The sequence below is a fragment of the Mytilus californianus genome, unplaced genomic scaffold, assembly GCF_021869535.1.
Source record: "Mytilus californianus isolate M0D057914Y unplaced genomic scaffold, xbMytCali1.0.p SCAF_5, whole genome shotgun sequence".
In the NCBI taxonomy this organism is placed as follows: Eukaryota; Metazoa; Mollusca; class Bivalvia; order Mytilida; family Mytilidae; genus Mytilus; species Mytilus californianus.
In genome coordinates this window covers 55414988-55487076 of record NW_026262701.1, presented here as the reverse complement: position 1 = coordinate 55487076, position 72089 = coordinate 55414988, and the positions used below count along the sequence as shown (strand labels likewise).

General features: G+C 33.5%; 1 protein-coding gene and 1 long non-coding RNA gene across 2 annotated transcripts; one reads left to right on the top strand and one right to left on the bottom strand.

Annotated features, from left to right (window-relative positions):
• The first annotated feature begins 34555 nt into the window (after positions 1 to 34555).
• Positions 34556 to 59536, top strand: LOC127702661 (uncharacterized). Its single transcript, XM_052206952.1, has 3 exons — positions 34556 to 34998; positions 54425 to 54601; positions 56718 to 59536. The coding sequence occupies exons 1-3, from the start codon at positions 34650 to 34652 to the stop codon at positions 56987 to 56989; spliced, it is 798 nt and encodes a 265-aa protein (XP_052062912.1). The 5' UTR covers positions 34556 to 34649; the 3' UTR covers positions 56990 to 59536.
• A 4479-nt stretch (positions 59537 to 64015) lies between these two features.
• LOC127701767 (uncharacterized) lies at positions 64016 to 68667 on the bottom strand. The gene is made up of 3 exons (XR_007982215.1): positions 68577 to 68667; positions 66271 to 66317; positions 64016 to 64556 (listed from the first exon to the last, which is right to left on the bottom strand). It is a non-coding gene; the product is annotated as an uncharacterized LOC127701767 (long non-coding RNA).
• Positions 68668 to 72089: the final 3422 nt, after the last annotated feature.

The following is a 72089-nucleotide window of genomic DNA, read 5'->3' as shown; positions in this document are numbered from 1 at the left end:
TAAAGGGGAAAATTTAAAGGCAGGTGTGAGGAAATAGCGAGAAAAAGATTGGATGCATTAAAGGAAAAACAAGAAGATATTAAGAAAAAGAAGGAAAATACTTTAAAAAAAGGAAAAGCAAGAAGCTTTTAAGAAAAAGAAGGAAAATACTTTAAAAAAAAAGGAAAAACTAAAATCTAATACTATTTATGCAATGCAAAGAAACAGTGGACAATATTATAAGTCTATAACAAAGAGAAAGGCGTTAGTATCACAACTGAGATTTGAACAAAACGTTCTTAAGCAATACGTAAAGGACAAACAAATATTTAATGCAAGCAATTATGGAAGGCTTTAAACAATCGAAACGCTCACTGAAAATGTAAAGAAACTTATTGAAGAGGCTGCCAGCTAAGATGTAGCCAGTAGCATTCATCATCTATACGTACATACTTTTAGGGGATTATAGAGCGAGAAAGCTTGAAAACATCCCAGAGGTGGTAGGTGTGAAACCATGTTCAGTTCCAGACTTCTGTCACTTGCACATGCAGCACAAATTGCTTCACATTGATAAATAATGCTCTTCTATCATTATATTTTAAATAATCACATAAATACGGTAGGCGCATCATCATATACTATAAACTGTTGGCAATGCATGATCGAACGAATGTTATTGAACTTGAATTTTGGTACGGGCCCCGTCTTATTAAACTACTTGTAGAACAAACAAAAAAGATTGTAGACGGAGCCCTTTTTTTTCAAAAGTTCTGGAACTGCCACTGAGAGACCAAATGTAAGTCTGCTGCCAGATACCCCACGGGAATAAATACCCCTTTACAGAGGTATCAATCACAAATAACGCATAGGTGGATCCAGGGGAGAGACTCTGGAAAAGTTTGTTAATTATAAACGAAATCACTGAAGCATGACTGGAGCGGGCCCCTCTCATCTCTAATGGCAGTCATTGCACCCCCCCCCCCCTTTTAATGCAAATTTCTTGATCCGCCACTATAACATAACCAAAGTTGACAATTAAAGTCTTGTGGTTTTAGTAATACCCTCTTTGGCTCAAAGTCTTCCAGCAGAGGTATTAACCAACTTGAACTACAAATCATTATCAATCTTAATACACAAGATGTGCATTTGACAATTAAAGACTCCTCAGTGAGTGATGCTCAGGACAAATATATTTGAAAATGTAAGGCATATTTCAGATATCAAAGATATGATCTTTTCCTCATGGATTTAAAATAGTGTATAAGCAGAGGTATTGACCCAGTGTTAGTAATAATAATATTGATACCAGATGCACATTTTACAATAAAAACATAAACAGTACAAATATTACTGTCTTGGTGTACCCTTGTTTGGACTAACAGCTAGTCTTCTAGCAGAGGTATCAACAAAATTGATTTTGGTAATTATGTTAACAATCTAAATGCACTAAATGCTCATTTGACCATTTAAGTCGGATATACAGACGGATAGATTTCAGACAAGAGGCCAGTGGTTACTAGACCTGATTTCAAAGGCTGGTAATGCCTTTTAGGACTAACAGGAGTATTCAAACAAACAAATATTATTTTTAATCCATTAGATGCACTTTTGACAATTGTTATGTCTTCAGTAATATGAAAAATGTACTGTCCAACGACCAAAAAAAATGTTATCAAATCACATTTTTGAAAACCTGCAATTGTTTTATAAGTTATGTTTGCCTTATTCTCTTCTCTATTTATATTGATTTTCACAAGATCTCATCGATACCTGCAGTCATAGGATCTAGGAAATATTTATAGTAGCCTCGATTCTCTAATGCAATTGTAAAAGTATTTATGATTTAGTAAATGTGGTGACATCAATATTGATAATAAGTACAAGTATGAGTTTGGTAGAACATTTGTGTAGTATCACAAGTAAAGGCATCTTGCTTATCATAATGAAAATTGAAGAATAACTAAGTAACAATCGTTTGTGAAAGTCAAATCTAGGGTTACTTGTATGAATGAACATGTATGTTTGATTTTTTTTTTTACTTAGACAATGTATGTTTGCTCATTCCGAATATTCATACTTCTATAATTATATTTATGCAATTTTAATTTATGTTTTTAGTGTTCCAATTGATAGAAGATATACTGTATATTAAGTGACTATAAAACAGGTAAATAGCATAAACTTGTCTTGTAACTAAGTCTATTGCTCATTGTTTTATATGTAAAAAATAACTGTACTAACCATAAAAATGAAGATGAACATTTACATTTTACTTCCAGGCTTCATTGCAATGAATAGAAGTTATTTATAACCTGAAAATGTATAATAAAATATTTTATCATTTTCATGTTCGGGAAACAGTTTTGCTTAAAACGCCCCTTTTTGTCATTTCCAAAATGTTGCACAACTTTCTTGTTAGTTGGTGTAGAAAGAAAAACAAAGCTGTTTTGATTATATCTCGACCACACCTGTATATGTACTTTAAGATTTTATTTATTTTTTGTATTCGGAAAAATCCTTTTCCGTCCCTACCATAGAGTAGTCTCACAGGATCGAATTTGAAACCTGAATTGCTAGTACAAAAACATTGTGGTATATTTCCGTCGTCGAAATTGAGTAAAGGCATCCATCGTCTATCGTATTTGGGTTAAAGGATTAAAATATTTACGCTTACACTGGTTGAGGCCAAAGTTTGTTGGTGTTTGATTATGTCGTCAATTCACGGTACCTATTGAGTATACACGAGAGAAACGGAGATGCTTAGACACCCGACATTCCTGTTACAATAGCAAAAATTGTTGAAAATTATGATAAACAAAATATTTATACCTATATGTAACTATACCTGGAGAAAACCAAAACAGAAAGATGGGTTCAACATGCTGCGTACTTCATATCCGTCTTTGAACATTCTATTTCTTTATGTTATTTTATCGCTTTTGGCGTGCATAGTTGTTAAATAAGCATCACTCATCATTCAAATATCAACAGTCATATATCGGTCGCTCAATTTGAATCTGCCGATACATCTAGTCATCTAAGTAGTCCTGTGTTGTTCATTTTATAGCTGGTACTGTAAGTTGTGGTCATGTAGACATTAGGTGATTTGATTTAGACAAGTAGTCCGAGGATAAGACTACCTAACCCTGCAAAAACGTTCCTTTGTTTGACCGTCAGCATTGTTTTGACAGTTTACTCTCATTGGTATTCTTTTTTCCTCTCGCTGCATTTTGTCTTTTCTACCAACAATTGTTTCAGAGGGGAATTTGGCCGACAAGTTTTTCGACAACATTCTGCAGCTGATTAACACACGAAGGTAAGATTAGATTAACAGAACGCCCTCCTTTTGTAGCTTTTGATCGTACTCCTCTATCACTTGTGTCAACTTAAATTGTCGGAATATCATCTAATTATCATCATATTCAAATCTAAGAGTTCACGTTCTTATTCGTCTTTGACACTTAGACTACTATAGGATTCACTCTCCTTGAAAACATTCACTCCAGAATCGTCATACAATGTAATTAGCATAATTTTTGCAAATAACTACCTTCATTCTGCAACACCAAACTTATCTAGTTACTCAAATTGTGATTAATGCTTGCAGACTGCTCTGTTCGATTCCTCATTTAAAGTCTTCGAAACTTTGTCGAAAGATATTCTCTGATTTTTGGAACATCATGCCGTTTACGGATATACACCCTCGTTTTTTTCTTCTGTTTTTTGTTTGCTTTTTCCACACATTCACATTCAAGGTTGATTCCCGAAATGCAACCGTCAACTTTGTTAAGGATGGAATAGAGAATAGAAACGGGAAATATGTCAAAGAGACAACAACCCGACTAAAGAGCAGACAACAGCATTTTTTGGACCTCCTGGTAGATAAATGGCAATGGTTTTAGAAATGTATCTCTCTATTCGATTGAAATTCTACTTTGGATCAAAGTTTTGGGACTTTTGTTACATTTTTTAACCCCCTTTTTGCAATATTTTGTATCAAATAAATGCAAGATTACTGCCATGGTTACACCAAAAAGATATTTCACATTTTTAACTATTGAAAATCAAATATATGGAATATGCTGTTTCCATACATATGCACATAAACAACACAAACATTAAGCCTTATTTATTAGAAAGTAAGGGGAGGAGGGTGGTTAAGCATTATGCGTTTCAATTTTAAGTTTTATTTTCCTAATTGTGTATTGCCACCTTACACCCGTTATACTTACTTTTTCCGAATGCCGTTATGCCTTTTTTTCCATAAATGAAAGTGTTATTACGTCCGAGAGGTTCCGATTTCTTATAAAGATATTTTGACATAATGAAGTGTTCACATAACGTCATGTGTGTTTCTAACCACGTTGTACGCATTTGACATTACAATTTATATTTATCTTTTTGCCCAATGTTATAGAAATACGACATAATGACTTTTTAACGTCACGTAAGGAAAGTTTCGTATCATGTGATGCATAAGACTTCTATGGATACTAAAAAATAAGCATGGTTCAGAATTTAATATAGTACACAACAACTGGAGCTTGAAAATGAGGTCAAGCCATAGTACAGAGCAGATGAACTCTTTTAAAAGACTCTTCGGCTCATATACGTAACGAATATTTGCACGGTTGTGGAAAATAAAATCTAACAGAAGCATACACTTTGTGTGAAGAATGGTAGCTTTTTTCTCATCAAAGAAAAGCAAATCAAGCTTTTTTTCTTGGTCTAGTATAGGGATTAAGGGAAAAAAAATTTACTCTTTAGCAAGTATAAATTTTGTTTATATAATTACTAAATAGACTTTTTCCTTGGGAGGATTTCTTTTCGGTATAAATGCCATCTAGTTGATATAAAGGCAATAGTATTATAACGCTGTTCAATAGTCATAACTCGATTTAACTGAAACAAATCCAGGTCACCAACCAAAACCAATGGAAACACATCAACTATAAGAGAAAAACAACGGAACAACAGAAACACTAAACTCTACAAAAACAAACACCAACATCCATAGAAACGGACTATTTGATAACAACTGCCATATTCTTGATATAAGAGCAGACATAGGATGTTTATTTCAATCAGTTTGGTATAAATGTTACAGTAACCATATATTTCTGTCTACTTCAAATTCCGTATTTTTAAGTCTGTTTTTGCTTAAAAAAAATGACAACCACTTATGGAACACCAGCGACGTCTACAGGAAGGAATATTACAAATACCCTTATGACTTGGATAGGATTTAACGGTTGACACCAGAGTTATATGTGTTGCCTGTTTTGCAGCAAAATTGAGAAATACACAATAATTTGGTAAACTATCATATTACTACATTTATCGTTTAAATTCGTCTAGTAAGAGATAAACGAAGGATTTCTTATGCATTAGTAAAAAATAAATAATGAATGAAGAAGATTTATGTAAAGGATATTGTAAATTATTTACAAAATCTCTTTACAGAAATTTCTAATAAGAAACCCGAACACTTAACCAATGTACTGAAAAATGAAAAGTTACTGAAATATGATTATAAAAGGGGGGTGTCCAATATTTTCCTAAACCTGAAATGCTAGCTAGATCAGGGACCACCTCAGAAAATTTAATGTTAGTCGTTCACGATAACGCGGTCATGAGATACGTATCGTTCTAGTAGATAAATGTATATAGAATCTAAAGAAGTGAAGAGAAAAAAAAAAGAAAAAAAATCAAAATAAAGTTTTTTCAATTTTGTGTGGTTATCCACCAAACTAAAAAAAATAATAAAGGTCTCTATCTGTAGTATGATAAGTTGTTCCTGCAGGAATTAACGACAAAACCCAAGAACTGAAAGCCAATGTTGTATAAACGCTTAAATAATGAAATAGCTTTATTACCAAGAGAGACGTAATTTGTTGTTGGTGTCTGAAGACGATCTACGAATTCTCGTATGAGGATGGGTACTAGAGAGGTTTAGCATTGGAACTTGTACGTGTGCGTGTACTTGACGCTAGGGAAACCCCCCGATTTCCTGCGTATTACGTCATCGATTTTGCCTGGCGGTGAAACGTACAAGTCAGGGGCAACGTGTAAAGCAGCGGCTACACGAAGGTAAGAACTTGTGGCTTCTTTTTCTTAAAACACAGATATTCGTCAATAAAGTTGAATATGTACAGGAACAAGAGAATGTACCCGAAGTAATAAACGAATTTTGAGCCTTTAAAACGTTTCTTTGACATCTGGACGGAACGGCAAATATGGAACGCATTCGACGGAAAATGGCGGCATATCGAAGGTCCTTCCGTTATCAAAAAATACTTTATAATAACCTCTAAAATAATTTTATAGTTACCCTAACATGTTCGCCGACGAATAGTTCTACAGTATAAGACTCATTTTCAAGAATTAAACTATTAAAGTGATTTCTAGTTTGTTAAAAAGAGGCGGGCGTGAAAAATGAACGATGCTGTCAAATTGTTTCTTTTCCGATTGAATGAGAGGCAAATTCATAAGACTCTTGAAATACTCTTGCAGGATTAAATTATCAAGGAGAAGACACGCTTTTGGTGCTTTAAATATATTTTATTTCAGTGGAAAAGAGGGGTGGTCAACAATTTTTGTAACTCTTGAAATATGTTTGTTCCTTTTTAGAAACTTCAAATATGACATCCTTCACCAGTGGCAGCAGAAAAAAACAAGTCCGATTCCAGCCGAAAGATAAACGGTACTGCTGAGAGGGGTCCTGGCTAGAAATCCATTTAAAAATAAGTCTGCCTGGAATGAGATAGCATTATCAGTAGCAGATACCAGATCTAATTTCCAGGTTGATGCAAGACGCGTCCGAGAAAGATCACATTTGGTGATAAATCAGCATAAAAAAACCAATGCTGAATCTTTGAAGAGGTATTTATACTTTTATAACCATTTTACGATTTCTTTAAAGAAGAAAAGTTTTTAACCCTTTTTTTCTCACCCATAACTCCTACATTCCTCTCGCTTGACCCCTTCCGCCTCACTGCCGCTTCCCTCTCCTTATTCTCAACCCTGTCCACCCCTCAGAAAACACTAATTTAAAGCACTTTTTTAAGTGCAAACAAGTCTGTATAAAAATGTATAGCATATACAGCCATACTACCAGAATAAGTAAGCATTTGTGTGTAGTTTTTGACAAATAAATTGGTACAATCTGAATTGTTGCAAATAGATTTTGCAATTGTTAGATTCGAATATTTTAATTTATTGTAAAATTAAGCGCTTCATGAAATAAAAAAATATGATGTTAAATATAATCATAGCAATGTTTATATTATTACTAAATTTTAAAATACACATAAATCTGATTTATATGGGAAATATCATGAATTCCCAAAAACATTTTTACAAATTGATTGCATGTGACGTCAGTGTTCTTGTTAATTTTAATACAGTTTCATATTATTATTCCAGTTCAAAAATTGATGAAGAGTATGGAGAGAAAGAAACTGTACTGGATGAAATTCTTTCATTGGTGGAGGATGTAGAAAAACAGAAAGAAAAAGGAAAAGAGAAAAAGGAAACAGAAGAAAATCGGGGAAAAGACATTAGAAAAAGAGCAATGGAAGACTTAACTCCTAAGAAAGGTACATACTTCTTATCTTATAACATGACCTATTTGTTCAGTGTTTAAATAATGGTTATGGTATCTCTTTCACAGGTTGTTTTTTTTTTTGGGGGGGGGGGGGGCAAGTAACTGCATGCAATTCGTCATCTTTTGGTTGCTCTGACACGAAAGTGGTCGCCTTTGGCTTGTGAACTTTTTCTTCCTGAACATGCAAGTAAATAACAATAATTCAAGGAATGATTTTATCTCAGTCAATACATACTTGAAAAGATTACAGAATAAAATATTTCTGAATGTTGGGAGAGTGAATGGAAATGTGGAATTTGTCAAAGTGACAATAACAAACGTGTATCAACATATACAGGCTACCAGGCTAAATAGCTACCAGAACTGGTGCTTGGTTTGAATTTCAAGGAAAAATGGCATAAGGCGAAGGTGGGTAACAGCGTATAGCATGTGATGATACACAGTGATGACACAACCAGCGAGTAAAAATACAGTTTAGGACGGCCCATTGGTCTCGAACGGTAAGGAACCATCACCACCGGGGTTATAGGCTGTCGCTGGCTTATTCCAAACTTTACATCATAAAAATGAGTTCGATTCAACAATTAAGGTCTCTTCTGACTTCAGTGATGCTCGTGGACCAATTATTCGAAAGCCCAAAACCTAATACATTTTTTAACAAATTCTGTCTATATATTTCAGGTGATGATGAATCTAACGACGCCACCCCGTCAAAGAGAAACAGTTCTGGAAATATTGTTGGATACTTAAAAGAAAAAAATGAGGCCGAAATGGTATACCGAAGGCAAGAACTTGAAGTAAAAAAACAGCAACTGCAATTGGAGGAGGATAAATTCCAATTAGAGAAACAAGAAAGAATTCAAAAACTGGAAAACGACAAACAAGAAAAAACACTAATGTTGGAGCTGTTAAAAAAAATGTTTAGGTGACAGACATTAAAGAGAAGACATATTTTAAATCAACAAATATTATTAATAAAAATATATTAAAACAATTTATAATGAAGAACTGTATCTTATAATATTTGTAGTTTTACCCCCGGTCATAAATGTTAAAAAGGAGGTTATCAAATTTACTGGTTAAATAGTGCAATATATGTTAATAGTGTCTTAAGGTAGTTTACTGTGTGGAGATGACTGATGTGCACAAAGAAAAAATCACTCTGGCAATTGTAATTTGAGACAAGGGTGGGGCCGGGGGATTTCCCGAATGATTGTAATCACAGATCTGGTTTTGGATAGTGTTATTACATGTTGCTTACTTAAGATGCTAAGCCAAGAGATAACTATCTACTACCTGTCCGAATTGTAGTATGAGTATTACTGTGAATACATCGAGCTATGAGAGTATGTCAAAGAAGTAGTAGACAACCGAAATGATATTAAAACAGAAGGTCAATCAATTGACAAAAAGACAAACCTGGCAACAAGACACACAAGGACTCATAATAGACATTCAATACGTATTAAACTAGAAACAAATGAAAATCACGGACCATGAAAAACAGGGATGATATCAGTTGTTCCGTAAGGGTTAACAGGTACTGCTTCTTGCAAAAGTTAGACCCCCCTCAGTGTTTCTCACGAAAGTCATGATCAGACACGGTACAAGTAAATATGACCGCTCATTTGATGGATAGTTGCCTCATTTACACTTAAAACACATCTTATTTTTATGAGTGTTAAACACGAAGTTGCCCAAAAGCAACCCATATGTTAGCTCTAGGAATATACAAAGGACCCCAAAGGCAACAACAAGTATATGATAATTGTTTTTTTTTTATATTTGAAACTATTTAACATGTTCAAGACCAATATCAACTTTTAATATGTTCTTCAATGAAACGTCAGAATAATTAAGCAATAACGATTATTATTTGCTATCTGGAAACATGGGAAAATTGTCAACCCAATAAGTATTCTTCTTATGTTGGTGGTGATACATCGAAAAATATCCCGGTTTCACTGCCATAGAGACATGTATGGCAATTTGTCAGTAGAACTGCTACTTTGTAATACTTTCCTTCGGGCTGCAGATATAACTTTAGATTTTTCTTGTAGTCTAGAAATGCAAATAGTGACAAAACTTTTCCAAAAGCCCACTCCACACAAATGCGTACTGCTGACATTCTTTTGTTGAAAATCATTTGATTCCTGGAGATGACTCCCCCTCTGAATGGTGCTATTATATATCCATCTGTAACGGGATATGTAATGGTCAACTTAGATGCAAAATATTCGCCCCTCTGGAGTTGTCATATGGACCCTCATTTGTGTTAAAATGTCACTTTCACGCAACATTCCTGCGTCGTGTCGACGTCCTTCTGTAGGACCAAACAAGTTTGAGATGATTCCATTAGGGGTAACAATGCTTTGAAATTTCAAGGCATGTGACCTTTTGTGGCCATTAAACACAAGTCTTTGGTTTTCCTGTGGTCTGCATATTGGTCTAACAGTACCGTCGATAAAACCCCAGCAGCTATCTAAAGGTCCGTTACGATCGACAACCGCACCCGCAAAACGCTCTAAACTTTCTTGTGAGAGCCAATTCCTGTTGAAGTCTGAGAGAAGATGACAATGATTGTCATGTAAGTAATCAAGAACTTCATTGATGATTACGGAAAGTTCTGTTTTTGATCTGCCAAATATATATTCTAGATCTTCAAGTCGACTAGGGTAGGCAAGTCGTCGTAATACCATGCAAAGTCCATCAATATCCCTTGCCGTGGTGCGATTACTACATACAACTTTCTCTGGTATACGCAGGGCGCGACGAAGAATTTCAAAGTCATCTTTATCGAATCTAAAAAAGATCGACACTGTTCATTTGTAAGTTTTTCAACTTCTATACCTGGGAAAATGCCCTTTTCCTCTTTACATAATGACAAAAGCAGTAATTCGTCGGAGTCTTCTAAGGCTGCTAGCACTTTCAAGTTTTCCGCCATAATTATCAAATATAAAACAAAAGACATTTATTGGCAACTATTTCTTTGCTTTCAGCCAATGAGATATGATGTTGCAATACGTCTTTTACACGTACACGTATACGTACGACTTTGCTAAACACAACGTGGCATAATAATAAAATACGGGTACGTGTACTTCTATTCTGCACGTTCGCGTTCACGTACACGAACGATTGCTAAACCTCTCTACTAAATGGTTCTTACGTGTGAAAAATCAGCCCGAAGATTTCAAGAATTCGCGAAATACAATTAAAAACATGTATATGTATATACTCAGTATAACAAATATATAAAACAAAGTTAGCAAACTGCAAAAGCAAACACTATATTAGTATTTAAAGGCCATTAACATGACGACGTTCTGAATGAGCATGAACTATTTCGAACAAAAAACAAACGATAAATTTTATATAACTGTTAATCAAATGGTAGTAGCATAAACATGAAATCAGTGTATATAAAGTGCGAATCCACTTAGTTCATTTTCACTGTCGTATGCGAGTATGTCTATTGTAGAATAAAGGATCATGGGAAAACTGGTTCACGTTTCGAAAATACCAAAATAATTGATTTGAAGGTAAGTTTTAACATATTTTCATTGTGATATGTCTTTTTAATGTACAATAACAGTATTTAAAGTCAAATATGTGTTATAAAAACAACATAATATAGAATATTGATTATTAAAAGCGATCCATTTAAACTATAGATGTGATGAATTATCACTGTATGAGCAATCATTTCTGATGTAGAATTTTCGAAGATGCGATGAATTTTTATTGTCGATTTATGTGATAAATGGACTTGCAACAAATGAAAAAACTTAGTTGATTACTTTAATATTTATGATATTTTCAAATTGAAATGCAAACTCCGCAATTATTCTTCATCGAATATATTACTATTAAAACTTGTAACAAAAACGGTTCTCAAAATGTCATGGTATTCTTAAAATTACGTATTTCCTTCTTGATGACAATTTAAAAGACATCTTTTTATATTTTTTGCAGTTAACGATTGATATGGCGGAGTTTGAGTGCAGTCTGTGCATATTTGAGACAAGTAAATTTGAGGACGTAATCTTCCATGCAATTCATACACATGCAAACAGAGAAATATGCATCTTCAAACGCAATGGTGACAGAAAAGCTTATAAAAGATTAACTTTCCCAGTTGTACCTGAAGTGGAGCATAAGAAAGGAAAGATTGTACTCACAAATAATGAAAAAACAAACCATCAACGTTGCTGATTTAGATAAGCACCTGGTTTTACCGGCCAACAAATCTTAAACAGATAGTAAGAACAAGGACGAAAATCAGGAGCCACAAAAGACAATTGAAACATGTTCTCAAACAGAAGATATCAATGAAGATGAAGTGTCAATAGACACAAAGAATCTCGGAAAAATTGAGAAGTAATTCATTATAGATATTTTACCATTCTTACCGATGGCACTACAATATTTGCATAAGAATAACCAACTGGCTGTGTGGTTCATTGTGTTCAAATGTTTTGCAAGTAGAACATTTCCATTGGACAACATAGCATATAACCTGTTTCTGGATGTTGTTAATTGGTTTTCATGTGACGATGCCTGTGGTATGCAGTACTCTGGTACTGTGAAGCCATTTTGGAGAACTGGGAAGCAGCTGTTTAAAGGTAAGTTCCTTAGATTTGTGTCTGGTTTGAAGCATTTGGATGACGAAAACCACTACAGTATTGGATGTACCATTTCCGCAGGCTATATGGGAGAAAATGTGGAAAATTATGATAAATATTTACAGTCCTGAAGGATTAAAAAGACCTACATCTCTACATTCCGAGTTTAAAGGACTTAAAAGCTGACTTGCATGAATTCGTTGATTTGCAGTGTAAGTTTTTGTGTGAGGTTCCATCATATATTGGGAATGAATGTCATCACGAAAACATGGACCTCAACAATGCAGACTATCTTTTCAACACACATCAGAGCAATAAATCTCCATTTGAAACCTCAGCAACAGAAATAATATCCATTCTTTCTGATTGTGAGAAGCATGTCCATGCATCGCATTCTCTGTGTAGAGATATAGCAAAACAAGTGTTTGTTGTTATATTGTCAGATGTTGATAGATAAATACCCCATGCTTGTCCTGTGGCGTATGGATTTACAGGATATAGTTTTACGGCAGGCCAAGCATAAAAAATTTTGTCAGAAGCTAGAAAAGAATGTGGAAAGCATGGTCTAAATATAGTCACACAATGCTATGATGGTTCATTTGTAAAATTAGTCGTAAAGGGAATCAAAAATGAACCATTGACATTACTTCAACTTTCAAAAGATATATGGAAGTCAGCAAGTAATACATCTAAGCCTGATATAATCAGGGAAATAGCATCAGTTGGAGTAGTACAAAAGTTGGAACATTTGCACAGTGTTTTGGAAACAGTTGATGTTGAAGTATCAATTGAAACAACTAGTGGAATGCAGTTTATAAATGGACCAATTGTGATTGGTAAACCGAAGAATGTAGTAAGATTCGTAGAAACACCTTGAAATTGGAGACAGCTATTACAAGTGAACTTGAATATGAACAAAGCAACACATATATCAAATGTTACAGCTGACACTGTAACCACTGCAGTAATGGAAAATGCAGAAATGAATCAACATGATCTAACTGAAGGTGAACAGATTCAGTTGCTTTCGTGTAGTGACAATGATGACAATGATCCCCTACAAGAAGATGATCATGAAGATACAAATAATCTGCGAGAAGAGAATGATATTGACAATCGAAATGAAGAGTTCAAGGCTGATGAGTTTGATATACATACAATATGGCTAAACTTTATAGAAGCAGAAAAAAGTAAAGATTGTTCTAAAGATGATTTCGTTGAACACATTTCGTTAGTCGAGACACTTTCCAAACTTACCAAACTTGAACTCCTCCACACATTATAACCACTAAAAGTCAAACTTAATTCAAATGGAATTAATTTTTGTCAAGTATGAGAAAGCATGAAATCGTAAACCAGTTTTCAAAGAGTATTTGGTGATGGATCAACGTTGCAGGTTAAACAAAAGTATATTGAACCAAAAACACTCACAGTCATTTGTAAATCCTGCATTCAAAGTAAGCTTCCAAAACAATTCCTCAATGCTGCCTATGCTACTTTTCGTTATCCTACTGAATATCAGATATGGGTATCCTCGTCTCCTTTCGGTAACGAATGTAAAGTTGAAGGTATACGACTTCCACAGTATTGGTATGCCAAACCAAAGTTAATTTATTCTGATTCACGGTATCTATTAGACTTTTTAGATCCTGAACATTTACTGACAAACTTGAGAACCAAGGTTTGTACAACTGGAATAAATAAAGCTGGATTCAAAACAGAGGCATGGATGCAAGTGGCAAAATATGGAAAACAGAATGGGTCTAATCCTAGTCTTGCACTTGTAGAACATCTTCTGGATAAGCAGAACGTAGCATTCGCAATAAAACATTTAGTAAAGAATTTGAAATTGCTATGAATAACGATGGGTACCATACTGAGGCAAACTTTTGTAGCTTAATTCGAAATTGGTACAAAGCTCAAGATGGACCTGTCTTGTCATGTTATGAGAAACACTTGTACGAACAAAACATCAGACAATGGTTGCTAGAAGATGTTAGATTTGACATTTTCCCTCCACCTGGAAGATATGTTTAAGACATTCCAATCGTTCTATACAAAGGACTTTTGATACATATTGACCGACGATCGCAATTTTACGCTTTCATAAATGGAGCATATAATGCAAGGAGTATAGGAACCTTGGACATTGAAAACCTCTTTGGAGCATTTCAAGATTGGGACGCAAAAGGTACAGGTGTTCTACGAGCTGATGAGGTACCAGAAGCTATGCTTACTGCTTGTGATCTGTACAACACTCAACTGAATGAAGCAAGGTATATTCAATCTAAATAAATTTTATAATAAAAGTATACAATTGAGAACAGATAGAATCGGGCAGATGTACATGCAGGTCAACAGAGATTATTTTAAAAGCAGCTATACGTTTGTTCAACATAATTCCTAAGATGTTTTCTTTACATTAATACATAATCTGCAAAACATTTTTTTTTGTTTCAAGTCAGACAGATCTACCTCAGAATATAATTAATTCTAAGATGATATATATTATTTAGGTATAATAAGCACTTTATAAATGTTGAAACATGAAAATCAGTACAAAGGTTTTTTTAACGTCATGCACATCTATCTCAGTATATAATTGATTTTTTCTGCATTTATTTCCAGAGGATTTACATGCACACATCTGCCGCCAGAGTTTATCCTGTTCAACCAACGACTAAACATGTTGATATCTTAACTACTGAAACATATACCTTGCCAACAGAGGACAAAATTCGACGCCTTGGGAAAATTATTATGAGGAAATAAGATACACGTAAAAGGGAAATTTTCTGATTGAAAAGTTGCTGACGATTCCGAAGTTAGATACCATTAAATTCTAAAAATGATAGCAAGTTGAATTATCTCTCGTTGAAGACAGAATAGAAAAAAATATACTTATCTGCGCATCTTTATATGGTATTATCATTCTTAAAAGTTTCGTTGAAATCCAATCATTTATTAGGAATATTTGTGCTTACAAGACAGACGGACGAACGAACGGACAGATATACATGGTATTAATTCCAATAAACCACCAAATTATGTTGTTAATATACAAAGTATAAAACGAACTTTAGTGTCAATTACAAATTCCAAAACGAACGTACCGAAAACTGACCCATAACACATTTATCAACTAATGTGCATTAGAAAACTGCATTGAAAATCATCAAAAATATACTTTCTTCTTTTCGCATATAGGGATCATGTCTTTGACCAGCTAGAAAGAAAGCACGCTAATCCAAAAAGAAAGAAAGGAACAATAAGCTGTCTCGGAGAGCCATCAAAGGGAATTAAAAGTGTAAGAGAAGAGCGATACAAACTAAATGAATCAAAAATATTATCACATGTCCGAGCTGGAATTAACCTAGACGACTTGGAAACATAGACAATTAATATAACAAATATCTATTTCTTAATATATCTATTATATCTATTTATGACTTTTTATATGTCTATAAAAACTGGCTGATCATTTATACGTTATCCCACAGTATTGACATGTGTGAACTGTATTGCCATGTTTCCCTGCTTTGTGATTCGCTAGGCCTTTTGAAGTTGCAAACTCCTGTTTACATAAATCACACTGATACTTGTTGTTGTTTTCATTTTGGCAACTTGGTGCATGTTGTTTCAAATTATTTGTACAAAAAAAGACTTCTCGCATTTCCCACATTTGTATGGCTTGTTGTTCAGGTGCTTGTTGACATGACCATCAAAGTGCTGTTTTTGTAGAAATGTTTTACTACAAAACGGGCAGGTGTGATTAAAAGCTCCTGTTACTTTCTTCATATGGTAGGCCAGGCCAGTTCTGCTTTTGAAATGTGTTGAACAATGAGTACAGATCAGGTCCTCTCCATGCTTGCAGTTTTTATGCTCATTGAGAAGCGCACTGAAATTTTGATTCACACTGGTCACATTTGTGTAACTCATTAGTGTGGATCTTCTTATGCCTGTACAAACTAGCCAATTGGTCTTAAAAGAACAATAAGCGTATTGGTATGAAGACCCCTCCTTCTTAACTTTAGTTCTTTTTTTCTGGAATTCATCTTCACTTGCCTCCTCTACTGTTGAGCCCTCAACTGCTTCAATATCCATATTCTGAAGGAAAGATAGTTTTTAGTAAAATAAATTTTCTTGACTCGATTGTTGCTTGCATGTTCTGTACTGTATAAGATGAAACGGCATGTGACATATAAATTATCCAAAGTCATTAAAGCGTGAAATGTAAGTCAAATTGTGTGGGGCGAACTTTTTTGTCGAAGATGTATGCACTGATTAAGTTGCATTGGTACGTGATATAGAGCAGCCTTGATACAAACAAAAACTAAATAAAATGATCCGTAATGCGCAGGTTGATACTACTGCAGAGGTCGAACCCTGCACAGTTGGGGTAAGTATGTACACAATATTCAAGCTAGAATTCATTTTTGATGAAAAAAAAATGTTTAATTTTGGACCCTTTGGACCATTTCGATAACTTGGCCCAAAATCCCAAATTTAAATACACGGTTAGATTCAGCATGCTAAAGAACCCTAAATATTCATTTTTTGTCGAAATCCAAAAGAATTTATTTCTTGACAGTTTGGACCCCACAAACTTGAAAAATGGGCAAAAAAATTTAAAAAAATTTGAACACGTGTTTGGATTCAGCCTATCGAAGAACCTCAAGAGTTCATCTTTTTTTTTAAATAAAAAAAGTTTGATTTAGGACCCTGTGGGCCAATTCAATGCCCGACCCAAAATCAAAAATCTATCTTCACGGTCAGATTTAGCATATTAAGCCCCATTAAAATTGGTCAAGAAGCAATTTATACAAAATATTAGAAAAGTAGTGTTTTTTATCCCTTTTTGTTCCCATCCCATTTTGGTCTGAGCCATAGATGATCATAGATGTACGTATTTAGTGATGAAGTGTCATTAAATTTGATAAATATAACCACACATACAGATGCCGACGAATTATAAGAAATTTAATAGAATACATTTGAAATATATATTTTTTTATTGAATTTATTGGAGTGTTAAATCAAACTTTCCTTCACAAAGTTAGCATTATCAAATCCTTTTTTTTAACTATTGTTTGAGCAAGTCGGCTAAATTAAGACTTTAATAAAAATGAATAAAATTCATACAGTGAAAATGCACCGCATAAACAATACTAATGAATCGCCCTACAGTGAAAATGAAAGTAAAGTATCATTATTCGACAGTAAACATGACTCGCATAAAGAAACCATCATAGTGGAATGTAGTTCAATATGAACAAACTGAATGACAAAACCTATTTTACGTTATACAACATTAATAATTGTGTTGAAATGAATATTTTTCTGCAATTACATCTAATCTGCTAGTTTTAAATCACCTGCACGATCTGTTCGTGAAACGTCTTAAATATTCACCTATTTCGGTATATATTTTACACCTGGATGGCTCTTGGCGCGATAAAAACCCGCCCGCATCTCTTACATTGTCTTACTTGTATCATTTATTTCTAAACATATACATTTGAACTATTTTTCTTCATTTTCTTCAAAAATCATAAATTTTTCGTCTGTTTATTTATCATTCTACATCAGAAATTTATGGCATATACAGTGAAAATGGTATTTTAGGATCCGCACTTTACTTACACTGTGATGTTATAAGAATTGAATGTATCTTTTTGTTATTTAATATGGTTGTAAAAGCGTTGAACGTGTGTCAATATTTAGTATGAAGCGCTTCACAAGTAACTTATAAACAAATCGTAAAGGCTTTAACAATATTTCACATCATAGTTGCTCTCATTTCAATGTTAATTCCCAAAAAGGAATGGAAAGGAAACGGCTAGCAAAATCCTTATTTTTGTACATACTGAAACCAGAAAACAAAAACCAAATTTGTGATGAATAATTGATAAATTGTTGTTTGCTTAACCTCCAGATATTCTGTACATGCATATTCGGGACAAGAACAAATTAGCAATACACACAATAAGTAGGTTCTGTAAGATACTAGTAGGGATTGACTGAGATAAAAGGCGGTAAATTTGGAATTTCACTGGAAAATGAGGGCTGCTGGATAGGGACAGAATATTTGCTATGCAACAGACCACCTACGGACCCTGTTGCAAGTGTTCTTTAACATGCAGAAAACACGATACTTTCTCAACACGATACATAGGATTAGTTGACTCCATTCTGACCTGACGTGGCTGCAAATTTATAATCTCAGAGAGGCAACTAGACACCTACCTCATTTTATTGATGGTTTTCCTGCCGGTCGGAAAAAACCACGGTAACCATACATCTATATCTCAGTCACCCTTAGGACAAAAAGTTGTGATGCAGTTTGTTTTTAAGTTGTACTTAGCCTTGAACTAATTTTCAGTAGCTGCATGTGAGAACTCTGTTATCGGTTATTTGTGTCTATTGATTTTTTTTTTTGTTCTTCGTCCTGAACCAATGAGTCAATAGACCACTTTCGAGTTCATCATTCACCGGAAAAAACTCGTCAATTATGCGCGCCTTTATGACGTCATTTACCAGAAAGAGGGGATCGCCTGTATCCCTGCACTATCAACGTTCATCAAGCGTCTTAGTGATCGTCATTGTGCAGGATAAACTAGAAATAATGTTTGTTTTGTAAGTACTTAATCACAATTCCCTAATGACAGTAGTGCTGATTGTCAATTATGAGAATTTGATTTGCCGAATAATTCGTGCAATATAGAATTATAGTTTTCCAGCCACTTGCTCAACATTGGAACGGAAGTGACGATGCCCCTAAACGCACGAATGATGTTCACTAAAACCAGAGTTTTCGACGGAAATGCATCGAACTCGAAAGTTGTCTATTGTACCGTATAGAGGGTTATTTTCGCGGGTGTAAAATTTCACGATTTTCATTGAATAAGGTATACGAAAAATGTTGTCGGTTATTATTTTGGCAGATTCAAAACTTTTATCAATACCTTTGCATGTGCCCTTTTAAATTGGCGGAATTTATTTTAGCGATTTTGCTCTATCCGCGAAAATAAGCGAAAATTTACACCCCGCGAAAATAACCCGCTGTACGGTATTTGGTATAAACAATCAACACAAGTTTGTTAGTCTTGTATGTTTTTTTTTTCAATTGTGGTTCATTTATAAGTTTTGGAGTTTAGTGTGACGTCCATTTTCACTGAACTAGTACACATTTTTGTTAAGGGGCCAGCTGAAGCCCGCCTCCGGGTGCGGGATTTTCTCGCTGTGTTGAAGACCCATTGGTGGACTTGGGCTGTTTTCTGCTCTTTGGTGGGGTAGCTGTCTCTTTGACACATTCCCCGTTTCCATTCTCAATTTTATACATATCGACAGGGATCAGCTGATATTGACCTCACATCTCTGTTCTTAGATCTATTGATAATTTTCTCATCTCTTTTAACAGATTGGCTCCAAATCACCGTCTGCAGTCGGGTCGTGATTGCAACATTCATTCCTTTATGGCCTATATATTCGACGGATCGCTTCATTCTACGTGTATTGTAAAATTGCCCAAACTGAACTGTGTATAGGGAGTTCAATCTTGCAACATGTGGTCCATATTCCCTTTCTTGATGTTTTAAAAAAAAATGAATATGGCAACCTTTATGCCATTCTCTGAGGAAGCCTAAAACAGGTGGGGATTGAAGTAATTTTATGGCCACTGCGTTAATGGTATATACGGTATATTAAAAATAATTCTAAAAAAATGAGAAACGCAGGCAATGAACATCAGCATGCACACTTTAATCAAATTTTAGTGATTTTTTACTACTGTAACAGTATACTGACATTTATATAATTTGAACATAGCCTATTTAAGGTTTCCTTGTACAATGATCGTTGTAAAATTTCAAACTATCGGCAAACAGGAAATGGCTATATGGTAGATGTAAATATTAAGTTACTCGCTTTAACTGAGTATAATCAAGCTACAGACCAAATATAAAATCAGTCCCTTGAATAGGAGCCAAAAAATGTGTTCAGTGTACAAGAAGTATTGTTACATTTCAAACTATTGGCAAACAGGAAGTGGATACATGGTAGATGTAAAATTGGATTACTCGCTTCAACTAAACATTATAAAGCTGTCGACTAGCATTAAATCATTCCCTTTCATAGACACCAAGAAAGTTTTCTCTAGGACGGAAGGACGGACGCAGTCGAGCGGTTACTAAACCTCCTTGCATTTTTTTTTACAATCGCGACGCAGGTATAAGGTACAAAATAAGAGCTATAGTTGTAATTTGATGAATTATTCTAAAAACAGCAGAATTTATATTAAAATTTGATTTGAAGATATATAGTATCACGTTCCTAATATTGTACAATTATGGTTAAATAGGAAACCGAAAGAATATGAAGCAATATATTAGATATACATTTATTGTTTGGTGTTTGCTTTATGTCGCATCAGCGAAACAAGCTACATCGTGCCGATACATTTGGTACATGTATAAAGAATATACAATTAGTTCGCTCCTAAAGATTCTTTTTAAAAGATTTAGAAATAAAGAAACACACTGTACACCGAGATAAATGTTTTCCGATTGAGTTTTTAAAATCAAACTTAAAAATGTTCCTAGATTTTTCGAGTGAAAATGCTATTTTAGCACTTCAGAAAAGCGCTTTGGACGCACGTTATTGTTATAATGCAATTTTGATTTAGAATAATATGTGATGTGTTTGGATATGAATTTTCTATTTGAAATTAAATCCTTGTTTGACATAAACATGCGTTAAGTGCTCAAAACATTGCAGAGACGGTTAAATACAATTGAAATGCTTTTAAATCACTGTACAATTGTATTGATTTTACGCAGAATAAATGTTTAAAAGCTTTTGATATTTCCAATTCTTGAAAATTTAATGAACACTTGGATTTTTACCTCAAAATGGTGGGTTAAGCAAATATTCACATTTATGTGCATAAAACAATTTGAAGGAAACTTATACAAATCACAGAACAAATTGTATCATTATTTGATTAAATACCAATTCATTTTTTAAGCTTCATTTCTGTTTTTCATTGATTTTTCAATAACAACTCGCATTTTACCCCTCCTTAATCACAATATTTAAATACAAATACACTTTCATGAAACATTATTTTCAAGAAAGCTACAACAAAATAGTCTACTAACTGTATGATATTTCTATAAAATAACTATTTTATTGGAGTGATTTCCAGATTTTGTTGATTTTTGGATGAAGACTAGTCTTGTATTTTGACTTAAACATCAGTAAAAAAAGCTCATCAAAAATATCAGGCTTATAAATGACATAGTGCAGTTAACTATCTATAGCAAATGATAGAAAGTTGGAGATGGGTAAAACAAAATCAGTTGTTGACCTTTATTTCAGTTTATGCAACGGCCTCAGTGAGTATCGCATATCGGGGTTTATAAGTCATTGTCTCAACCTTACCAAAAGTCAATAATTGTATAGTCATACATTTGTTTCGAAATGCGTCAGCTACATGTATAAGTTTTTCGTATGGTTTTGATGTTTCGGTCGTTTTGCTCAAATAGCCTCTATGTATAAAAAAGAAGATGTGGTATGATTGCCAATGAGACAACTCTCCACAAGAGACCAAATGACACAGACATTAACAACTATAGGTCACCGTACGGCCTTCAACAATGAGCAAAGCCCATACCGCACAGTCAGCTATAAAAGGCCTCGAAATGACAATGTAAAGCAGTTCAAACGAGAAAACTAACGGCCTAATTTATGTACAAGAAATAAACGAAAAACAAATATGTAACACATAAATAAACGACAACCACTGAATTACAGGCTCCTGACTTGGGACACGCCATACATACAGAATGTGACGGGGGTAAACATGTTTGCGGGATCCCAACCCTCCGCTAACCTGGGACAGTAGTGTAACAGTACAACATAAGAACGAACTATAAAAATCAGTTGAAAGAGGCATAGATGGGCGATCACGTGACCCGATGACGTCACTGGCACTTTCTAGGTGAGACAGTAGTCAGCGGTTGAAGAGTTGTAAGAAATTAAATGATAGGAACAATGGACAGCTGTGACAGTGATATTCCCGATGTTTCTAGCTCAGTAGATATACGTCCGTACCAATTCGAACCAGTAGGCAACGAAATTAATTCCGGAGAAGACAGTAACTCCTCGTCAGAGACCTCGGACATCGACGACTTGTCTCAGGCTGAAAACCGCTTAACGAACACCGACTGGTTCGTATTTATTTATTTCTTCTTTATATATTACTTCTTTGTCATACAGGTCTGCGAGAAGTGCTGTCTGCTCTGCATCCCAGGCCATAGTAACAGATGGAGAAACATACAAAGTCTGCAGTCTGTTGTAGGTTCTTGAAGATATGGTCTGCATGTTGATGTGTTGAAACATCTGGAAAACTTTAATTGAGTTGGACCCGCTTCACAGGATGGCAATTGCTGTCATCAGACTACCCCATGGTAAGGTGTTGTGGCAAGACTGGCTCTTCCAGATGGATACATGACCATTCAAACAGACTGTGATGGTGACAACAATGGCACCTCTGGTATTCTTTATAAGGGCAACAGCTTCCCCAGAGCAGTAACGGCAAACAGATAATAACTCGGCTAGTACTGTCTCACTCACCATAAACTGTTTTTCTTCATGTGGGGTAGCCTTGGAGTAGAGTTTATAGTTCATTTCAGATTCGGTATCTGAATCACCATCAGAACTGGAAAATAAACATTTTTTTTTAGATTACTGTTTAGATCATTGGACTTTTTGACAAGGTCAAATATGGACTGACTGGTTCAAATTATATTGAGAGAGGATGAAGTCTGAGGTTCAATATGATCGACTTGGTCCATATGTAACCTTTCGACTGAGTGAATATCCTTAATTGGTATATTACATGTAAATAGTTTATTACGGAAATAGACTTCTAACTATGTGATATGGGTTTTTCTTATTGTTGAAGGCTGTACGGTGACATATAGTTGTTAATTTCAATGTCCTTTTGTCTCTTGTAGAGAGTTGTCTCATTGGCAATCATACTAATTATATGTTTCAAAGATTTAAAAAAATTTTTAAAACCTTGCAACTATTTCATTTTCATATTGAAAATATTCACTGATGCATGTGATGAATATCAATAATATACTAATCCAACAATAAAAAAAGCTCATAAAAAATATCAGGCTTATAAATGACATAGTAGAGTTAACTATCTATAGCAAATGATAGAAAGTTGGAGATGGGTAAAACAAAATCAGTTGACCTTTATTTCAGTTTATGCAACGGCCTCAGTGAGTATCGCATATCGGGGTTAATAAGTCATTGTCTCAACCTTATCAAAAGTCAATAATTGTATAGTAATACATTTGTTTCGAAATGCGTCAGCTACATGTATAAGTTTTTCGTATGGTTTTGATGTTTCGGTCGTTTTGCTCAAATAGCCTCTATGTATACAAAAGAAGATGTGGTATGATTGCCAATGAGACAACTCTCCACAAGAGACCAAATGACACAGAAATTAACAACTATAGGTCACCGTACGGCCTTCAACAATGAGCAAAGCCCATACCGCACAGTCAGCTATAAAAGGCCCCGAAATGACAATGTAAAGCAATTCAAACGAGAAAACTAACGGCCTAATTTATGTACAAGAAATAAACGAAAAACAAATATGTAACACATAAATAAACGACAACCACTGAATTACAGGCTCCTGACTTGGGACACGCCATACATACAGAATGTGACGGGGGTAAACATGTTTGCGGGATCCCAACCCTCCCCTAACCTGGGACAGTACAACATAAGAGCGAACTATAAAAATCAGTTGAAAGAGGCAAAGATGGGCGATCACGTGACCCGATGACGTCACTGGCACTTTCTAGGTGAGACAGTTGTCAGCGGTTGAAGAGTTGTAAGAAATTAAATGATAGGAACAATGGACAGCTGTGACAGTGATATTCCCGATGTTTCTAGCTCAGTAGATATACGTCCGTACCAATTCGAACCAGTAGGCAACGAAATTAATTCCGGAGAAGACAGTAACTCCTCGTCAGAGACCTCGGACATCGACGACTTGTCTCAGGCTGAAAACCGCCTAACGAACAACGACTGGTTCGTATTTATTTATTTCTTCTTTATATATTACTTCTTTGTCATACAGGTCTGCGAGAAGTGCTGTCTGCTCTGCATCCCAGGCCATAGTAACAGATGGAGAAACATACAAAGTCTGCGGTCTGTTGTAGGTTCTTGAAGATATGGTCTGCATGTTGATGTGTTGAAACATCTGGAAAACTTTAATTGAGTTGGACCCGCTTCACAGGATGGCAATTGCTGTCATCAGACTACCCCATGGTAAGGTGTTGTGGCAAGACTGGCTCTTCCAGATGGATACATGACCATTCAAACAGACTGTGATGGTGACAACAATGGCACCTCTGGTATTCTTTATAAGGGCAACAGCTTCCCCAGAGCAGTAACGGCAAACAGATAATAACTCGGCTAGTACTGTCTCACTCACCATAAACTGTTTTTCTTCATGTGGGGTAGCCTTGGAGTAGAGTTTATAGTTCATTTCAGATTCGGTATCTGAATCACCATCAGAACTGGAAAATAAACATTTTTTTTAGATTACTGTTTAGATCATTGGACTTTTTGACAAGGTCAAATATGGACTGACTGGTTCAAATTATATTGAGAGAGGATGAAGTCTGAGGTTCAATATGATCGACTTGGTCCATATATAACCTTTCGACTGAGTGAATATCCTTAATTGGTATATTACATGTAAATAGTTTATTACGGAAATAGACTTCTAACTATGTGATATGGGTTTTTCTTATTGTTGAAGGCTGTACGGTGACATATAGTTGTTAATTTCAATGTCCTTTTGTCTCTTGTAGAGAGTTGTCTCATTGGCAATCATACTAATTATATGTTTCAAAGATTTAAAAAAATATTTAAAACCTTGCAACTATTTCATTTTCATATTGAAAATATTCACTGATGCATGTGATGAATATCAATAATATACTAATCCAACAATATAAAACCTACAACACAACTTATTAATATACCTCATTTCATCATCTGTTGGATTGTAGTCCGAGTCATCGCTATCTTCAGGTTCTGCACTATCATCATCACTGTCGCTAGGGCTCTCTGCTTCTTTGGGTGATGGTTCATCATCTACTGTTTTAAAAGTCTTTGTCTGGACAGTCATACCACCCGTTACCTTGCTGTCTGTCTGGTTACACCTTGTTCTACGTTGTGGATGCAATTTCACTTGTAACTTCTTGTTCACCATCTTGATGGATATGCTAGGCTTAGGTGGAGGTGTTTCCACTGGCATGTTGGGCTGTGGTATTACTTCAACATCACTTGGAGTACATGTAGGAACGTCAGTGTCAATCAACTAGACAGATGTGGCTGTTTCTTTTACCTCTGGAGTCGGGGCTCTAACATGACTGTCAAATGCCATTTGTAGAATCTGTAACATACATTTTAAAATTAGTGAAACTCATTGTACATATATGTGAACTTGAAGACAAATATAAAAGTATAAATACTCATCATTTAAATTTCACATTTTAATAACAATTAAAAAATTAAATTTATAGTTAAATAAGTTAATAAAATTTGCCAAACTGATTTTACAGTTATTGATATAAATATAAACAATTGCACACGCCTGTGTCTTATAATACGCGATTGTCTTATTTACCTGTTTACGTAATAGTTATACACCGAGGGATAGGTGTGTCTGGATAAGAAACCCCGTCGGCCGGAGGCCGGAGGGGTTTCTTATCCAGACACGCCGTATCCCGAGGTGTATAACTAACTTACACCCCATTCTAAACCCTATATTTGTTAACATTGATTATTAAATGAAAAAAAAAAAACGATAGCATATTTATTGACAATATCGAACCATGATTTATAAGAATATTTTTTTATTACATGAAACCCCACTAGTAACCTTTCTTTGGCTATCTTCGTTCAAACTTTGACAAGTGAGTATATTTTACAAATGTCAAGTTGTTTTGCATATTCCCGTTAAATCCATGTGCTAATATGGATCAGCAGGTCAAGGTTGACTGTTTCGTGTATTCTTATTACAAACAAAAAATACATCATGCTCTTGGTATACAGTTGTCAATATGGACGGGTATAAGACGGACGACATTTTGTGGCAAGCGTTGGATTTGGTAGAAGAGACTAAAGATAAAGGCAATATAATAACCCAAAGTACTTACCTGTATCAGTTTAATAAAGGTAATCATAACTGTATTTTATATCTTACGATTTTAACAAAAACAAAAGCCCCCCCCCCCCCCCCCCCCACCCACCCGAGAATAAACAAACATTCATATTCGAACATACTAGGGAATAGGTGTCTGTGCATTAGAAACCCGACTACCAGACACGCTCAACATACAAAATTTGATATAGAGGAACTTCCTTTTTTGGGGGGCAATCAGGGGCTGATCCAGCCGGGTGTTCCCAACTCAAGAGAAAAAAGGGAAGGGGGGGGGGGGGGGGTCCAACCGTTCAAATGCATTGATCTTTTAAATAAAATCGGGTCCAGTTCGCGGAACCCCCAACCCCGGATCGGCCACTGGGTAACCCGGGGGTCCGGGAGTTAGAATCCCCATTTTTTTAAAGATCAATGCTTTAGGAATAGAGACAAATGACTGGGATAAAAAAGAATACCTTAAAGCAAAATAGTATTTAAAGGATTATTTTTGTATTCCATATATATGCTTATTGGAATTTCCTAAAATGTGTTTTTTTAATATCATGAAACAATTTGTAGTGAACACTATTAGTAATTTCTGATGTTCATGCTATTTAAAAAATAATCAATTTCTTTTGTTACGAATAACAATGGACTTTGTTTGCGGGATGTAGAAGCAGGGGTTTCCAGAAACCCCGCTCGTCACACCCTGTGGTCAAAATCCATTGTTATTCGTAACAATAGATCTATTCAATTTTTCACTTGTTTCAGAAATAGAAACTATGAGGTATAACAATAGAACTGGGGTGTAACTGTATTAATTACATTTCACTTAGAATTAATTTACTGTAATACACAAACCCCTTTTGAAAGTTGTTACACTTTCCCATGTGTAATGAAAAACCGCGTACCTGTAAAACATTTATCGAGAAAATTCTGTAATCATGTATTTAACTAACCGCTTGACCACCTGCTAACAACGTGATCAGCTGATCAATGGCGCGTGTACACACACCTGAATCAAAATTAGCAGTGAAGCTGTGTGCAACAATTAAATAATTAAAACACGATCAATGTTAAATGACATATAAATGATCTGACATATATAAAAATAACATATGAAAATATAAAATGCCGTAGAAAAAATAAAATTTACCAATGCCTTTCGGCGTTTCTCAAAGGCGCCTCTCCTGGTGGGGATGCTCAGCTTCTCGCCATCTTTGATATCGGTGTCGGGACGTACAGTTAACTTGTATGTCATTCCAAGTTGTACCATCAAATCGGGATCTTTTGTAAAACTCTGTTTGGAGAAATGCATCGAACATAATCTGTGATTTGGTCCAGGTACAAAGTTCCACCTTCTGCAGTAATGTGTCCACGCCTTCCAGAGTTAAACATATCAGCTGGGAAACGAAAAAAAACTGATACCAGTGCCTTTCTTTGCTTCATTTTTGGACCCATAAGCTGCACAATACATCATGGCTGGTTTGCATTAATGTCAGTGTCCCACGAAAACGTATTTTGATTATTTGTGCTAATGATAATGATAAGTGATTGATGCTGTCAGTCAGAATGATCGTAAAGTGCCTGTGACGTCACAGGCTCGAGAGCCTCGTTTTCGCAATGAATTTTTGCATATTTCACAGGTCAATGAGATGTAAATCAAATTGACCTATATATACGAAACTGGTTACATGTAGATGAAAAAACCTTAACACAAACCTCTTTCAAGCCAAATTATAGAAAATAAAGCAAAAACCCGACTTCGTGTCAGGTCTCCTTTAAGGAACTTGTTAAAAGCACTGAAAGATAAGTTGTAGAACACTTACAAGAGGCCGAGAAGAAACGATATTTTACTGGTTTTGTGTGTAGTTTAGTTAACCAATACATAGTATGGAACTTCAAATGTTCAGAAGAAGCCTTAAGCTGTGATGTGGTTATGATATGTTTGTTAACTATATTACTCTCTGTGGGGCACATGGACTTGAATGTAGATGAATTTAAAATTTCATTTTTAAGAACGTCCGTGTCGTATTTACGACATACCACCACCATATTGTTGGCTGCTTTGTCGGCCAGTAAAAACACAAACCGCTTTGAACTTTCTTGAAATTTATTTCTTATTCTGGAAATAGGCGTATTATGTACTCTATTATTTACTTCTAAATTATTTTCAAAATGTGATATTCTATTATCGGTATCTACCACATTCATACATTTATTTAAATAAGAATCAAGAGATTTTTTATCAGATTTTTCCCGTTTACACCAATTTTTACAAAACGAGGAAAGAGCATCTTTGGTGACCTGACGACACTGTTTCCAATCTATTTTAGATGGAGGACGATATTTTGGTCCTTTTTTCAAAAAGTTTTTAACCTCTCTGTCCTGAACAATATTGAGGTCCCCCGTAATAACATGGCCATAGGGAAAATATCTAAACTTCGACGATTCACAGTTTCAAGTTAAAGAAGTATTATTTTCTACATTGTCCAGGATATGAATGAAATAACTGGTATAGTTAAGCAAACAACAATCAATTGATATACATTTTGTATTTGGTGCGAGCCATTTTCGTAATATCATATACGAATTTGACATGTCAGTAGTCCATGAAAATCGGGATGACAACATATAAGATCATGACGACTTAAGATAATCGAAAACTCGACAGCAAAGTGAATGAATTCACTGAGATTTTACTGAATTTCAGGAAGCTATGATTCATAGTTCTCAGGAAAATGCGACGAAAATTGTATACATGTTCATTTCGTGTAAGAATATTTAAAAAAGAAGTATTCGGTAAGCAGGAAGTTTAAAAGCGATGAACGTAAAAACAGTTTCGGGCTATTTTCCACCGGCTAGTGTGAGGTATGCATATTATTGAGAAGTGTAATACGGATAGGATTGAAATACATTACTGACTACGAAATATTAGTATTAAAAAATGACACATGATACAAGAGGTTCGTAACTCAGTCGCCAAACTATTGTATAATGTCACCAAATTTCGGGAAGGTCGGACCTGTAGTTCCGGAAAAATGAAGAAGAAAATTTCAGGTAAAGTTCATAACACAGACGGGCTCATAGATGTTTGATGTCAGTAGTTGCATTGTATTTAAACAGACACATGATATAATTTCCTTCACCTGTGCACAACTCATTACCGGAATAACCTCATCAAGACTTTCTTAGAGACGACGGAAAGTTTGGAAAACAAGGAAATTTAATCGATCATGTCTTCAAAATTGCGTTATATTATTAGCCAACAAACATCCCCCCTTACTGTTTTAAATGGTGATTATTGTCAGTTTAGAAATCGATCTATCCGTCTCTCTCTCTCTTTAATGATGACACCATCGTCATTATTATTGTGAAAGTAGGGTTCAAAATAATAATCTCCGTCAAATATAAGAAAATATTTGTTTTGAATGTTTCAACTTCTTGGAGGTACAATAAAAGGTGAGAAGAAAGAAAACAATAAGCGTACTTTGAATCAACACTACCGTTGAGACGAAGCATAGACATTCAATCTTACCAAGAAATAAAAAGCTATATTGATGAACAATCGAAGCTTAATGTAGTAATTTTAATACCATTCTAAAACACAAAGAAAGGAGAAAAAGAGAAAAAGACAACAACTACTTTTCCAATGTTATCCAAATCTAATAAAAACTCGTTTTCGTCAATGCTCTATGAGTTTTACTTGTTTAAATCAGGTTTGTTGTATGTCAATGATTTTGTTTTATTTGAGGCTTCATCTGTAGGTGTAACCGATAAGTGACCTTTGAACTTATTACATAGCAAGTTTCCATAAAAAGTGTCTGGAATTTTTGATTTTTTGATAAATATTTGTAGATGTGATATGCACTTAACTTTCAGCCCGAATAATTTCCCATTCGAACGGAGGGTATATATAATTAATCTAATAGTTCGTTTTACTGACCCCCATGGGTAGCTGGGGAAAAGAAATGTGGTCGCTCTTGGTCTTCCGACCGGCAGTAAAACGCTTGTTAAAGTGGGGCGTCCGTTTGGCTGTGTGGGATGTATAAGTACTTAGCCATGTCCGGTCAGAACATTAGGACGTTAAATCCTATGACTCGTTAATATAGAGTGCCACGCTCTCTGCACTTTAAGAACCCTTGCAACAACTCTTTGAGGTGTCCGTAGATGGCCTGTTGTAAGGCCAAATCAATGTCTCTATCTAATTTACAATATGACGGACGGGCCTGGCAAATACAATGTTGTTAAAACTCCTACAGTTTTTTTCGAAAAATGTTTGAAACATAACAAACCCTTGTTAATAAAATACTTAGTCGATCGTCTCAAAACGTTTGTATTATGATAACTCTGTAGAATGTATTTTTGAAAGTTGGAGATTTAATATTGTGTGACCTGCTTAAAATACCTTTAATTAGTTGCTTTATGTTATGTGTATATTGTCACTGCATTTTTGTTTTGTTATTAAAAGACATATGCGGAAACTAGGTCTACAGTTGACGAAAAACAAGGTGTACTCTCTCTCTCTCTCTCTCAAAAAAGTTTTTTATCATGAAAATAAGTCTTTTCGACGACACACAAATGCAGATACTTATGGTCACAACAGACATGAATCGCCAATAAGTCCCCATAACTTTGTGTTTTTTTTTTACTTCTCCGATGGCATGGTCAACCTCTACTCTATAGTGTGTAGTATGTCTATTTAATTTTCTACGCTTCCTCTGCATATTCTGGGGTTTGTCTTATTTAAGGTCTCAATACTGGATATCTGTTCGGACATGTTTTGTTACTTAGCAAAAACAGCTCAGTCAGGAAAGGTAATTCTTGTCCTATATTTCTCATCAACATATATTGCTGATGGCACAGAAATCCGCACTCAACATAACATATCCTGTCTTCGTTCAATGTTACAACTTGATTGTGAATGCAGTGACAATGTCTGTTTCATAAGAAATACTGTCCCTGTGGTTCCTTTATCGGGCACAAATTTTCCATCGATAGCACTACTGCAAACGGAAGTTGTGGCCACCCACCTTGTAAAGGAGCTACCATTTGATTTTTATGGGGGTGGGTGGGTGCTAGGATGAAAAATTTTGTCCTGCATTTTTTTTAAGTTTTAATCTCTGTCCTGCCTTTTTATTTTTCACTCTATAAGGTCTTGTCTTTTTTTTTATTAGTTTATCCTGACTTTTTTTTTAACATAAATTGTCGTCCTTCCTTTTTTTTGCCAAAAGGCTCATCCTGCCTTTTTCTTTAACTCAAAACTCCTGCCCTGCCTTTTTTTCAAATTTCATCCTAGCCTCCCCCCCCCCCCCCCCCCCCCCCCCCATAAAAATCAAATGGTAAGGCAAATAAATAAGACGGTAAAATGTTTCTTTAAATAGGTATACATGTGTATGTTTCATCTTTGGTAGTCGAAACACTAACGTAAACTATTTCAGAATTCATATGATAAGACGGGTACGATTGTAACCATAACATAAAAGAGGATTCTATTTCCCAGGGAAAGCGTATGATTCCGACCGGTTCTCTGTTTGATTTTATTTGATAACATTTAACTACTTTATTTCTGAAGAAAAATTAAAAAAAAGATCATCGTTTAAAAAAAATTGTTTGACTTGCATTAAATCTAACATCCGTGTACTTTAAAAGACAACCTGAGTGCTTTAAGAATATCTAAACAAAATGCTTGGGGGTCTATACTTTGAAATGCTTAATTGAATTTAAAATGTAATGCATGTACATTTTGTATATGTTTAATGCAACTTAAGTTACTTTTTTTTGTTTAAACGAGGAAACGATGCAAAGGGGCATTTAGAATTCATAAGTCCAAGAAAAAAGACTCCACAATTGTCAAAGAAAAAACGACGAAAAAACAAACAAAAGTCCACAAAAACTCAACAAAGAAACATAGAGTTCATTTTTTTCATGACGATAAAAAAAAATCAACTGATTTTGACGAATCATGGTATATGAGTTCCAATTATAACGGTAACATTTAAATAGTTGAGACCTCTGACAAATAAGGATAATTTGACAAACCACTTTATAAACTGAATCAAGTTGACGAACACGATAGTCGAATATTATACCATTTGGCGACTGATGGAAAAAGGCATTTCAACCATCTTGAAATATTTCTAGGATCACTTATTGAAACACGGGCCCGTATATGTTAAGACGAATATATATCTGCTTTATATTTTCATTGCATTGAAAGATATTTGCTGTTTTATCTTTCTAACTCGTTATGCCTTCATAAATCAATTTATAGTAACAGAATTTATTGAAATGCATCAAACTGACAAGTTGTCACAGCAAGCTAAGACGATCAGTTAGGGGAAAATGAGAAGAAAAAAAATCTTGACAAAAACAAACAAAATTCATATTAAACGTAAAAACAACGAAGAGTCACTGGTCTGACAAGTGTTTCAAACTGGTTCGAGTTGGCTTTCAAACTGCTTCGAGCTGTCTTTAAAGGTGGTCCGAGTTGACTTTATATTGGCCCGAGTTGCTAAGTCCGATTTGCTTATGGTCCGAGTTGTCCTGATTCCACCTCAAGCTGTCAAGATGCCATTTTTTACCGATATTTCTTTGAAATCCCGTTGTTCAACATGGAACTTTGACCTTGAAATTAATTTTAGTCCATTTTTTTTCCATTCAATTGCCGACCATTGGCATGATTCGGGAGGTTTTATGATAAAAATTTGAATAGAGGTTAACAAGGCGACAATCTCGAAGCAGCTTTCCCAAGACCATAAAAAAGGAAAGCTGATTTTGCATTCTAGATTACATTGATATTAAACAATCATGTTTGAATATAGATGAGGTTGAATAGTATTTGAGGTTAATGACAATGAGACAGCAACTCAACAAAAGTGTAAAAGGATATCTTGTCAAATGATTTTTTTTTCAAATCTAATTTGGTTAACGGAAGTCATTTCTAAACGAGTTTTCAATATGGTATAATCACTAATATATATAATAGACCTTATCGACATTTATTCCAATCCGGATAAGTTCTGAAATAACACAACTATTTCATGACGTCACACACCAGCTAACTGGAACCTTGTTTTTTAAGCTTTCTGTTGTGCTTAAAACTTGACAAAAGAGGCATGGTCAAACCATCGTTAACACTTTAAACAAAACATGTTTATGACTTTTACAAAATGAAATGGGCTTTGAAATATTGCTTTCTATAAACTATCATTATTTCATTAATTTTGTTCCCTCCTTCAGCTCATTTTTACTGGTGGGCTTTGTTTTTTTAACGACAACGCTTGACTTGGAAATTGTCTACGTAACTAGTTTCCTGGATTGGGAAAAATAGCAATAAGGCCTTTTATTGAATGAAGAATTGATGTTGCCCTCTAAATGTTTTTTTCTTGTTTTTGAAAGAATCGTTGACGTCTTTATTCATAATTACTTTAATTTGCAAGACATATATAAACATGTAAATTTCATTATACAATTATAATATAAATGTGTTTAAAATCTGTATTTGAAATGAAAAAAAACAGCTACAAATATAACAATACTCCTTAATAGACCCAAACACCTACTTATCTTTAGGAAGTAATTATATCAAGGAACAGGAATCGTCATACACTGAATAATAAGTTTTATATTGCACGTAGTTTAAAAATCGTTTAAAGCTGTGTTTTTGTTGACAAACTGTCGTTTTGGTGCTTTGAATTTGCGTGTTAAATTTCAAATTACTTTCGAATTCTTCAATGATTTTTCTTTCTTTGTACATTCTATTATTTTGATGATAAATCAGTTTCTTTCTTATATTTGCCAATTATCGTTTTGAAATACCAAAGAATAAACGCTATGTACGGAAGTCATCCTTGCTGCCATTTAATGCAAACAAAGTTTATCAGAAGTTATTTCCGGTTCATTGATCTTTCCCACTAACTGAATCTTCTAACCGTTGACGAGAAATATCCGTAATTGGCTGTAATGATATATAATTGCCAAATTAGTCTGTTTAAGTTCAGATGCAGCTTAAAAATTAATCCGATATACTGTTAATCAATATTCGGTTGATTTGTTCTGCATTTCTATAGCCCACGTGATAAGGTATGAATGGATAGTAAACTGGACCGTTCAGTTGTGACGTTGACAGTTAAAAATGTTAACTGTATCAAAGCAATTCAGTATCATTCTGTAAAAGTGTCTAACTGCAGTTATTGAAATGCAATTTCGTAAGAAGTTTTTTCCAAGAACTTTCATCATTTTCATTTTCATTCCGCTGATAAGAGCTGTTGATGAATGTCTGGATAGACCCAATTCGGATTCCAGACAGTGTACCAGCCATAGACTAAATTCCTACAACGATAAAACGGAACAAGAGAGAAAATTATGGACTAAAACGTATGTTTCGACTGTATTGAGGTGTTCAAATTATTGTATGAATGACCAGAGATGTGTCAGTTACTTCTTCAATAAAAGTACTAAAACTTGTACGGGGCATTCGATAATGTTTGGAAATTCAACGGCTGCTTCTGTAGAAACTGGAAATGCAATGTACTATTTCAGCGGAGGTAGGTCAAGTTAGCTTAAAAATTTCACGTTGCACATAAAAGTATAAATTTTAAAAGAAAAAAAAAGAAGAAAAAAAAAAGAAAGACAAGTTAATTCATTTAGGACCACGAAGGCCTTAGTTTAAAAAAAAGAACTTTGTAACATAATATGCAAAAACCTATAATTATGATCTTAAATATGTAAATTAAGATAAACTATGCCATTTTCTGTCTGGTGCTTATTTTAACTATTTGTACAGCTTATAGATTATGATATTGTACAGAATTTTAGCCAGATTGCCTGCTTTTATGCATTTGTAAGGTCTATTTCCTTCTAAAATTAGAATGGCCACACACTTTGACCATAATAAAGTTGTTATACAATAATTTATATGGATCAAATACACATCCTATACAAATCTTGGTGGTCCTTGCATGTGGGTAATGTCGTTTGAAGCAAAAACAATTTAAATTTAGACAAACATTAGTCATAATTATGATTTTCTTCAAAAGAGTACATATTAATTTGTTTTAATTTGTCAGCACTTGTTAGTTTAATTTTCGGACATTTTTACCTATTTTGTCATCAGATGTTTTCTATGATTGTTACTGAATTCAAATTTCACAGAATTGTAAGGTAAATGTTGACTCTTCGTGAACCTACTCCTGTGTTCAGCTTAGGAATTCATAAAAAATATTTAGAAGGTAAAAACCGGGGAAAAGATCAGACAACAAGCGGTGTATTTGTAGTCATGTAATGTTTATGGAAAATAAATTACATGATATCACAAATCATCTGTAGTAGTGATATTTATTATAATCTTTATCTGAAAAAATGATGTGTTTATTGTGTCAAATTTACAATTGACTTTACATCGCGACTAGAATGATTATTTATTAACTTTTTGATCACTATCATCATCATTCATCAGTAATTTCAACAGAAAATTAATCTGACCGAATAAAGCCCAAATTAAAAATAAATATATATCATATGTAGTGTATAATTGTGTTTAAAATTCACATATGTCTACCCTAAATAAATTGACAATTCCATTGCAAAGTTTTGATTCCTATATAGTTTAGATAAAAAATTTGGCAACAAAAAATCTTATTCAGTATATTTTGTAAGGTATCTACTCACTCATACAAAATTTTAATCCTGGTATCTATGATCATGATGATGAGTTTATCCGGAGCACATGATATAATTTCCGGTTAAAAATGGGGAGGAAGAGGGAGGTTTTATTCAGTCTTGTGTTTTGTACCGTATCATATATACTATTCTTTGTCTTTTCATCGTTTTTCTTTTTAACCAAGGGTGGTTTCTCTGTATCTTCTGTATCTTTTGTGTTTGTTTTGTCTGCTCTGCCAGCTGTGCGGTATGTATAAATGCGAATACGCAGCTACGTATGGACGAGTGCTACCTGGCTGTGTCCATGTTCAAGAATCTTGGCAGCAACTATTGGAGGGAACAGTTAGTGGCCTGTTGCACAAGGCAAAATGTTTAACCTTTCCTTTGAATACAACCTCAGTATCGTTAAGGAAGTCAGCATGTAGTCAAATCTTTACATAAAAGTCACCCTCGGGAAAAGAAAAAACTGACCTTATAAGAGAGATGATCTTTGATTCGAGGCTAAATACCTTAAACGAAACTTGTAGATAGTGACCTGACAAGACCAGGTTTCGCTTTAAAGAGGTGTCTTTTATATCAGGCTTGACTAGTTATAAACCTCTTTGACAACTTTCAAGGAATATTAAATTTGTACACATTGGTCCCCCATTTTCAGAGAGAGGTCTTGTTTGCCTGTTACAATTGTCACCATCACGCTGAGTTGCTTAAATTTAAAAATGCTGATAGTTATTCAGCTGGATATTATCCCACATTTTTTTTTAGTTTTGCTTAGGCCTGTCATAGCATATTATTTCAATTAGTTTCAATTTGAATGTAAGTGTGAATTGAAAATTTTGTCACGAAAATCCATAGCAAACATGTTTTGTTAACAACTTAACTTTGATGATAATTAATAAGCAAGTTTTATTCGTGGATGTTATGTTTGATATTACCTTTAGTAGGTACCGACTTTTTAGAAGAGAAAACATAACATAGATTTTACTTGTGAATTAAAAATACAAATGTAAGTTACTGTTCTAATTCGTTCTCATGTTTGATATCAAATATACATTTCTCGTTTTTTATATAGATTAGACCGTTGGTTTTCCCGTTTGAATGGTTTTACACTAGTAATTTTTTGGGGCCCTTTATAGCTTACTGTTCGGTGTGAGCCAAGGCTCCGTGTTGAAGACCGTACTGTGACCTATAATGGTTTACTTTTATAAATTTTGACTTGGATGGAGAGTTGTCTCATTGGCACTCATACCACATCTTCTTATATCTAATTAGTACAGGATTGGCTTAATTGTTTTAATATTATTTGAATTCATAACATCAATAAAATCAGCTTTCTTAATGTTAATCTTTAGTCTAGAAAATTTTTATTTTTTATAATTTAGCACCTCATCTTTCTCTACCCTATTTTCCGTTATTCTTTATTTTTTTACCATATATTTTTCACTTTATGCCCAGTATTCTTTTATTGTAGATAATACTTTCTTCTACAGATTAACATCAAACCATCAAAATAGTGTTATGTGTATTGCGTATAGTGCCTCGACACATTGTAAAGGAATATTTTGTCTGTTTAAGGCTGTGAAAACATGTACCTTCTTCTTACTATTTATGTCTTTGTCTTGGGGTTATTCTTCCGTTTAAATGTAATCATTCGAACAGGAAACATTAAAACATTTATTAGCTATTTATTTCAGGTGGGTATAGTTCTTTGGATAAAACACCCGCGTATCATCTAGTGATCAAATTTAATAATGAACTAATTTCGATATCAATAGTGATGCTAAATTCATGATTTATTATACGTTTAGTGTTCAACCTACTTTTATTGACTTCTGAGCTGTCTCATTGGCAATCATACCACATTTTCTCATTATTATACTCAATACAGTTTTATATTATATTACAATATTGTGATTTTGAAATGTATTTTAGATCGAGATGATATCTTTAAAAATTCTGACACTTAACATTCTTTATCTAGTGACAGTCCTTCAGTCATGTTGACCTACTCTACAAAACCTACTTAATTTGTTAGATGTGTTCTCGTTATGCATATGAACATGAAGTATTTGCCACTGGTCGTTAAACCAACACTAACTACCTAATCCTTTATTACAGTGTCTCATTCGGCTTACTTTATACATGTTTACCCTGTTATGTATCCAACATTTAAAACTTTCGTACTTCTAGCATAATTTTCCTAGTAGTGACTTTTGCAAACTAATATGGACTTGAAATCGCATGATAAATGTATACGAGGATGAATTTGACTTAGGAATACACGCTATTACGATTGTCTAACGATAATCCTTTTGTACCAGGACGTGCAATTGTTTCCTCTTGTATACAATACATTTCTCAAGTATACATTTAGAATTTACAAGTCTTCGTTGAATGGATCAGTTTAGAAACCGTGTTACATTTAGAAACGTCATTATTGTTATGAACGTTTTGATTGGTTGAGATACATGTATCATTTCCGAGAACGCTGCAAATGCTCAACGGAATTTACAAAGATTTATTCTAAATTTTCCCATACCTGTAAAATAAGGACAAAAGTATAATCCATTTGAGTTTTATAAAAGTTTAAAAAATATATTAAACAAAATCAGGATTCCAAGAAGGGGGGTTTGGGGATCAATATACCGTAATTTACGCACTAGACCGTACTAGTTACTGGAACTTTGGATACACCAAACAAGGTACTTCATATCCGAGAAACAAGAAATATATTCCCTCAATTTTAGAACTCATCCATACATTTTTGTACTTTTTCTAAATTATCAGTCAAAATGTTTTCTACAAAAATCACCAGTCCTTCACTTTTCAGTTGATACCTAAATTGTCAAAATGTATTTTATATAGGTTGATATTTGCGCCTAAGCGTGGGTATTTCTTTCCAGTATTTTCTTTTTGACCGGTCCCGATTTGTTGTTGTTACATCTTACAACGTCTATCCGAAATTTTCTGCAAAGAATTCCGCTCAAACCGTTGCCATGGCCCTCTTAAACTTGAAATGAGGTGAGAATTTTGTTTGGCTCCGTGTTGAAGGCCTCACTGTGACTTTGAAATGATGAACAGCACTAACAGCGCTGTTCTTTTGCTTTTTTGTGTGTTTTTTGCTTTGAATGTACTGATTTTGTGTTATGGGTGGATATCCCATATCCTTTGTTTTTTTCTATCTATAACATTAAATACAATAGGCAGTTCCTCTAATAAGGTCGACCGTGGTGGAGGGCTGAAAATTTGACTTCCTCTTAAAAATAAGGTTATATTGAATAGAGACTAAAAATTACCCTTGCAACATGCCAACTGAGGACCCTTCAAAGAGTTGTTTCAAGAGTCCTTTATGTGCACGAGGCATCTGATTTAAAGTCTTCATTCTGATCAGACGTGGGTGTGAATATTTATACATCCAGCGTAACCAAAAACAGACCCTCCATTTTGGCAAGGGTCTAATTGGCGGTCGAAAGAAGACCAAGAGTGGCCATGTTTCTATTACTCAGTCGCTCTTGGGGTTCATTGCCATACGAGCTCTGAAAATTAAAAAAAAAACATTTTAGTCAATGAATGAAAAAGTTGTCTATTAGGTCCCCATAGCAAATATCTTTCACAATATAAAAATAACCTATAATGTGGGTACAATGTAATACCACAACAGCCATCAATAAATTTAATTGTCACTAGAAGTACTGTTCACTCAAATACAAAATGAAATTTCAAAGACTCTTGACAAAAAAGATTTCCAATCATATTTAAATTATGTTTTTCAGAATTATGAACGGTTAATAATTTCACTCCACTACCTTTTATGTAATTTCTTAACATCAGATATAATGTGGCAACTGTTTAATTACTTGATAAAAAATTTTGAAATAAATTATAAAGTTCGTATACTAGTACTACATAGATAAATAAACACTACAGCATAATAAGTAGCAACGTAATTGAAAAATCTCTTTCTTTATGACTTATTTTTTAAGATTTTAAGAGGCGCCAGAACCCAAGGGGACATTAAAATCTCACAAGTTGAAAGGAATCTGACAAGTTGAACGTCATGGCAAAAACAAAAGACGACGAACAAGTCCACAAAATACTATATAAAAACTAAAGACTGAGCAACACGAACCCACCATAAACTGGAGTTATCTCGGGTGCTCCGGAAGGGTAAGCAGATCTGCTCCACCAATCCATTTCCGAGCAACGGTATACAATTCCTCCTTTTTATAAGTGCTCTAAGTGCGTATGTTATCAGGAATACCATTTGCGTTGAATTGTAATACGATTAAAAAACAACTTGAAAGTAAGCATGAACTATGATGTCGATTGTATTGCAAAAACCTGTATTTTTTTTTGCCTGTCTGTCAATACCTCAGAATACTTGACTTTATTTTGATTGTTGAACCCTCGACTAGGTACAGCACTCAGACTCATCTATATTAACAATATATATATACATATATATAATTGAGAATGGAAATGGGGAATATGTCAAAGAGACAACAACCCGACCAAAGAGCAGAAAACAGCCAAACATATGAAAATCAAGCTCAATCCCTCCCGTTAGGGGTTTAGTATCATACCATCATAAAATGTATGAGAAGAACATAACCCGTATCATGCCAACAACTGGTTTTAGAATACATCTGTTTATAATGTTCTCTTGTGCGTTATTCTATAACTCTGGAATTAGTTTATCAATTAAAAATATCAGAATTTACATTAATTAACGACTCTATTACATTAGTACAACTAAAAGTAGTGACTACATATTTTAACCATTAAATAATTTAAGTTGCTTCTGCATAAACATGTAGATTGTTACTATGTAGTACATGAAGCTGAAATTAAAAGTACAGTGAAACGAATGTAAATATATTAACTTGAACCCACACTTACAGGAAACTAGACATTTTGTCAATCTTTAGAGATAGCTGCTAATAAACACATTGAATATTCTGATTGATTGTTGGTTGCTTAACGTCCAATGGCGAATATTACATGCTGTTCAGGACGATTGACTATTCTGGCATGCATATCCACTCTTGCTTGTAAGGAATGGTATTATATCCGTAGTTGGTACGTAAGTTTATAAGTGATTGCACTCAACAAAAACTACGTTTAGTTTTTTAAGCAGCTTGTTTTTTTTTAATTGCCATGCCTTAAGTTTCTTCTTTGCGGTATACTTTCCGACTCATCATGGTTAGTTTAAATGTCGTTTGTACAGATGTATTTTTTCATCATCTTCTCATATAATAAAAAAAAACCCCAGTTTTTATTAAATTATCGATGCAATTCCTATTTTTCGTTGGCCAAATTGTTTGCTACATGTATAGAGACACATTTACTAGTTATTATCTTTGGTTTCAGTCACATGTTGTCTTTGTTTAAAACTTCCTCGAAGAGTTCAATGATGTCATTTCTATTCGTTTTTATCGTCACATAACGTCATTGATTTGAATCCCCATTGGATACTTTGTATGAGTCTTCAATTTAAATACATTTTAAAGGTTTAATTTTCTAATTTTGCAGTTTTTGTAGTAGATAATCGGATACTTTTATAATTGATTTGTTTCTGAAAACGACATTGCACCACACTGAGATGTCAATTTCGAAAGATGGAATGTCAATCGACAATCATTTCTCTGGATAATGTTAATTTCACCAAAGATTATTACATCCGTAGTATTTCCATGAATAATAACTAACGATAATTGAAACATATTGGGCTTTTTACAGTTGAATATCAAATACACAGATCAGATTTTTTTTTTAAGTTTAGAGGCAATATTTTCAAACACTTCGAAAATATCCTTACACATCTGACCTTATTCATATTACGAAAGATATGTCGTTCAAATGATGTTTTACATGTATTACCCAAATCGACAACTTGAATATCCAAAATAATTTCTACTAGTAACGAAGATTTTACTTTAGACATAAAAATGTCCCTTTTTCGAAACTGTGATGTTGGTACTTTCAACACAATGAAAATGCACCTCACATTTAGAGTGTTTACGACTCAAATTACTTAATATCTAATTTAACAAGCAAATCTTCTCGCAAACAAAAATGACTTCTAAATATAAACAGCTGCCGTTGGTTCATGTCTGTTTTTGTTTTTGTTTTTCGTAATTTGATTTGTGATAAATTAGGCCTTTAGTTTTCTCGTTTGAATTGTTTCACATTTGTCATGTCGGGAGCTCTTTTATCCGACTATACGGTATGTGTTTTTCTCATTGTTTAAGGCTGTACGGTGGCTTTTAACATTTACTTCCAACTTCAATTTAATTCAGTTGTCTTATTGAAAATCATACCACACATTTTCCCCATTTTTATAGCAAACATGATAGGATTAGCTCTAGAGTGCACGTTGTAAACAAAAATACAAATTTAAGGATCCCGAAGATTCAGCAAGTCCTGAATCCCGATCCTGCGCATATTACTTAGTATTACTTGAATAAACGGAGTCATCACCAGTTTCAAGATAATATGCGCGTACTCTCAGATCTGTACTTTGTGTCGTTTTTGTTGTTAGGGATGTATAAATACCCTGCCACGCCCGGTCTGTGTTTTTGTAAAACGTTTTTCTGCTTTGTATCGATCTGATGAGTTTAATAAGCCCTGTTCAACTAATTTTTATATTTTGTTCTGATGTTGGGCTGTATACCACTGCCACAGGTTTAGAGGGGGATTGAGAGCTCTCAAATATGTTTAACCCTGTCACATTCTTTAGGTGCCTGTCCCAAGTCAGGAGCCTGTAGTTCAGTGGTTGTCGTTGGTTCATGTCTGTCATATTTGTATTTCGTAAATTGTTTTGTTATAAATTAGCTCGTTAGATGTTTCAATTGAATTGTTTAATATTTTTCATTTAGGGGCCTTTTATAGCCGTCTATACAGTATGGGTTTTTCTCATTATTGAAGGCCGTACGATTGCCTTTAATTTCTTCATCCACTTTATTTGAATTTTGTTCGATAGTTGTCTTATTGGCAATCATATCACATCTCCTTAGTTGTATATTTTGTACCATATGCATATTTAAACAGTGAATTGTTCTCGAGTCAATGATACTTCAAAACTAACTGGAAATCCGAAAACAAAAACGTTTAAGCGGTGAACACGGAAAACAATTTCAAAACCATCCAAAGAACCCATTTTATCAGGCATCTGAAGAATGCCCTTAGAAATGTTAAAATGTTTATGAAGTAGTTCCCCCTTAAAAAATTTTCCCCAACTGTAACCAACGCTAGGCACACTTAATAAGTTAAAAGTAAAGCTCTTTGGCGGCTCGTTTGCACATTTTTACTAAAACTAAGACAGGTTAATTGCGTTATAGGAGTCTACTTCTAAATGTTGAAATGATGCAATGTCCATATAATTTGCAATAAAAAACTTAAGTTTGTAACTCATTCTTTTGAATTACGTTCACTTAACGTCTTAGGATTGGTTTGCTCTGCATTTGATCATACAAATGCTTTTCCAACCACATTGAATGGATTTATGCAATGTTCCCATTTTCATGTGTTTCACTTCTTGAAATTATAATAATTAAACTGGTACAGGTATTGGTAATCATAGCACAATACCAACTGCGGAAAACTTCTGAAAACGTCTGAACTGATAATTGTTAGATTTGTTTATGCATAAACAAATATAACAGTTACTATATTTATATAGATTTCATTCTTCTTCTTTTGAGTAGTACGAAGAGTGCTATACTTGCAACCACACATTTCATGTAACTATATAGTTCTACAATACAGACTTGTATTATTTAGCTTTATTTTTAAAATGTTTACAAATATGACAATACCTTAACGGCAAAGCAAGCCATAAAAGGCCCCGAATGACAAATTTAAAACAATTCAAAGCCAACAAATTTGATATGCAACAACAAACGACAACCACTGAATTATAGGCTCCTCACTTGGGACTGGCAAAGACAGAATGTGGCGGGGTTAAAATATACTTGCAGGCGATCAACCCCTCTCCCGAACATGGGGCAGATGTGTAGCAGCACAACATAAGAACAAACTTTTAAAATCAGTCGAAGAAAGCTTAAAGCTCAAAAACAAGTAATAAAAAGCCAAAAGACACAAAGTACTAACAGCAGAGTACTGGCAGTTATTGAAAACTAGCTCAAAGCCAATAAAACTTAAAAAAAAAACCAATCATGCATCCAAGAAAATATATCAATCAGTACACATCCAATGGATTGAGTGTAAAGACATCATAAACTTTCTGAGAAAAACATGCAAGTACCAACAGGATGTAGGACCTGTATAGAAAAATATATTTACTTAAGATTTGAATATATATTGAGAACAAAATCAATGTTAGGATCCGATGGAAACAATATTCAAAGATCTTATAACAAACCTTATAGAAGAAGTTAATTCAAAGGATCGATAACTTTACATGGAACGTATCTTGATTTACGGGCTCTTAACATTTTCTATTTTCTACAGGTGCAGCCTAACTTCAAAACCAAACCATTGTATCTATAAAAGATTTTAAGTTGGTGACGAAATCCCTGATTTAATAAATTTACCAGTGAAACATACATTACGTGTGATGAAATATATAACGTCGCTAGAGAAACTGGCATAGCGAACCAGTTGGGATATACCGGTATAAACACCAATATACGAGACCTTTCAAATAAGTATTTTTTAGAGTATTTATCTTTTTTCATTACAGAAGAAGACTGCATAGAAGTCGCAGCATATCATGTTGCAATCGGATTGTTCAAATGACCATTTAATTAGTGTAGGGAGTTGAAAATCAAACACTGCTAACAAATTGAAAGGACCAGCAACATCTAAAGATTTATTTACAATCCAGAAATAATTAATTACATTACTTTCATATGCATTATTACAAAAGTAAAGAGACCACTTGATTATCTCTATACCCTCCCTAATTTAAAAGACCGCAATATTCAGTTTGACGGTTAGGTACATGTACAGGACCAGAATAATAACGCTTTTTTTCATTTTCTTCTATTAAAAAATAGATTGTGAATTGTAGTTCGTGATTAACCAATCAGAGTTTGAAATTACGCGAGCTCCTTTTTTTCAATCACAGCAAGAAATCATTATCCAGTCTCCAATTTGGATTCCGTTCAAACCATAGAACGTCTGATAGCATTTTTATTTTAAAAACTCTTCGTCACCAAATACTTAAAAAAAACAAAGACAAAGCTGTTTGCTTGTTTTGTAGATTTGCGTGGTGCATTAGACTCTGTTTTGCATAATGGACTGTTGTTTAAATTGATAAATGATGGTGTTGCATGGTGTGAAATTTTATACTACTTTGAATAATATTTATAGCTTGAACACTGTTTGTGTTCCCCCATTGTGAGAGGTGTAAGGAAAGGGGACAGTTTGAGTCCTACTTTGTTTAATTGCTATATTAATGATTTACATCCATTTTTTGATGAAACTGATAACCCTCCAGTTCTTGATACTTTAAGTATCCAAACTCTCAGTTACGCAGATGATTTAGTATTACTGTCTGAGACACACCAAGGGCATCAAAACGCCTTAGACAAACTTAATAAATATTGCATTAAATGGCAGTTAAGTGTAAATACATACAAATTCTAGTGTTTTAGAATATTTATAAACAACCACCCCTCTTGTTCAATGATAAATTTTTGACTGAAGTTAAAGAATTTAAATTTCTAGGGAATGTTATTAACTATAGAGGAAATTTTACAAACACATGTCTAAAGATGGTATTAAAATTTTATTTTTATTGAGAAAATATATGTCTAATTTTAATTTAAATTTGTTCCCACTTGTTTGTCATGTAAATTATTTGATACTCTTCTAAGACTTATTTTGACATACAACTCTGAAATTTGGTTTATGGATAATTTTCAGTCAACTTTTAAGGCATCTTATAGAACTGCTGAAAATAATATTGTTTGTGATACTCTTGCACTGGCAGAAAAATATCCGTTTGAGAAGGTTCATTCTAAATTTTGTAAAGCATGCGCAGTATTAGGACTGAAAACACCGCCACTAACATAGGTGCTAGATCAGAAATAGGTAGATTTACTTTGGACTCTTATATAAAAACTCAAACACTCATGTATTTTTATAGAATAAACTCGAATGATATTAATCCTCTGGTTAAAGAATCACTACAAACAAATAAAAATTTACATTCCGCAGGAATTTATTCTTGGTACTCATTTGCAGACAAAATTTTTAAAGATATGAAAATAAACACAGAAAATCACTCTAATGCTAATGTACCTTTAAAACATTCAAAAAAAGTGTTAAAATTTAACATTAAAAAGTTTGTTTCAAAGGAATATGAAAAAACTACTTTAAATAAACATTCAAAATTGGATTTCTCATCCAAACTTTGTCTTTGTGGGAAATTAAAAATTAATCGTCAGTCTGAGGAATATTTCAATTGCAATAATTTTATACATAGGCAGTAACTCTCAAAATTTAGACTTAGTGATCATTCCCTAGGCATTGAATTGGGTAGATACAGAAACATTCCAAGAGCACGCGGATGATGTAAAAAATGTGGAGTCCTAGATGACGAATTTCATTTCTTTTTGTATTGTGACATTAACATAGAATTGCGTTCAAACGTTTTTGCTTATCTAAAAGACTTTGTACCATTATTTCAACATCTTGATGCATTTAATAAACTAAAACACATTCTAAACCCCACCCTGAACTTGTTTGTTATATAGGAGTCTTTAGAACTGAGGAGTGTCAGACAAACGTCAGACAAGTTAATGGTTGTGTTTTTTACATAAATTTGTAAATTGAACTCTTCCTTAAAATATGTTCTATTGTATTGTATTGCATTGTAATGTATTTAATTGTATCATTGTTTGTTTGTATTGCTTGACCCTTATGGGTGTAATTTTGCAATATTATAATATATATGTTTTATTCGTTTTTGAAGAAAATACAATAGGAAAATAGTATAATAATAAAGAAAATATATCAAGTATGAGAAGTAGAAAATTCTGTAAATGAGTCAAGTGTAAAAGATTAAGCTTTTTTTTTTAATGTCATTTAGATAAAGCAAACCATATATGAATATATTAGGATTACGACAGAGTATGTACAAAATGTTCGATAGACCATGGCATCTTACAGCTTTGGTTTACCGCAAACAAAGAAGGTTTTTCCAGCATTCGCATTCCATTAATTCTAATAGTTACGAAATGTATGTAATCAAAGAGAATGTGCATTCGTCTAAGATAATCGTAAGGCTTATATATTATTATTTTTAAAAGAAATTCCTTGTAAGGTTCATAGCAAGATGCAAGTATGTTTTTATTATCAGTAATAAATACATTTGTCAATCCGATGTTGATGTTTCACTTAGTTTAGATTAATTGATTGGTTTGTTTGTTGTTAAAATCCCTTATGAAAATAAAAAGGGGTGCATATTTGTACTAGACGCTACAAAGTAGCAGTAGTGTGTATTTTAAACCTGTCCGTCCGTCTGTCGGGTTTTCATTTGATGAATCAAAATACTTTATATCGTATTGCTACTTACAATGTATATGTAGACAACGATCACATATAAGGATGGAAGTATAATTCCTCTTCGTTTTGATTTCACTGTACCTAAGGTCAAGAAAATGATAACTACTATATATAGATAATAGACTGATATATGTGCAGAATAGTGGTTTCTGGGAAATAAATCAATACCCTTAAATGAGATTGCGACGGAACTTGTCACATATTAAAAGAAGAATCCCTTGGATGTTGAGATCATAGCTTCCAAGTTCATGGTCACAATAACTAAAAACAGAATAAGACGAGTGCAGAGAAGAGGCTTCCAGCGATATATCAGCAGAAACTTATATAGAATAGAAACCAAACTTGCATATATTGTGACCTTTAATGAGAAAGATCCCTGTTGATTTTGATAACACTCTGTCTATTGTCAAGGTAATAGTTACTTAAATAGACGAAAGATTAGGAGTTTCCTTATTATAACGTTAGGGGGCCTCGGTGGTCGAGTGGTCTAAGTAGTTCAACTACTGTACCATTAGCCTGTGAAGACTGAGGTTGTGAGTTCGAATCCTGCATGTGGCAGGTGCGCTTGACTCTAATCTTGATTGACTAGGATTTTCCGTTTTCCTACCGAAGGTCGGTGGTTCTCTCAGGGCACTTCGGCTTTCTCAACCAATAAAAACTGACCGCCACGCAATAGCACAACAATTTTGAAAGTGTCGTTAAAAACCAACCAATCAATCAATTATAAAGTTAGATCCTTACTTTGGATTAGAATCAAACATAAATATATGTTCACTATATAAGAGAAAGGGAAATCCCTATGCATTTTGACATCACTGTGCTATGCCACGGTTATAATTACTAAAAACGAATAAGTACGTGCAGACAGAGAGGTTTCTGGATACCAGCTATAAAAAATCCAGAACCTAAAAATGAAGTTGCAACGAAACATGATGCATGGAAACATAAATACAGAGTAACTCCATTTAGATTTTAAGATCATTGCTTCCATGATCAAAGTCATAGTTACTATACATAGACTGAAATAAGTTCATAATGAGATACCCGGATAATAACCGATTCAAGAACATTACAAGGGATTGAAACCAAACTTGCATAATGTGGTCACATGATTTTGAGGTGATAGTTACTAAAAATAAACTGAAATAAGTTTAGAAAAGAGGTTTCCCGATGATAACTCCCATGACCTTACCTGGGATTCCAACCAAACTTAGAACTAGGACCCCAATTTTTAAGTCAATACATCCAAAGTCAAGACAACAGTTGCTACGAATAGAGTAAATCAAAACATGAATTGACGTAATTATATTGTGTTGCAACCAACAAAAAAGTGCGCATTGGTCAAAGATACTTGTTTTACCTTTATAAAATCAATTCACCAGAGGGTTGATGTCTATGTTCCTGGATACGCATTACGAAGAATAGTTGCTTTGGTTCTTAAATATGCATAGCTCTGGGCATTCTCCAAACAGTTATGATCTTATATGTTACACCACAAATGAGACCGAATTATAAGCAAACATTACCCAAGACGAATACAAAAATAAAGTTCATTGAGGGTCCTACAGGAGAACAGAGTGAGCTAAGGTAGCCACGTTTCTTTATTTTCTACAAAAATTATGTTAGACACGCTAACATATAACGAGGTATAATACTAATCTGTACATTCTGTATTACTTCCAATAGTGTCGAATTACTAATTGATGTGTTACACTTAAGATGATAAAAGTTTTTCACTTCCATGAAAAATAAGTCAGCTTTCAAGCATTATACATTGTTAGTTATTAACCGAGTAGAAAAACATAATTAATATCAATTACATGTCTCACAATATTATGTAATTATGCAGAAAAGTCAGAAAAGAATTCCTATCATGTTGAAATTTTGCACCATAATGGCAACATTTGTTAACATAATTACTAACTTAAAATGCTATCATACTAATTAGTTTCTGTAAAGGGGAAGTAACTTAAATAAACGTTCAAAGGAATTCTGCGGAAGTTAGCTGCAACCGGAAGTGTAGGAATTTTAAAAATAATTATTGCTCACGGTATATTGCGCCATTTACATCAAAAGAACGTTTAATTAGCAAAGTAATACAGATAACGGTTATCGATCTCTAGGAGGGTTATTGTATATTGATGATATTTGAACCATAACAAAGAATATGGCGGGGTTAAACATGTTTATACTTATTTAAATCTATGGTGTCATGTTGCAATAATTACTTTTGACATTTCATATCATGTCCCAAGTAACATTAAAAAAGTTTAATATGCCGTAGCAAGTATCGTTTAGAGAACTAGTATTTGAAAAGTTTTAAATATACTAATGGGAAATTTAATATGTTCTACCGAATTCCTAAAAATGTATCTTTATATTGTCTAAAACTATCTTTTCTTATGCATTCCTGAAAACTTTCACGAACTTGTGACAGGGAAAGAGACATTAAAACCACATCTCCTTATTTTCATATTATACTTTTTGAAAAGCTATCTACCAATTACTTTGAAAATAGATTTCCTTATAATACTTTTGATAAATTGTTTTTATATAATTCACATAATAAACTTAGTTGATGAGATATTTTCGATTTAGCTGATTATAGTATAATAATTATACTTACATCTTTTTATGAAATGGGAATTTACACACTTAGAAGTTCCAAGTGGCCTAAAGGGACAATTGGTTTCGATGTGCTTCTAGAAAATAAAGTTGTCGGAATTTAGTATTTCCTGATCTCCTTTTATTTGTAATTGTAAGATTATATCTTGCTACTCTAGTTCAGTGTAGTGGACCTGCTATTTGAAATGAATAAAATAGACATAGCACCTACATGTACTTAACCTTTAATTGTACCTCGAACAAATTATGTTATTTTTATCAATTGATCGTTTAATTCATTGATCTTAATTTTTTTGTGTGTTACATAGTTCCAGTTTTCAATTTCAATAACTGGCCTGGACTACGAATATCGGATTTGTAACCTGTATTTTCCGATTTAATATTATTATAGTTAACGTGGTGGGGCTCGTGTTGCTCAATCTTTAGTTTTCTGTTGAATGTTTTGTAATTTTTATCTTTTCGTCGTTATTTTTATTTTTTTTTGCCATGGTAATGTTTGTTTTCATAAAACAAAATTTAAGTATGTTTTTCGATTTGCCCCTTAGTATGGTCTCTCTATTTTAACGTTATTTATTTTTACAGTAAAATTGTTTAATGTACATGTAAATCAGGTTGATAGTTTTTAGTTTCGTTTCCAAGGATAAAACATTGATTCATGCTTGTCCATGTTCATATACTAGTAACGCTCTTTTTCACTTTGTAAAAAAAAAGCAATGCTAAAATTCCAACACAACATGGGGTACAGGTGCTTGACGTCTCAATTGAATTTACAACGTCAGTTGTAATGTGAACGACACTGGGGATCGAGAAGGCAGCTCCATACTATTATATTCTATGAAATATATAAAACAAAAATAAGTCTCTGTGCTTGATAAGTTTATTTTGACACCTTTTGAAAGTGAAATAATTGGTATCTTATATCTTGATTCCAGCGTCACTGATTAATCTTTTTTAGACGAAACGCGCATCTGGCGTATAAAATTTTAATCCTGGTATCTATGATGAGTTTATAATGAATTCTTTTTTATTACACCTTTTATAACGTGACAAGTAACTTTGTAAATATTCACATATTTATGAAAGTCATTTTTTCGGTGTTATAAAAATGTGACAAGTAATGTTTCATATACGTTGATTAATTGATTGTTTATTGATTGTTTAACGTCCAGTGGCAAATCGTTAACAATACTTTCTGTAACATAGTTGTTAGATGGGTTCTTTAGTGTGCAAAGACCGTTGCACTCTCCCAGTGTGAGGCATCAGATATTACGTCTGCATTCCGACCGGACGTGCATGCACATCCAAAGAGAAGTACATACCTTGGCATTGGTTTTACTGCCTGCCGGACGAGAGAAACCCTATTTCTATACAGCAATCAGCCCTTGTGATTGTTTGAGAATCATCTGTCTTTTAAAACATGTTCTTAATTTTTTTTATGTTAAGGATGTTCGCTACTCTGTTTCAAAATAACAAGTTTTTTATAAGACTGTTATTAATTGAAAGTATATGAATAAAGGAACTTAAAAAGCAGAAAAAATTGAAGGGTCCATGTGCTTGTTTTCGAGGTATAAGCCATTGAACATTTGGCGGGAAATGATTCTCTCTATATTTTTCATTCATTTAACATTGCCACATTTTTTCTTTCAAAAGCAATGGAAAAATAACAAGGATTTTATAAGATTTTCAAATAAGGCTTTTGAAACTATATGTAATAAAATTATGAAAAGAAAAGTAGAGGTTAGCAGGCAAAATTTTTAATGGCACTACATGGTTCATCTGACCTTTATCTGATTTACATAGATCATTGATAATGTTAATTTTATATAACACTTGTTGTAAAACCTTTTTCTCCAACATTTTTGTCATCAACTCAATCATAATCTTTATCGCAGGTAAGACATTTCAGTGTGTGTACTTTTGTTTTGTATTACTGAAAAATGAACTAACTTTTTTACAGTCAACATTACACTTTTAAGCAACAGCAGTAAAACCATAGGATTCCGAATATCTGGCAAAAATATCAAAAACAAAAGGAGCGAACATCCTTGATTTATATGAAATAAGGGGATTGTGTGTACTAACATACATCATATTCATTAAAACATTTCAATGGTATAATATATATGTAAATTACAGCGTGATGGTTGTCCGGGAGTAATGTTTAAAAAAAAAACAAGAAAAATCCACATGAAAAATTACATATTTCAACATAACAAATGTATAGTATGACTATGTCTGTCGTCGTATTCTTCATCTGTGAATACTTTGGTGAAAGGGTAATACATTTTAGTTATCAGCAATTAAATGCATAGAAATTTTCAGACCAGATTACCTAGTTTTGATTACAGTAGATTCAATATTTACAAATAACACAAGGACAAAAAATGCATTCCCGTTCATCATACGTAAGTATGTGTGACTATTTATTTTTGCCAGGTGTTGTATGTAGATTTGTTTAAAGAGCTGTCGTGTACGCTATAATAAAACAATGGAATTACTGGTTAGAAGGTGAATAGGAAAAAGTAAAATAACAAAAATAACGAACTCCAGGGAAAATTCAAATCGGAAATTCCCTCATCAAATAGCAAAATCAAAAGCTCAAACACATGAAACGAATGGAAAACAACTGTCATATTCCTGACTTGGTACAGGCATTTCCTTATGTAAAAAATGGTGGATTAAACCTGGTTTTGTGGCTAGCTAAACCTCTTGTATGACAGTCGCATAAAAGTTAATGGTCCCTTCTAAACCAGTCATTGCACTCAGCTTCGCATTGAGCAATAGTTGGCATCTCAGGGAGAACAAACTGGCCATTCGTTTTATTCCGGGCGTTTTCAGTTTATTTTCGACTCATTAGTTTGAATTTCTCTTTTGTATCTTTCGCCTCTCTTTTTCAAAACCAGTCAACAAGTGGTTACTATTGCGAAGACATGAAACTAATTTTTAAGTAATTTCTAAAAAGGAATTGTGTATTCACAAACTTTAATTCGATCTTTTCAAAGAAACACGTCATGTAAAAAATTATACGAATTATGTATCAAAACAAATTCAAATTTTTATAACACTACCGAAGCTCGTGTGGTTTGATCAAACTAGTTTACTCGATCAAGAAACATAATCACACAAATGATGCAATCAACCTAACATGTAATTTTGCAGTGAGGCGAGGCAACAACGAAATATGGAACTGTGACTGCATTACTTAATTAAGTTTTATCTTTGTTTAAATGTAAAAATATAATCATTTATTGGAAATTGAATTATCTTGTAATTTTGTGGTTATTCTTGATTCACAAAAGACGATGTATTTGTGCATACTTTGTTTCACCTGGCTTGTCTCATGGCAGACATAACATCGCAGCATGAATAGTTACGCAATAAACGGTACCTGTCGGTTCCAATTCTCCGTTAAATTAAGTACGTCTTATTTAACTGTACTGTCCTAATTGTTAAAGCGGTATGATTTGATTTAGACGTATTAATTTCCTGAATGCAGTGTGCAGATAGTTCGGAAATCAGTTATTACGTATTGTAGTCTACATTAACTCCTCTGTGATTGAATGTTTATCGAAAAATTACTGATATTACCTAGAAATTTAACGTGCTAAATGATATCTAAACATTCCCCTTTCCGTCTTTAATAATTGTACGTGCAGAATTGCCTTTTTGGTTTTGATTAGTCTGTTTAAGCCATTTTGAATTTTGTAATCTCTATAGCGTTTATAATTCTGGATTTCAATTTCAACATATATTGTGGATATAGAAATAAGAAGATGTGGTATGATTGCCAATGAGACAACTCTCCGCCAGGGAACAAATGACATAGGAGCATTGTTTGTCTTTTCATCTGCTATTTTGTTGATAGTGTGCATTCTAATTACCACTTTGGTATCTGACATTTTTTTGTATGATGAGGTTTTTAATTTGAGTTCCTTACTGCATCTGAGTTATTCAAAAAAGGGTATTTTACAGATTTCCATCCACAAATTACGTATGCATCAAAAACGGTATGTTTTCTTGTTATGGTCATGTCACTCATAATTCAAACATATTTTATACATACTAATATACTATACTCAAATTATAAACCTTGCTAGCAAATTGATGGCTATGTGTAACTCTAAAACTAATATTTTTATTTGTTTCTGTTTTTAGTGGAAGGCTACATTGGTGATTTATGTACGACAGACGATGATTGTACTGTAGTCTCGTCAGAATGCAGAGCAGACTGTTTGAATAATACTAACGCTAATACATCTGAATGTTCAGAAAAACGGTGCATGTGTGCATCAGGTTACAGTTTTTCACCAACGGAACATAAATGTTTGGCAAGTGAGTATTTTTCATGGTTTTTTTACTCGAATTTATATATAAATGTTGATGTCGATGCCTTTCTCATGGGCATAATGCCATCAATGATGATATCGGAAGATACCAAGGGAACATCAAACCTCATCAATCGAAGAAATACTGACAACGCCATTGCAAAAAAAAACTATAAAAGGACGAAAAAAACAGACAAGTCCTCATAACACTACATAAAATGACTGAGCAACACGAACCCTACCATAACTGAGGGTGAACTTGGGTGCTCCTGAATGGTAAGCAGTTCCTATATTTTAATAAATCGTTGTCAAATCCTATCCCAGCATCCCAACTTCATAGATCACAAGGTGTTTCGAACATCTATTTAGACCAATTAGAATTAACTAATTGACCATGGCCATGTCCATCGTCAGGAGCCCAAGCCATTGCATGGTGTCTGTTAGCATGTTCAAAAAATTGTGCTATTTCAAATAAAAACTAACCGCAAAGAAATAGCGCGATAGTAGTGAAAGTGGCGTTAAAACACCAATCAATCAATCAATATGCGTTATACTAAATTAATTAAACATACCTGCATCGCTAACTTGACAATGTTTATGTCACTCTAACGAAGAAATACCTATTTTTAAAAAGTATTAACACATGCTTAAGGTTACATTCATAACTCTCATCCTCGTTTTAGTGTAAGGTTTTGAATTGATTAACAGTAACATTATACATATAACACATAGCTGAGAGGGTGATAGAGCAGATTGTTACCCCGAGAAAACATTGTCAACTGAGGCGAAGACAAGGTTGACAATGTCTTTTCGAGGGGTAACAATCTGCTCTATGACCCTCTCAGATATGTGTTATTTAATTTTTATTATACTGAATGTTCTGTTATTAATGTCTATTAAATTTCAAATTCAAAGTAATAAACTATGTCGTCTTGTACATAACAATCATCCGTATTTATTAAAGCGCACACTGGAGCAAGCGTCTCCGTGAAGGGTAATAGAGTAATTGCCATGGGATAGAGTAAATTGTCTCCCTCGTATTAACCAATCAAAATCTGGCATTTTGACATGAAGTATAATAATACAAAATGGCCAAACACATTGCCGAACTACAGTGGCTTAACCGTTGTATCCTGTAATCCGGGTCCGAAACACATTATTTTCATCAGTACATTTAAAAATAAGATGTGGTATGAATGCCAATGAGACAACTCTCCACAAGAGAACAAACGACACAGAAATAAACAACTATAGGTCACCGTACGGCCTGAACAATGAGTAAAACCCATACCGCATAGTCAGCTATAAAAGGCCCCGAAATGACAAATGTAAAACAATTCAAACAAACGAGAAAACTAAGGCCTCATTTATGTATAAAATAATGAACGAAAAACAAATATGATATACAGCAATAAACGACAAGCACTGAATTACAGGCTCCTGACCTGGGACAGGCATATACAGAATGTGGCGGGGTTTACCATGCAGTGACAACCTGGGTCAATGGTATAACAGTACAACATAAGAACAAACTATAAAAATCAGTTGAAAAGGACTTAGCTGAGTTTGTTTGAGTGAGGGTTTAAATGATGTTCAATACACTGATTTTTATATGCTTTCATTTGTTTAATATAAAGTGGTACCAAACACCTTGACTAAAATTAATTTGACTCGTTTAATTTTCATAAAATTTTGACAAAATATTTACTTTGACCCTTTGACAAAAATATAAAAATTTCAAAAAACTTGAAACATACACTTCATCGGAAAAATTTCATTGGTTATATAGCAGTTTGACAAACGCTAATTTTGATCATTGAGAAGCTTAATATTTCCTTAACAATAGAACGTAATTAAAACGTTCAACTTATTTTCATAAGAGTTATCTCCCTGTAGTGTTATGTATCGCCTTAAGCGTGTCTGATAATTGTCTTCGTTATTGATAAGATAAGTGGCCAACTACTTAAATGAACTCAGTGGAGGGGATAGAAGAATTTGTTAAGCACAATTTTGATCCTGATAATAAATGAAATATAATTTGGAATGTGATTGTTTTAGGGTCCTCTAGTTAAATTATGAAATCTCTTTATATATCTGACCACGCTTCCATTTTTTATTCACAGACTGTACTTCTTATGGGGAAGGCTTTATGCGAACTTACTTACATTACATCAGCAATGGAGCAGGGTTAGATTATGCAAATATTACCCTTGAACAATGTCAACAACATTGCGTACAGAGAAGCAGTCCCATTTGCCGTTCCCTAGTATATGGCACAAAAAGACTACTAGACTGTTATCTATTGACTACTACTCGATTAGATTATCCAGACATCCAATGGCACTACGATTCATACACTTATGAATTTTCATATTACCAACGAGATTGTATTTAGTTATAAATAGTTATATTCTTTACACAACTGAGAATTCTTACATAACACAAAACCTGTGCTGTCTCCTATTTGTACAAACAATGTTATTCTTTATAAACAGTTTGGTTTAACCTGTATTGTTTTATTATTTTAAAATTTTTAGAATTTCGAACAAGAAATGAGAATATATATTCAAAATAGAAATGTTATCGTTTTATAACATCAGTTTTCGAATTGCTCATTTTGGATGCAAATTGTTAAAAAAATGGAGGCCAGACCAGTTTTTAACCTTAACTTGTTACTACGAATATAGGAGCACCTGATTTTTTCCTCGGTATTTTGGTAGCCAACGTTTATGTGGCTGGATATTTTGTTTGTAACGTATGTTGGGCTACGTTAAACTTTCCATTCTCTTCTTATGTCACTGGTGGAGTCAGGTCTTTTTCAACTTTTGATTTTTATTGACTATTTTCTTGTGAATTATTGACTATTTTCATATTACCGACTTTTGAATTATATAATTTTTCAACATGTTACCTAAACTGTGGTCTTTAATCGATAGTAAAGAAAAAGGACTATGAGGAGTTAAATAAATATCACATGAAAGTTCTTCCAGGTCGAACTACAGATTCAGCAGTATACATTCTCTCTGGTCAGTTACCAATTGAGTCTACAATACATTACCAAATATTGATCCGACTCGGAAGTATCCCAAGAAATGACTGCATGCATTGAAAAGGAAAATTGAATTCCTCAGATATTACTTAAAGATGACACTTCGAATAGTTGGTTTATCTATGCAAAGAAATTACTAGACCAGTATGATCTTAGATCCATTTTTACTCTTATTGATAATATGCCTTCTCTAATTATTCTTTGGCAATTTAACCCTTTCCGAACCCATTGTATAAAAAAGTGTAATCATTGTGTGGTTGCCGATGATCTTAGAAGATGATTGGATGAGTTTAAGGGTCATAACTTTTATCAGGGTTGCGTTCAATATCGTAGCGGCCTCATAGGGCTACGTAGATTTATGACTATTGAACGTGTAGCTAGCCTAGCTGCTACATAAATATTGATAGCAGCTAGGCTAGCAACTCGTTCAGTAGGCAAAAATCTACGTAGCACTATGTAGCTGCTACGATATTGAACGCAACCTGGCAGCTCACTGGATGAATTGAAATGTACACAGGTGTTAATGAAATTGACAACTTTGTGGAATGTGGAAGGCACTCAAAGGTGATTTTCGTTTATCAAAAAATGAAAATTTATTTGATTATCATTAGAGAAAAAAATTTTACTTAGTTACTCGTGGATTATCGGATTTATCCAATCTCGATAGTTAACTTATCAAGGCTCGGACTTTAAAATTCGATTATTTAACTTATTATGGGTTTTTCTCATTGTTGAAGGCCACACGGCTGCCTATAATTGCTTACATCCACTTTATTTGAACTTTGGTGTATATTTGTCTCATTGGCAACCATACCACGTCTCCTTATTTTTATATTAGTTTGAGGGCTAGTGCGCTAGTAGTCGATTTTGCCTTTTAGTCATTTTACCTTTTAGTAACAGGTTGATAATTTTTTATTAAGGTTTAAATGGATTAAGTAGAGAAAGCATGTGGCATTAAATTATAAACTACCATATCTTAAATTGATTAATTTTAAGGATAAGTTTTAAGCCTAAGAAAATGTATCTCACATTGATTGGATGTTACACATAGGACGTTTTATAGTGAAAGGCTAACAGAGACAGTTGTTGAACAGTTTGTTTTAAATCACATGAGAAATAGACTCTTTAACTGTGAAGATATGTGATTGGACAAGAAAGACTTTTAAAACCAATAGTAGACTTTTAAATTAAAAGTGCTGTACATTGCGTTTTCTTATAGGTGGTGGGTAAATGTGTATATAACTACAGTAACTTGTATGATGCTGTACTTTATTTTACTGTGTAATGCGAAGACATAAACGTAGGCCCGCACATGCAGAAGAAGTTTTAAACACGTATATATATATAATCCGTTGCTCTGATTATAAAGATATCTTGTGGTGCTCCAGATAGTAGAGGGATTTACTAAAAAAAGAAAGAAAGGTACGACGTCCCGGAACTGTGTCAAGTAAGGACAACCAAAAGAAGTAAATTCAAACATATAATCGGTGCAATTTGGGGGGAAAGTTTACTGTTTTCAGAAAATATAGAACAGTTAATTTTCCACAAATTGCACCGATTGAAAGCTTGATTTAAGTTCTTTACGTTGCTCTTACTTGACCGAGTACCAAGATGTCCTACCAAAGAGTAGGTTACCTGTCGAAAAAATATAAACTCCGGAATCAAAAGTCGGTAAATATGAAAATAATCTATGGCTTATATTTACTATAATGATATGAAATATGTATAAGTATTATCGGTTTCCTCGAAAAACTAAGCTCCCAGCCTATTCATCGTTAATCCTCGACTTCATCGTACAATATTAAAATATATAATTTCAATTATTATAATATGATGATTTTTATAAACAGAAGCAGATACTATTGAATTTCTTTTTGTATTTAGTATCCTGATTGGTGGTTAACTATATCTTTTTGTCTGAAAGTTCATGATATTGAAAATGTATAAAGTATTAATTTTAAAAATTGTTAAATTTGAAGTAAATTTTTAAATGCAATTCATAGAAATGTAAATATAATATATATATATATATATATATATATATATATATATATATATATATATATAAACTGATTAAAGTGGAATATTACTTCGAAGCCGGCAAAGTGACTGGCAGTGTAACTGGGTATTGGTTAGGAGGTTATCTGCATTTGTAGAACCACTGCAGAACAGAAGGAAAAAGCACTCCCAGCAATCTAGAAGGTTATAATCCCAGGTAAAAAATACTCAAAAACAATATTTCATTTGGGCAAAAACAAATTATTTCATTTGCGCCAAAAATACAGGTAAATAGTAAAATTATGATATTTTTTTTTTCTTTTTATATTTATAATTTTTTCGTTTTCCAAAACTACATGTTACACCTTGACACCACTGTAAGCGCAGATGAAATAAAACCTTGAGGCGCAAGTAAAATACAACATTGCAAAAAAATTGTGCAAATGGAATGCACCCACCCTCTTTGATTACTACAGTGGAGATCACTTCTAACCTCTCATTAGAACTGTCAGAATAATCTGTAATAGAACTGTTCTTAACTGTCCTAGAACAGTTCTACCCTAAGTAGAACTGTCAGAATCAGTTCTAGGTAGAACTGTCAGGATCAGTTCTAGGGTAGAACTGTCTAAAACTGTTCTAGGTAGAACTGACCAAATCAGTTCTAGTCGTAGAACTGACCAAACCTGTCAGGATTGTAGAACAGTTCTAAATGACGTCACTGCAGTTAGGGCATCTCACTGGTCACCATTCAGTGTTTTTATTATCGTTGATAAAGCCACACGCAAAATGACTCCTGTCAAAGTTAACAGAATTGAGACAGCGAATATTATATAATATATATATGGATAGAACTGACTAAATCAATTCTATCCGTAGAACTGACCAAATCAGTTCTAATCGTAGAACTGTTCTAGCCGTAGAACTGACCAAAGATTTCAGTGTGATTGTCGGTCTAAATTATGAAAGTACATGTTAGATTTCTTTGCCTGATTTTTGTATTGCTATTACCCCACGGCTTTCTTCTTCAATTCACAGTTGTGATCGTCAGTTTGCAAAGAATTTCGCTCAAACCGATGCTAGGGGCCGTCGTAAACCAGCAGTGAGGTGAGATTTATTTTGCTCCGTGTTGCAGGCCTCAATGTGACTTTGAGATGAAGAACAGCAATATGCTTTTAGTGTGATTTTTTTTTTTGCTGTGCATAAACATATTTTGTGTCATGGATAGATTCCTAATATCCTTTCTTTTCTATTCTAGGAATAGTGTCTGATAAAAAATAAATTCAGTCAAAACTTATACAGTGGAGATCACTTCTAACCTCTCATCAAATCTGTCAGAATCTGTCAGAAGAACTGTTCTAGGACAGTATATAGAACTGTCATCCTGACACCTTTTAGACAGTCCTAACTAGAACAGTTTTAACCTAGAACTGACTAAAGATTTGGTCAGTTCTAGGTAGAACTGTCTAAAACTGTTCTAGGATAGAGCTGTCAGGATCAGTTCTAGGTAGAACTGTCTAAATCAGTTCTAGGTAGAACTGACTAAATCAGTTCTAGGTTAAAACTGTTCTAGTTAGGACTGTCTAAAAGGTGTCAGGATGACAGTTCTATATACTGTCCTAGAACAGTTCTTCTGACAGATTCTGACAGATTTGATGAGAGGTTAGAAGTGATCTCCACTGTATAAGTTTTGACTGAATTTATTTTTTATCAGACACTATTCCTAGAATAGAAAAGAAAGGATATTAGGAATCTATCCATGACACAAAATATGTTTATGCACAGCAAAAAAAAAAAAAAACACTAAAAGCATATTGCTTTTCTTCATCTCAAAGTCACATTGAGGCCTGCAACACGGAGCAAAATAAATCTCACCTCACTGCTGGTTTACGACGGCCCCTAGCATCGGTTTGAGCGAAATTCTTTGCAAACTGACGATCACAACTGTGAATTGAAGAAGAAAGCCGTGGGGTAATAGCAATACAAAAATCAGGCAAAGAAATCTAACATGTACTTTCATAATTTAGACCGACAATCACACTGAAGCGTGCAAAAACAAAAACAATACAAACATTTAGACAACCACGGGGCACACCAAAGGCCTTGTATGCTATCACATGTTTTCCTGTAATCTGTCGGCAGATCAAAGAATATAATACTAGTCATTCAAGGAATACACAATTTGAAATTTAAACATTCACGGAAAATTAAATGTGGGTTATTGAGTGACAGAATATCATCGATATATCTCAAAGTGAAATTACAGAACTTGGCGAGATGTTAAACTAGACTTAGTATTTAGGAAGATTATTATCAAAGACTCTCCAACTCGTGTTAACAATATAAGAATAAGAAGACGTGGCATGATTGCCAATGAGACAACTCTCCACCAAAGACTCAATAACATGGAAGTTAAGAACTCGGTGTCCAGTATGTTTAGTATGTGGTACATAGTCAATTAAGATTGAAGTCCAGCGCACCTGCCACGTGCGGGATTCGTACTCACAACCTCAGTGTTGACAGGCTAGTGATACAGTTATTCGACTACTTAGACCACTCTGCCACCGAGCCCCCCCCCCCCTTTTAAGAAGCCTTCACGATGAAAATATTCTAGAATCACGTGTTGTTTGTTGTACGCATGGAAACACAGCCGATGCAGGTTTTGTTTTACAGCGCTTGCGTACAGAATTTGGATTATTTGTTTTTTTTTTGTTTTTTTTTTTTTCATTTTTTGCACTGAATATTCAATGTTTTATTTTCATACCACAAACTGAACACTATTAAGCTTTTCGTAACTTGTTTTGGATGAATTTATACACTCTGAAAATATTCCTTATTTCGCTATCCATACTTAAAAAACAACAAGACAGCTAACTCGAGGCCATTTTAGTTTAAACTTGGCTTTACGTGCTCGGAAGGTTTATTAAGAGAAAAGGGAAATAGCTTTTCCCAGATTTTTTTAGGAACAATTTTTCCAGTTCGAATAAGACGAATAAAAAGTAGGGACGAGCTCGAAAATGCCCGGAAAAGATTATTTTCTTTAGGTAAAAGTTAGAAAAAGTAACCTCCCCTGCATTAATAATACCTTTTCATTGTTACGACATGAATAGTCGTAAATTACAAAATTCTAAACACAATATATAATAACTAACAAAAGGTCACCGCCTCATGGCGGGACTATCCATTTGATATTTATACATCTTTTACATGAGTACCTTCCTCCTTGTGGAAATGAATATTAACATTACATGTGCATATATGTTTCATTAGAATCCGTAACATTGATTGGCTGACAATACATTTTATTATACTTCACGTAAAAATGCAATATTTTGATTGGCTTATACGAGGGTGTTAATATACTCTATTCTATGGTAAATACTCTATTACCCTTCACGGAGACGCTTGATCAAGTGTGCGCTTTATTAAATAAGACTCTATCCTATGGCAAATACTCTATTACCCTTCACGGAGACGCTTGATCACGTGTGCGCTTTATTAAATACGGATGGTTGTTATGTACAAGACGTCATAGTTTATTACTTTGAATTTGAAATTTAATCAACAGTAATAACATAACATTCAGTATAATAAATTAAATAGCACATATCTGAGAGGGTGATAAAGCAGATTGTTACTCCTCGAAAAGACATTGTCAACCTTGGCTTCGCCTCAGTTGACAATGTTATCTCGGGGTAACAATCTGCTCTATCACCCTCTCAGCTATGTGTTATTTATATATTATTTCCTTACAAAATACTACAGCTATCACTGCATGTGCTATCCGTGACAAAATTAAATTAATGATTAGAAAAAAAATCTGAAATGTTTGATAAAACTCTCAAAATTTCATTGTTGAAGCATAAAAATATTATAAAAAGAATTGGATGCTTTTTATAATTTACAGGTTTGTAAAAGAGTTGATCATGCGCAAATGTTTAGATGCGCTTCATACAAGATGTGCTTCATTCAAAGCTTTTACATCTCAATAGATTATAAAAAGAAACATTCGATTCTTAAATGAGTACGAAAAAAGGGCTTTCTTAGTCTGCGTCCCTGTGGTGCTGAGGGATATGTATAACAGGGGAAATTGGAATTATATGCATATGTGTTTAAAAAAAAAAGTAATTGAGACAGCTTGAAACGGTATCAACCATCAATTCTTGAAGTCGATAGTATAACATTTGAAGTGTTGATTTCAGGTGTTCTTCCTTCCAATCCTTCAAATTTAAAAGCTTTTCGTTGTTTGCGAATATGCCGTTATCTTGTGAAAAATATCCATTACCACAACAGCAAGTTGACTAACACCAAAGAAACAAAAGCCAAAATAAAGGAGCTGGAAAAAACCCCAACAAAAACATGTATTGAGACAAGGAGTTCTTCAAATATTTATTCAGTCATTGATGGGGAACAGTTGGCTATTTCAAGAATATGAACATATGTTTTGATAAATCAACCATAGGAGGCTGTACAAGAAATTCTAAAATTTAGATACAGTATTATGCATTACATTTTGTAAGATGTTTCAAAGATAATTGGCATAGTGTAAATGCTATAAACAACTGAAGGCAGGGAATGCAACAACTGTTCTGACACTTTGTGAGTGCTCTAACCAATCAATCCACTGGCTAACGGATCCATCGCATTGCTATTAGTCATTCGGAAACCATTACCTCTCATTCTTCTCCTTCTGAGGAAGTCACGTGACAACTTGCTATTCACTGTACGTTTGATTTGTCTTTCATCTTCTGTTTCATTTTCACTGTAGTTGTCGGTGTAATTTTGAAATTTGTTGAGGGACCATAGCAATAGTTGATATATATCAATTGGCGATGTCAATTTCTCCACTTTATCAGGGGACCTTTTTACAGCGTTGACAGCTTCAACATCTTTGACCCATCCATGTGCAAGACACAAACTGTCAAGTAAGCAACATAAATTTAGTTGTATATAACATTGGATAAAAATGATTGTTTTAGAAGTTTAGTGTTTATTTCCTTTTACAACTGATCAGGATAAAAGGGCCAAGACTGAGTACTAAAGAGTAACTAACATTTTAGTGCCTGTCTTTAATCAATTCTCGTTAGTGGTTACAGCTTGCTGTAATGCTTTTGTCCTAAATTTGGTGTTGATGCCTGATATTCAGTGATTTAAAATACGGTGAATTTATAGCTTATCATACGCCTTTGATGGTATGCCATTTTGACCTCCACATGTCTATTTTTGTTTGTTATTGTCTCATCAAGGATTTCCCCATGCATATATTTTTTTGTTCACAATTAATAAGTAAGGATATCAATTGTCTTGACATAAACGTAGATCAAAATCCCATTAAATTCTAGATTTTTGTTTCTCTAATTCTTTGGCAATTTAACCCTTTCTGGTCCCATTGAATAAAAAAAAACTTTAATCAACGTGTGGTTGCCGATAATTAGCTGAGTTTGAGGGTCATAACCTTTATCAGCTCACTGGATGAATTGAAATGTGCGTGTTACAGAAATTGACAACTTTGTGGAATGTGGGAGACACTCAAGGGGGATTTTCGTTTATCTAAAATGAAAATTTATTTGATAATCATTAGAGAAACAGATTCGTACATAGTTACTTGTTGATTATCGGATTTATCCGATCTTGATAGTTAAATTATCCATTTTAAAAACTCGATAATTTAACTATCTCGATGGGATAAAACCGATAATCCACTGGTACCAATGTAAGAATCTATATTTTACTTAATTTAAAATTATAACGATAGTGATAAATGACTCCATACTGAGTCTTAATGAGAAATAGTTCAAATATGCTTGTAGGAGGGTAACATAGTTTACACGTCTTCATATAGAAGAAAAAAAGATAAAATCTGTAGATACTTTTTTAAGTCCTAACTGGATTAGTAAGATGGTATTCATAATCATCTAACTAATATAATATAGAAGTTATAAATGTGAAATGCCGATTAACCAGTACTAACTGTAGTAATACAAATTTCGCGATAAGTGTCAATTGTAGATGAATCATTGACACTTTTAAGGAGAGGCTGCTATTCGGCAATAATTACCTATTGTACGTGATATTTTAAAGTTTAGTTTATGTTGCAGTAAAGCTCATCGATGTAAACTTAAATGTAGAAGCATTTACATGAAATCAATGCAATGCATTATAATTAAATAAATGTTATCATTGATTAGGGTTAAACAGTCTGCATAATATACTTGTCCCCATACCTAGACACGGCTTTAAGTCTCCGGTCCGATTCGGCTACTTTTTTGTTTTTATTTCGAAATGCTGCCTGTTTTGTGAACATAATAAAGCAAATACCAAAGTTCATTGATCCAGTCGTGGCCAAACGCACAACTCCCTGTACTTATGACAAGCACGTAAACATAAAACTAGCGAGGAGTTTAAAAATTGAAAAATTGTGACTTTGCCTCCATTTCCTTTCGTAAAATTTGACTCCTTGAAAAAAACTAAAACTAAGATGTTAAAATGAGAGACGTTCACTGAAATCTTAAGACTTTAAAATAAATAAATGTATAAAAATGAATTATTATATCCATCTATAGATAAAAGGAATATTTCCCGACATGCAAACTGAAATGGAAAAATAGACAGAATACAATAAGAACACTCACCATGAGGTTGCCACTATAAATAGAATATAATCTGTTTTCATCTTAATCTGAAATAAGAATTTAAGATATTACATATATATATATCAAACAGCTACAAAGCTGTGTTTGAGACAATTAAAAGAACCAAGCTAGAAATTTAAACGCCGTAACCAATTATCACTTTTTCACTATTTTAAAGTTATCATTAACACCTTCCATCTCGTAAAACAAACTCATGACATTCTGTTAATGTCGTCATCAATTTACTACCGTTCCTTAAACTTTACATATTATGTGTTCCTTTTAGATTATCAATGATTCAATGAGAATACAGGAAAATCGAAGTTAAAAATTGAAGGACTGCAAAAATTCAAGTCCCAATATGAATAAAATACCACATGAATATAGCTCATACCCAAACAAATAGTAATATTGTTAATTTCTAATCATGTCATCGAATTAATAACGCCTGAAAATATCCGAAAACCGCAATTTTGAAAGATTTAGGCAAGTTTGAGTTTTATCCCACAAAAAGCGTAAGAAGGACATCGTTAACAAAATAAACATTTTGCTTATTTTCAAACTATGTATTTTCCTCCGGATACACATTTAATTCTTTTGGTTAGCGACGTCCTTTGATACAAACTTTGACAAAAACGCGTAAAATGATGAATTGTGTATTATAATGCTTCAACAGCAGTAAAGGGCTAAGAAGCAAGATTGTCAAAATTAATGATAGCTCATGTATATGATATATATATAGACTCTTTTTAAAATGTTCAGTTTCCAGTATGATTTTACAACTTTTAGAAATGATCATGTGAGTTAAACAAATACAGGCGTGATGGGCTCTACACCTTTGATGACTTATTTCCCAGGTAGTTTACTGTATTGTATGAATAGTCTTGATTGTGTGAAATGAAATTGGAATAGAGACAGGACGTTTGTTTCAGTATATTAACCATTATCCTACCTCCTATTCATTTCTAGGAATATGATTTGTTAAAAGCAACCACGTGGAGACCGTGTATATTTCATATGGGGTTAGTAGTGCTATTACGTCCCTTTGTAAAATCAACACGGTGTTGAGGATAAATCTGAAAGGTTTCAACAGACAAAGAAATTGATGATGAACGATTGTAATAGATTCATAAAACAAATTTAAAGCTAACAAGTTGTTATTGTTGGCATTTGTTTTTATATAGACCAATGGAAGTAGGTTCTTAATACTAAGTATTGAAGACTTAATCACTTTGATAGGCCAATAGTCTAAATACCACATGTTAAGATAGTCGGTAAGATAAATTCGTTACACAGCGTGCTATAGTGACCTAATACGATATATATGGGTCAGTAAATTCCATATGGGGATTCGAGCTTCGTTCTCATCCCATATGGAATTTACTGACCCCATATATTATATATCGTATTAGATCACTAGCACACTGTGTAACTAATAGTACATGTTGTTTATTCTTGTTATATCCACACGTATATATAAATATAAGAAGAGGAGGCATGATTGCCAATGAGAGAACTTTCCACCAGAGACAAACTGACATAGAAGTGAAAAACTATAGGACACCATACGGCCCCCAACAATAAGCAAAGCCCGTACCGCATAACAAGATATTAATGAACTTCAACATGACAAATGTAAAGCAATTCAAACGAGACAAGTAACGGCCTAATCTATAATCAAAACACTAAATAAAAAACAAATATGATATACAGGAACGGACGACAACCAATGAATTACAGGCTCCTGACTTGACTTATTATATCGACACAAAGTGCACAAAAAAAAAAAAAAAACAACAACCTAAAAGGCTTAAGCCACAAAGTACCGATCTGAGAGTACTCGGTTTTACTGAAAGCTAGTTCAAAGCCAATAACAACAAACATGTTTCCAAGACTAAAATATGAATCAGTTAACATCTAATGGATTCAGTGTAAAGGCGTCATAAACAGTCAAGAAACAAACATAATCTTGTGTAATGCCAAATAGTAAGTATCGAATGCAGGACAGTACATGTTCATAGCTGTATATAACAATAATATTAAGTTCTTATTTATTATTTAAAAAAAAAAAAAAAAATGTTTGTGCCACTCAACTAACTAGGCTATATAAAACGATTGTTCGTTAGTCAAGTAATGCCTTTCCTCGTTGATCGATCGACAGAGAGATATAATAATGGATTTTGAACATCAAGTTTTATAATTAATTTGGGTATTCCCTCATTGAAAATGACTCCAGCGAAATTGTGTCATAATTATGCTATGTAGCATTAAATGCATACTATAAAATATATAATTTGTTATCTTACCTCAAGTTTCCTTTTATTTTGTCTTCTCAGTTCAAAATACTAGTAATACAAGGTTGATTAAATTGTCTTCATCATTTTTATACAGAAAAATACGCAACCAATAGTCGTCAGTTTTAACCTTTCGGCCATTGTTTTAATTATAAGGTGTGGATATTTTGTCGAAAAACATACGGTTAAGGCAGATGTTCTTGGATTAACTGTGAAACATGTCATTTCAAATGCGCAGTCAGTTATAATTGCGTCAACAAATTAAAACGATGTCTTCAACCTTTGCCAACATTTTGAAAAATATACATTCAACCTTGTATGACAACAAACAAAATACAATGGATGTTATTATAACAATCAATTATCAACTACAGTCAGTATTTTAAAGATTTGAAAATTACTCCTCAAAATTAAAACAACAAAATTATGTTGTATACATAGTAAACATGAAATTTGAAAAAAATAGACAAAAATAATACACTATAATTAAGGAATGACTGTAATATTTTTTCTGTCTATTCGAAATAACATCAAAAATGTGGTGCACACTGAATAACCCGCGTAGCGGGTTATTTTAAAGTGTGCACCACATTTTGTTTATGTTATTTCGAATAGACAGAAAAAATATCACAGTCATTTCTTATAATTTAATCCTTAATTCCATTTTAACCGGAGTAAATTATGAAAAACGTTGATGACGTCAAGGTCACATGACAAAATTATGTCTATGAGCAGATAAACAAAACAACGTCAGCCAATCGGAAGACGCTTTACATCCAAAATTAAATTATCTCTTAAAACACGCAACATTGTGATGTTCTCATGACATAAACGGTACCTATTTTACTGCACCAGATGCGCATTTCGAGAATAAATGTCTTTTCAGTGATACTCGAAGTCAAGATATTTCAAAATCCAATACCTAACTAAATACGAACTTAAAAAAAAACAAAAAAACATACATACATTAAGAAAAATATGGTTAAAAATTGTATTTGTGAATTTCTTTCTTTATAAACTTTGCTCACTTATGACATGTTGCTAGTCACCAAGCTAGGAAGTGTATACAATCTGAGTCACTTTCTATATTTTTTTCGTACACTGCGGAGCTGTTTCTTAGAATTGGAATAGATTTGGTAAAAATTAAAACACTTTGACAAAATCGCATAGGTTTCTAAACATTTAGACATAGAAAAAAAGAGTGCAGGCTTTGACAAAGTAAATATTTATGTCAGATATGTAAAATGTTAAAAAACATATATTATATAATATTAAGATCTTTTTTGTCGACGCATGCGCTCTTATGTTTCCAGTAAAAAAAACAATGGAAATTTACTTGTTTTCATTGAATTTTTGGGGAAAAAATGTGTGCTATTTATGATTTTCATGTCCAGGCATTGTTTTAGCTATGATTCATTGTGATATTGATCAATATATCCTAATTTGAAATTTGTGCTAGAAAAAAGGACCATTTAAGGGCCTTATCGAACCTCTTGCTTTAGAGGAAAGCACGACAATTTTGACCAATCAAGAACTGAGATGATAAAAAACCACCGTTGATTATAAACTCTGATGGATAGTTGTCTCATTAGCAATCATACTACATCTCCTTATTTTCATAATGATTTGTTTTCTGAAAAATTGCTTTGGTCAGTCTGTTTTTTTTTCTAATGATATTTGTACTTTTTTCCATTAATATGCAGCAGACTGCTAACGAATATCTTGTATAATTCATTGCAAAAACATATGCCACACAAATAAAAAAATCTGTTGATCGGTTGCTGTCTCATTGAAATATATTCCAAAATCTCCTTACATTTAAAAAAAAAAAAATGGAGACAACATAATATCTATGAATGTATAATTATAGTTATGTTTTTCGTGTACATTAATATAAAAATAGGGAGATGTGGTTTAATTGCCAATGAGACAACTATCCACCAAAGTTTATAATCAACGCGTGGTTCGTTTTCATCTCAGTTCAAATGAAGTGGATGTAAGCAATTATAGGCAATCGTACGGCCTTCAACAATGAGAAAAACCCATACCGTATAGTCGGCTATAAAAGGCCCGACATGAAAAATATGAATCAATTCAATTGAGAAAACTAACGGCCTAATTTCATGAATTTATTACAAAACAATTTACGAAAAACAAATATGACAGACTTTAATCAACGATAACCATTGAACTCTAGACTGAACGGAATGTGGCGGGGTTAAACTTGTTTGCTGGTGCCAAATCATCCCCCTAACAAACTATAAAAATCAAATGAAAAGGGGTTAACTCGACAGATCGATACAAAGCAGAAAACATCTAACGAAAACACTGACCGAACGTGGAAGCGTATCTATACATCCCACAACAAAAAAAGACACAAAGTAAAGATCTGAGAGTACTCGCAGTTACTGGCAGGTAGTTCAAAGCCAATAACAACTAATACATAAATCATGTATCTAAGACTAACATATCAATCAGTACATTTTCAACACTTAATGGATTTAGTGTAAATACGTCATTAACAGTATGAGAAAAACATAACCTTGTGAAATGCCAAAATATAGGTATCGACAGATTGTAGTTCCGTGAATGTGCATATGTGTATAACAATAATATTTAGTATGAATCAATATTCATACCAGTAAAACAATATTCAAAGATCTAATTACAGTCCTGAATTGGTAACCTTTTAGAATAAGTTTATTTAATGGATTAATAAGTTTACCCGGATCGTATCTAAATTTCCGGTCTCGGTTTACAACATCCCCGTAAATATTAGGATGTGCTTTTCCGTTTGATATATGTTTTCTACAGGTACAGCCAAACTTTCAAACCACATTTTTGTATCTGTGGAAGAATTAAGTAATTTGATAACAAAATCCTGACTTAATAACCTACCAGTAATACATAGATTACGTTCATTGAAATCCAAAACGTCACTAAAGACATGTGCATAGCGAACGAGTTGTGATATATAAACACCGTAAGACGGTGCCAAAGGAATATCACCGTCCAAAAAAGGAAAATTAACAACAGGGAAATCGTCCGTATTGTTGTAAATTTTTGTGCAGAGTTTCTCGTGTAAAACTAAAATATCTAAATCTGTAAAAGGAGAGTTATTGCTGTTAATATTTGATATATTTAAAGTAAGTTCTTTTGGGTAAATTTCGGTAGTATATTTAGATAATTATTGATTATTTAACGAAAAGATATCATCAAGATAACGGTAAGTGTTGTTGAATTTATCAATTTAATTGAATTTAGACGGCTCTTTACTGAGTTTGGCAATACACTGTGATTCATAACAGTACAGGAACAAGTCTGATATTAAAGGGGCACAATTGATGCTCATAAGAATACCTACAACCTGTCGATAAACTTTAGTGCCGAAACGTACATACATGTTGTCGAGGAGAACATTTACAGCTTTAAATATTCCACCTCACTTCCAGTAAGTACATCTTCCATATTTACATTTCTCATTAAAGAAAAGGGCTTTATATGAGATGAGCAAATACATTTGCA

Coding starts and splice junctions, on each gene's coding strand:
- LOC127702661 (XM_052206952.1), top strand. CDS start 34,650: ATGCAATTTCGTAAGAAGTTTTTTCCAAGAACTTTCATCATTTTCATT. Junction 34,999..54,424: donor AATGTACTATTTCAGCGGAG/GTAGGTCAAGTT, acceptor TTCTGTTTTTAG/TGGAAGGCTACATTGGTGAT. Junction 54,602..56,717: donor GGAACATAAATGTTTGGCAA/GTGAGTATTTTT, acceptor TTTTATTCACAG/ACTGTACTTCTTATGGGGAA.